This window comes from Nannospalax galili, unplaced genomic scaffold (assembly GCF_000622305.1).
Source record: "Nannospalax galili isolate Female #2095 unplaced genomic scaffold, S.galili_v1.0 scaffold332, whole genome shotgun sequence".
Classification (NCBI taxonomy): domain Eukaryota; kingdom Metazoa; phylum Chordata; class Mammalia; order Rodentia; family Spalacidae; genus Nannospalax; species Nannospalax galili.
In genome coordinates, this window is record NW_008333794.1 from 2094781 (window position 1) to 2148073 (window position 53293).

General features: G+C 54.2%; 1 protein-coding gene across 2 annotated transcripts; it reads right to left on the reverse strand.

The window, feature by feature from the left end:
• Positions 1-6281: 6281 nt before the first annotated feature.
• Positions 6282-48662, reverse strand: Plxna1 (plexin A1). Of its 2 annotated transcripts, XM_029561329.1 has the most exons (31): positions 47402-48662; positions 45623-45805; positions 34686-34826; positions 33628-33728; positions 33261-33384; positions 33018-33171; positions 32555-32654; positions 31160-31274; positions 27734-27934; positions 25852-25948; positions 25585-25778; positions 25322-25473; positions 25117-25237; positions 24654-24790; positions 23436-23603; positions 22964-23057; positions 22356-22595; positions 22129-22272; positions 21492-21726; positions 20053-20195; positions 19240-19496; positions 18960-19026; positions 13570-13716; positions 13309-13468; positions 12709-12812; positions 12320-12416; positions 11790-11980; positions 11522-11691; positions 10861-11073; positions 10613-10763; positions 6282-9495 (listed from the first exon to the last, which is right to left on the reverse strand). In XM_029561329.1, exons 1-31 carry the CDS (start codon positions 48641-48643, stop codon positions 9400-9402), a joined length of 5739 nt encoding a protein of 1912 aa, XP_029417189.1. In that variant the 5' UTR covers positions 48644-48662; the 3' UTR covers positions 6282-9399. The 2 variants fall into 2 exon arrangements, with proteins under 2 accessions (XP_029417189.1, XP_029417190.1); XM_029561330.1 differs by lacking the exons at positions 45623-45805; positions 47402-48662 and adding an exon at positions 35900-35996.
• Positions 48663-53293: the final 4631 nt, after the last annotated feature.

Here is a 53293-nt window from a genome sequence, read left to right on the forward strand (position 1 = left end):
GGAAGTTGACTTTTGTTTTTTGAGACAGGGTCTCTCAGAAGAAGGAGGGGGAGGAAGAAGAAGAGGAGAAGGAAGAGGAAGAGGAAGAAGAGGAGGAAGAAGGAGGAGGGAGGGGAGGAGGGGGAGGAGGAGGAGGAGGAGGAGGAGAAAAGTTGGCTAAGCAGGAGCCTGCAATCGAGCCAGCAAAGCAAGCAGTATGTCTCTGTGGTTTCTACTTCAGGCTGCTGCTTGAGCTCCTGCCTTGACTTCCCTCAATGATGGACTGTGATCTGGACGTGTAAGCTGAAATAAACTCCTTCCTCTCCAAGTTGCTTTTGGTCAAAGTGTTTCCTCACAGCAACAGAAAGGGAACTAGCATAACCTGGTTCTCCTACCCACTGTGAACACCGTGTGTACAGGACACAGTGAGAAAGGAAAGAAGCAGAAGAAAGGGAGAACAGCCTGCAGACCTCGTCTGAAAGGAACATGTGTCTAGAATACACAGTGCAGTGGACCATGGTAACTATGCACAGGCCCCCAAAAGCACACAAGATGCTCAGCCTAAACCAAACTTCAGGGTATCCCATTGCCCACCTGCCAGATAGTAACAAGTGTGGGTGCAGTGTAGAGAAGCTGAGGCCCTCACACATGGTGCTGGGGTGTAAGATGAGGCTGATGTTTTGGAAAACAGCTTAGCAGTTCCTAAATGGAGAAGTTAGACAGTTACCCTGTGACCCAGAAATGCCACACCTCAGTGGGATGACATACCCAAGGGAAATGGAAGCCACAGAAACTTCCATATGGATGTCCACAACAGCTTTGTTCACAATCACTCATCAGTGGATGACACATAGGAGGTGTGCATCCATACATTGGAACAGTATTCGGTCTTAGAAAGGGCAGCACAGTTGATCCATGATATGACACAGATGAACCCTGGAAACAAATTACGTGAAGGATACCACACATTGCAGGATTCTACTCACATAAAGGGCCAGGACGAACAAATCCACCAGGGCAACAGTTCCCCAGACTGGGAGTCTCTGGAAGAAGGAGGCGGTGTCATGGGACAGATGGTGGCATATTCCTTTATATTTGGAAATTAACTCTGTTCTTCCTTCTCTGCCCATAAATCTATAGCATGAGCCAGAGGTGCAAGTTGAAGTCTTCTGCCATATCTTCAAATATTTTATTATTTTTATTTTTTATGTGAATGAGTACATTGTACCTGTGTCATGCAATGCCCACAGAGGTCAGAAGAGGGTGTCAGATCCCCTGGAACTGGAGTGTTGGATGGTTGTTAGCCCTCATGTGGGTGCTGGGAACTGAACCCGGGTCCTCTGCAAAAGCAATTGGTGCTCTTAACTGTTGATCCATCTCTTCAGCCCATTCTGCCATATTTTAAAAAGGAAAAAGAAACAGGTGAGTTAACTTAAATACTTGGTCTTAGCCCAATATAGCCAATGTTTCTTCAACATGTAATCAGTGTAAAAGAATAGATTTTCTGGATGTTCCAGAATATATAACAAACTCAAAAAACAGAGAATCAAGACAGGAAGTAACCCAATTAAAAGATGAGCTAAGGAGCTGAACAGAGAGTTCACAAAAGAAGAAGTAAAGATGGCTATGAAACACCTTAAACAATGTTCAACATCACTAATAATCAGAGAAATGCACATTAAACCCACTTTAAGATTTCATCTTACCCCAGTCAGACTGGCTAAGATCAAGAGAACAAATGATACCAAATGTTGGAGAGGATGTGGGGAAAGGGGAACACTTATCCACTGCTTGTGGGGCTGCAAACTTGTTCAACCCCTTTGGAAAGCAGTGTGGAGAACTCTTAAAAAACTACAATTGAACCTACCATTTGACCCAGTTATACCACTCCTTGGCATATACCCAAAGAATTCTCCTATTTCAGAGACATTTGTACATCCATGTTTGTTGCTGCTCTTGTCACAATAGCTAAGAGATGGAAGCAACCTAAGTGTCCCTCAGTTGATGAGTGGATAATGAAAATGTGGTTCATTTATATGATGGAGTTTTACTCAGCAGTAAAGAAAGATGAAATCATGAAATTTGCAGGTAAATGGATGGAACTAGAAACTGTTATTCTAAATGAAGTAACATAGACTCAGAAAAAAAATTCGGCATATGTTCTCCCTCATATGTGGATCCTAGAACCAAATCCTGATAAGTGAGTATGTATCCAGACGTAACTACAGGAACCAGGATAATGGAAAGGAAACAGGGAGGAAAAGGAAAAGAAAGGACCTGAAAGAGAACAGTAGGAAACAGGTGTTACTAAGGGAGAGATGGATAAAAATTGGGTTAGTTTAAGGGAGGTGGGGAGGGAACGGTATACAAGGAACCTAGGGGATAAAGGGAAAGAAGGAGCTCAAGAGAGGTAGGACCATAGGAGAAGGGTATTACTAAGGGAGAAAGGGGGGAAATTGGGGCACCTAAATTGGGGAAACCATGATGTGGGGGTTAGACAATGCTAGAGATAAATAATACCTAGCTAGTTTTAAAAACCAGAAGGAACCATATTATTCCAACAACCTACTGACAAATTATACATACCAGATCAAGAAATATATATCTAGGTAAGGTTTATCTGAGAACAATTGGTCTTTGCCCAAGATTTATCTACATGACACACAGTAATTAAAAGTACCAGACTGGTGGAACTAACCTCCTCGGATGTTTAACAGACATACTTTGATGCCTATACTAATTTGGCCAGAGAGACATATAGGACAGTTTTTGCTCCTTGCCCTTCTAGGTCGACTAGTTCCAGGGAACTATGAGCATATATTTAAAGTTATTAATGAAAGATGGGTATTGAAGGAGGCTGAGGAGACCCCACGAGATGGACTTGAACCAGTGTCCAGTCTACAAAGGAGGGTCAACACAGAGATATCATTTCCTCCATGCTTCCAAGTGAAGCCAGCCATGGTCGAGCAGGACCTTTGACTTATCTTCACATAGGCAGAACTGGTAAAAGTTCTGCCAGGGGCTCCTCCCAAGCCCATTTGACCCCTGAGGAACAGATCCTCAAATGGCCTAAAGAGTAAAAATAAATTGGTTCATCTGTGCCAACTGGCCTTAAACACCCAAAATCATTTCCTCCATGCTTCCAAGTGAAGCCAGCCATGGTCGAGCAGGACCTTTGACTTATCTTCACATAGGCAGAACTGGTAAAAGTTCTGCCAGGGGCTCCTCCCAAGCCCATTTGACCCCTGAGGAACAGATCCTCAAATGGCCTAAAGAGTAAAAATAAATTGGTTCATCTGTGCCAACTGGCCTTAAACACCCAAAAGGAAAGTATAACCAAAGAATTAAAGGGGCCAATATAATTTTTTAAGAGACCCTAAGTATAGCTAAAGGCTACATAACAAGCAACAATGCCAGATAGGAGATACCTTCATTTGAGTTGTTGCCCAGGGTGGCCCAAGGGACTCCCAGATAGTAACCCAGCATAGAACTGGGAAAATGAACAGCAGACCCCAATCTTATCTAAAGGAATATTGACAACCGATTGCTGCTAGATGAGGAACAGCTGACCGTCCTAAAACAAAGACCTCTAGATAGGCTGAGTAGCGTCACCAGATGGACAAGTAGTGGGAAACACCTGGGGGTGCCAACAACACAGTGGACAGTAGCAGAGATAACAGAGTATAAGGGCTCTAGTTGGGGGAGGGAGGCTATGGGAGGGTGCCATCTGGGAAGTGGGTGTATAGTTGAATAAGATGGTTTGGGATGTTCTGTGTGATATACACAATGATTGGTAAAACCCAGGCTCAAGTGTCCTGACCACTCTTCTGGGCATGTGCCTGGGTCCAGTCAATCAGAACACCTTATCCTTGATGTTGCCAGATTGATTGGCTCAAATAAACACACGTGATGCCTTAAGGGTGGCCAATGTAGTTCCCACGTGGATCATTGTATAAGTCAATTTCTCTCTCTCTCTCTCTCTCTCTCTCTCTCTCTCTCTCTCTCCCTCCCTCTCCCTCTCCCTCTCCCTCTCCCATCCCTCACTGATGTCATTTAGACTGTTTCCATCCTCTATGACATACAGAGGCACCTAGAAGGGATACGTGCCTGGGTATGCTTTGGGCTGGTTTATAAGCTGTATTCAGCCACAGTGGCCAGAAAGCCTGGTTCCCAGCAGACCCTTGCTGGGGACACTGAGCAAGTATCCCAGGAACAGGAAGCAGCTACAAGTACCTGTTCTACAGAGGAACCTGCCCTTCCTCTTTCCAGGTGTTTGGGCTTCCTGGGTACTATCCTTACAGAACAAACCCCACCCCAGGCAAAGGCTACAGGAGTCAGGAAAGCCTGAGAGTAAATCCAGGCCCCATCCAGGTACCCTGGTTCCTTTTGGGCAAGTGATTTCACCTTTGTCCTAGCCCTCTTCTGAAACAAGACAACCATGGCTGATCTGTTCCAGCCTGGGCCACACTGAAGAAACAACCACCCCTTCCCCCGGGTATCCCTGAGTCATGACCAGGTCTGCCCTGTGCTGTTGGCTTGGAGCCAGCACAGGTGGGAGAGGCTCTAGTCTCTGGGAACCTCACTCCAGGAGGCCTAGGTGCCCAACCAGGGTGTGGCCCATCACCTCATGGATAATCAGAGCTTAGAAAGCCCATGAGCTATTTGCTGGGCAACACCTCCAGCAGCGTGGATAGGAGTCCAGGAAGGGACACAGCTGGGCCATGCCCTATAGCAACTGCAGGTGCTTCCTACCAGCCTCTGATGACCAGTCCACAGGCACCAAAGAGCAACCCAGTCGGCCTCCTGTTTCCCAAGGGCTGGGCAGTGCCATTCTCCTGCGGGCAGTCAGTCCTGGTTTCTGCCTCATGCAGGCTCTTTCCTGGTCTTCAATCCTGCCTCTAGAAATGCTTCCCTAACTGCTCTCTGAGCCTTGATTAGGCTTTATCCATGTGCAAGAGACACCTTCCTTACTCCTTTGGTCTGGTTTTCATCCCATTTCACTGTGCTTTGTCTAAAGTCATGGCTATTCTGGGACCCAGGAGAGAAGAAAGTGGGGGTAAAACATCCTCTCAATCCAGAGTTGGGGATTGGCCTCAGCCCTCCGCAGCCTAGACCTGGTGGTTGGTGGTTGCCCTGCTCAGAGCCACCAGTCCTGCACTGATAGGTTGACTCCTGTGAGCTGTGTGCAGCAATCAGACACTGTTTGCCCTAATCATGCTTGATCACCCCGTGCAGGGTCGCTGATTGCTGCTTGGAGAGGCTGCCTCAGTCCTAGGTGGCAAGGCCAGAGCCATGGCAGCCTAATGAGGGTTGAGAGAAGAGCTAGAATGATGGCAGTGGGTCATATCATACTCCAAATAGGACCACATTTGCTAAGTCTGTTTCCTATACAATTTCATGATTACGTTTTTTTTTTGTTTTTGTTTTTTTGTTTTTTTTGGTAACAGCCTGCTGCCTATAGGCAGCCCCAGCTGTCAGGACTGGCCAGAGAACTGATTGTGATTTATGGACCACTGTCAGAACCTAGGAATGAATGGGACTGGAAGGAGGCAGGCAGGGCATTGCAAAGTCCTCAGGATCCAGTGTGATTTGGGGGCTTCTGCTCACCAGGCTGTCTCCAGGGGGCAATCCCATCTCACAAGCTGTGCTTAGTGACTAAACAACACAAAGGTATTGAGTTGACCTGAGAGGCCAGGTATCTCCATGGCCAGCCACACTACCTCCTCCAGTGTCACCGTACCCAACTCCACACTATACTGGGGTGAAGGGGGCTAGACTGGAGGTTGGATCCAAGTCATGCAGGGATGCATGAACCCTTCACCTATGATGCTAAGCTAGTCTGCTGTTCCCACACTCCTCTATGCAAGGCAAGTCCTGGCCAACCCCTTTTGTGGGCAATGTGAAATCTCAGTCATAACCCCCGGGAGCCATGCATGAGCTGCTGGGCTGCCCCGGCCCCAGGGACAGAATGTTTTAAGTAACAAGGCCTCAGGGTTCCTACTTTGTAGATGATGGGTGTTCCCAGGGACAGTGGACATAGAACCCTGTAGCCCAGGCTTCCACTGTTTCTACTGTCCCTAGCTCCTGAGTTCAGAGGAGGGGACCATAATAGTCTTTTCAGTCTGTTGAGACAGGTAAAGCTGTGTATTCACACCAAGGCCTGTTGCAAAGGCAAGGGTCCTAGGTGCCTGCTGTCAGCCCTGAGGTGCTGTTTGAAGGATGGATGACCTATTTCTTGTGGCTGTCTGCCTATTGCCCAACACTCCCCGCCCCCCCAAGAAAGACCTGGAGCCAAGAGCTTTAGCAAAAATGTTTAATCTCTCCTTAATGTGTGTTTATTTACAAGTACTAAATCTGAAGAACCGTAAAATAGGAAATAGCCGTATATTTACACATCTGAGGGCTGAGCATCAGCTCTAACGCTTCCAGAGGAGCGATGGCTGAGGCCTGGTCAGCTCAGACCAAGTGACCACTTCTATTTGAGGGGGGGTGTTCTGCGGCATTAAAGGACAGCTAATTGTGAGCTTCATCTTAAAAATATCTCTCTCTAAATATATCTACTCTAGCATGTGTAGCACCGATGTGAGCCACCAGATCCAAACTGGGGAAATCGGAGTTGGGGTGGCAGCCGGGCCCCTCTGCCAACAGAGGCTGCTGGCCCGTGCCTGGGACACAATGCTGTACCTCTTAGGTGCACACCAGGGCCCTCATCCCTGCCCACCCATCATAAGAGGGCTGGGTGACTAGCAAGTGTAGGGGTAAGCCTGAGGCCTATGAAGGCCAGGCATCCAGGCCCAGCGTGAAATGTCCCAGGCACTCCTGAGTCTGGGTGCAAGGAAGGGAAATAAAAGGCAGGTGAAAAGGGCTTCAGGGACAGGGCCTACAGCAGGACAGCAGTACCAAGTGTTACACGAGCCAGGCTGGCTAGAATGCTGCTTGGCCAACTCCCTGGGCAAAGGACAGCAGAGGTGGCCCAGAGTATCTTACCACCCAGTTCCCAAGTGGGCTCCAACCCCAGGCCATATGAAGAGGCTGGAGTGGAGCCCCTGGCAGGAAGCCACAGAGACCACCAAGGACCAAGGACAAGCATTAGTCGGAGCCCAATCAGGACTGGCAGGGAGGTGACACTTGGCTCTGCCCACTGTACTGAGTAGAACAGCTAGATCAGCTCGCATGTAAACAGATATGCTAAAGTGCTTGCGAACAGACGCCCTGTGGAGGCTGCTACAGGTCACCTCACCATCTATCTACCTGAGGCACCCACATGGGAGAGGCAGCCTGGTAGGGTAGAGCAAGACTGGCTTACTCTGAGGAAGCCTGAGGGCCTCCAGTAGAGTGGTAGGGCTGGACTGTGGAGGCAGTCGAGCCGAGAAGCTGTGCATGGTCCAGGCGGAACTGGAAGAACTGGAGGCTTCCATCTGAAGCCAGCATCCAGGGAAGACTTTGGGGAAAACTGAGGCTCCCACCCAGGCACAGACTGGAGGCAAAAGGGAGGGAGGTTTATACTCAAGGGTAAGAATCCCAGGCAACACTAAGGACTACTGAGAAACGGCTCTGTTCAGACTGGCTGGCCTTGGCTTTGACCCATGTCAGGCCAAGGAGTGAGTCACACAGGCGAGGTTGGGGCTGGCCAGTGTTCAAGGCCCAGGGTGCCTAGGCTCCCCTGGCACCCACAGGGGAGGAGCTCCCTGAGTCTATACACCAGCCCCACAGTGACTTAAAGGTGCAGCTCTAATCTGACTTCCACCTTGTCTCATCTGACTCCTGCTGCTTGGAGGGGAGGGACCTCAAGGCTGGCAGTCTGTGGGCATGGGGGTATGCTGCCCCCAGAGCCGAGGCTGGGCCTGGCCACAGTTAGCTGTCCCTTAAAATCCGTTAGAATCTTTAGTACCATCGAAAAAGTGAACTTGAAAAGGGGATGGGCCGCTCATTTTTTTCCCAAATGAGTAATTTTTTTAAAAAAACATAAAAAAGGATCTAACCACCTCTATATTCAACACTTGCAGTTTGAAAAGATCAACTCAGACTAAACGCTAGCACAGTCATGCAGATCCACAGCCTCTGCACCCAGGAACTCGGAGTACCCAGGAGCTCAGGGTACCTTGAAGCTCCGGCAGTAGCTTCACTGGTCCATGGGAAGCAGAGGCTGCAGCTGGGTCATGGCTCCAGGACCCTTGGCTTTGTTCTCTGCCACCTGGGTTTCTCCTGAATTGCCTTCCCTTGTCTCCTCCCTTGAGTAACTGTACAGCACCCCACTGGGGTTGGGGCCACACATACATACATATATATATATATATATACATATATATATACATACACACACGTACATATATATGTACAAAGTCCATTAAAAATGTGTTCTGTTGCTCACTGAGGGCAAGGGTGGATGCAGCTGACCTCCTATCTCTTAGGTCACTGCTCGAGGTCAGTGGGGTGGCAAAGGGGCCTTGCCCCGCCTTCCAGGCAATGCAGCAGGATTTCTTGTTCCCTTAAAAGCAGTCCCCAGAGGTTCCACTGCTCTGGAGGGGCCAGGACACTGCTGAGATGCCAGATTGGAAGCCGTAGGGCGGGGGGGTTAGGGGCAGGGAAGACAGAGGACGGTGGGCACAGTAACCTGTTGCCCTCTAAAGCTCCATGGTAGGTTGCTCCAGGAGCAGGAGGTGGGGAATAAATAATGTGAACATGCGCTCTGACCAGAGCCCCAGGCCCAGAGGCTCACAGAGGCACAGCCCTGAGGACAGAGAGGGGTTCACTTAGCCGCATCATGTCACTTGGGAGTGGAGTCTACAGCCCCTCCATAGGAGGGGAATGGGACCTCTCCCCGGCAGGGGGACATGGTACTCCGGTCCAGGCCGTGCAGAGCACGCGGTGAATCTGAGGGTAGTGGCTAGCCCAGGGTGCTGGAATGCAGGCTAGTAAGATAGCCCCAGACTGTGGCTCGTTTGGCCCAGCCTGGGCATTTCACCTTTCCCTCAGGCTGGCAACTGGGCCAAGACCCTCAGACTCTTCTTGCTGGTAGCAGCTGGGAAGCTGGGAGCTTCAGACACATCTAGTCTCTTGTCCTGATGCCCCTCCATCTGAAGGGCCTGGCCTTCGATCTCAGTCCCTCAGAGGCCACCTTTCTCCCATGAAGGCCACCAGCAGCTTTTGTCAAGCAGCAAATATCCCTGGGCAGGGCGGGCAATGCTGAGCTCTCTTCATGCCAGGGTAGCAAGCCCTAGGCAGAAGTGGCTCAGCAGGAACCGTCACATCCACAGTGATAAAAACTTGCCCCACATGGCAGGGAGAGGAAGGTAAGGGCCAAGACCCCAACTGCAGCCTCTGAACCTGGCACTCTACACAGGTGGCCAAGGGCTGTCTCCTGGGTCCCCCTCTGCTGCTTTCCTGCTCTGCCTCCTGCTGGGTGGTCATCGCTAGGGCTCAGCTGCTCAGGGCCATAGTGTCCACCACTTGCTCCAGCTTGCTCCGTAGCCGTTGCCTCCGAGCCTGTTCATCCTTTTCCAGCGCCACCAGGATCTACAGAGAAGGGTGAGATGGGATTAGGGGCAGGGTTGGCCACTAACAGGTATGGGCCAAAAGCCCTCAAGGAAGCCTTCATGCACACTACAGGTGACACGGCAGTATCCAGTAGTGTGCTAGGAGTCTTAGGAATAGACAGTTGAGGCCTGACTCTACCAGTTTCCCAGCTATGGACATGGTTCTAAGCCAGAGTTCACCAGCACATTGGGGTGAGCCACCAAGGTCATCATAGCTATTCTATCCCCTTAACCAGCAGACTCTGGCCCCTGGCCATGGCCCCCCTCAATCCCTCCCATCCCAGGGTTCTGTATGTTCTCCACAACAGAGCTCCTCTCCCTGTCCTCTGCTGTGGCATGGCTGCTATGGCATGGCCACCTGCCACCTCCTGTTGCTGGGTTTCTCAGGTCGTCTTGAGGACCACACCCCTACCTCCAGCCATCTGACTCTCCATGCCTCAGCCTATGTGGGAGCCCAGGCTCAATATCCCTTCCTCTGACCCCAGTTCATTTGGAGGTCCTTCCACAGGACCTGGTGCCTAGAACCCTCCTGAGCCCACACAGCTCCATGGCCTTAGACCTGCCTCTGTGGCCCCTACTTCCAGCCAGGCTGGCAGGCTACCTACTTTACCGACTCAGTCAAGCTGGCAATTCACAGCCTCACTGCTTCTAGTTAGACCTCCAACAACTCATCTTGCTCAGGGGTGCAGCCAAACCTGTATTGAAAGCCTGTATTGAAAGATACCTTGACCTGTGCACAACTCCTGCCTATCTCCAGGTACACCTTGGCTTAGCCCCATGGCCTCAGCTTGTTCACACCTGTGTAGTGTCTGACTCTATGCACCAATCAGCTCTAGCCCAGAGTGATCCAAGAGACAAGTCAAAGGTCCACTCCCTGGACAGAGATAAGGAGGTCCCTGGTGGACTCAGTCCAAGTCGGGGGTCCCTGACAACCTGTCTCTCCCACCCCAATCCACTGAGAGCTCAGCATCACTGCTCCCTTTCTCTGTCCCAGGAACAGCTGGGTAACTAAGTGCAGAGAAGAAAGACAGCAAAAGGCCAGCTCTGAGATGCAGGAGCCAGCAGGGTAGGACCTGTTGGGATGCAGAGAGGCTGACCTCATCCTTGTACTTGGCAATGTACGAGTAGATCTCATGCAGAGCACTCATACTATTGAACTGGCTCAAGTGTAGCCGGGATTGCTCAGCCAGGTAGGCACTCATATCTTGGTCACTGATGGCGGGCATCTTGGCGATATCAGCATAGTACCTGCCAGGAAGCAGAAGAGTGGATGGGAATGGGTCATGCTGCCTCACTCCCCGCCTACTGTAACCCCAGAGCCTCCCCAGCCCCTACTGTCACCTACCTCTCTACCCAGCTCTTGTAGTTGGGGATGTCCTTAGCATAGAGCAGCTTGTTGGAGGGTGAGTCTTTGCCCAGCTTATGCTCCGAGGTGGAGCAGGAGTCCATGAAAGTCTGTGCTACCACTGACAGACAGGCATCTGTGATGCTGTTCTTGTGGATGTCGAACACAAACTGTGGGTTCTTAATCACGTTCACCCAGAAGCGCAGTGGCAGGCTGTGGGTGAGCAGGCCCAGGGTGCTCAAACGGCTCCTCTAGGCCTGGCTCCTGAGAGGAGCAGGGGCTGACAGTCACCCCACAGCCCTGACCCTGACCTCCAGAGAGGGGTTAGATACCCACATGGGTGGGGAAATGAAGGCCCAAGTGGGGTAGGTCTGTCTCTCAGTAAAGACTATCTTGCTGTCAAGTCAGGATGTACTGCCACACAACCTGTACCTGCTAGAGCATCACTCCACATGACCAGGTTTGTGAACAGGGGCCACACACATGGGCAGGGGGGCAAACCAGGGGGCTCACAGCAGCCCCTGGCTCAGGGAGTTCCCACAGGCTAGATAAAGGATGTGGCCAGATCCAGGGCTGTAAACTGGGAAAGCCCAGCTTTGTGGAGCCCAGTCTGCCTTGTTCCTAGCAGTCCTACCCTGTGGCACCCACCCACCCATCTCACCAGTTGCTTTTCCAGGTGTGGCGCACATCAGAGTCATGGATCTGGTGCTTGTCAGCTTGTTCATCCAGGAAGTCAAACATGTACTTGATAGCTAGAGGCAGGGCTGAGCCACGGTGTGCTGTGCTAAAGATGGTCTCAAAGAGATCATCCACAAACTTCTGAAGTGTGCCCTGCATGGTAAGGGGCAGAGCTTCAGGGCTGCCTGGGAGCACCAACCTCAGGACCCTTAGGCCAGAGTCTGGTGTCCCTGGGTCTGGCCCCCACCTACCTTGGTGGCCAGCAGCCGTGTCAGGTAGATCTCTGAGACCATCTTGCTGCCACGGTCGCCCTCCCGCTGGTCCAGGTGGTCATGATTTTTCACAAGGTGCCACAGCTTGGTGCCGCTCTCCAGGTCAGGTGTGATCATGGGTGTTCGTGAGCGCAGACTGTCGGGGCTGCTGGCTGTGCGCAGCATGCTCTCTGCAGGAATGATCCATTAGTTGGCAGGGCTGCATCCCTTACCCATAGCCAGACACCACCCCAGCCAGCTTTTTCTCAGAAGCAGGGGCATCAATGCTCCTCTCAAGTGTGTTGGGGATGACCACTGTGGCCACAGGGGCAGCAAGAGGTATTTGGATTCAGGCTATGGGGAGAGACAATGCCCCAGAATTGAAGGGAAGGCCAAGGACCCAGTGACAGGTCACAGCCATGACTCTTTTGTCCTAGCATTGCACTCGTGATGGGGCTTGAGGAAGAGGGATATCCTGTTCAGGTCCTCTGCCTGCCCACTGTCTGGTCATTACCCTTCTGGACACTCACCGTATCTGCTGAGGGACTTGGTGAAGGTGGAGGAATTGGAGATGTTGTAGGCAGATGTCTGCTTGGGCACTAGTGCCACTGATGACCCATCTGTCACCTGTGAGCAGAAGTCAGGGATAACATGTGTCCCCAGGGTATCACTAAGATACCTTTCCCAACTTGAGAAGACCTAAGGACAACCCTGACTCTATCCTGGAGATGACTCACATCACCACTCTGAGCCTTGTGAGCTTACTGGGACAGCTTGAGCAGATAATCCCTGAGCCTGGGGCAGTTCACTCATGTGTCACCTGTATCCTTTCACACCAGTCCCTAGTTGGGCATGGTCTATGTAAAGGAAAGTCCACACAGTGGCCAGAGTGGGGGTGGTCCCTGGAGGGTGGGGTCACCTGATAGTGGGCCAGTGTGTTCAACCTCTTCCAGTCATTGTCGATCTTGGTGGTGACGTCCTCGTCTTGAAGGATGATGCGTGCCATGCGGCCTTGGCGCCACTCTGAGGAAAGGAGGGTATTGGAGGCAGGGCCCTTTGGGTCCTAGCCCTCGGGGGGGGGGTATGTCCTTCCTTCTGTCCCAGCCCCTTTGGGCAAGGTCTCCCCTCCTGGGACTTGGCTCAGTCCCTCATTCTACTAGAGCATAGGGCAGGGCCTGTTCTGCACCTAGTGAAGAGCCTGGGATATAGTAACAGGCTAAGGCTGCCCAGGCTCCAGGCCCAGACCTTCTAGCCACATCTGCCGCAGGACCCCGGAGCTATGTCCTACCCCCTCCCTTCCCCAGGCCCCAGAGAACATTACACCTACTGTCTGCCTCTTCTCCTTGGACCTCCACCACCCCACCCTGGAGACTCTAGCTGTCACATCTTCTTCAGGCCCTCTGTGAGATCAGGACAGCCAGCACGGGGGTGGGAGGCGGAGGGGTGGGCCGGTGCTGTGGCTCCTGGGCACTCCTGGCCCTCTGGGCACCATACAGAGAGCCACTTCTCCATCACTCACCCAGGTCCATGTCTCCAGCCTTGGGTCGCTGTGAGTAGGGCACACCCTTGTACACAGCATCCAGCAGCTTCTCCTTGACTTGTGTCACAGTATCACAGTTCAGCCCCTTCACAGGTACCTCAGGTGCGTTCTCATTCTCAGGGTTCACGCAGTTCAGGGTCTAAGGGGAAAATTAAGGCAGCATCAGCCTTACCCCTCACTTCCACTAGTCCTGTTCACTCACACTGGTGTCAATGAGGTGGGGACAGGTCCTTGACTCACCAGTGTCTTGTAGTCAATCTGTTGCCTGATGAGCTTGTCCTCGCTCAGGGAGTACCGAGCCTCCCCCGTGATGGCATCAATGGGGCCTTTCTCCATCTGCTGCTTGATGGCGCAGTACAGCATGAAAAGAGGCTCCCCAGCACACTCCTGTGGTAGGGGTGTGTGTGTGGGTGAAGCTGGATCAGTACCTGGGCACCCTGCACAGTCATCCCTGGGCCCTTTCAGACCGATCTCTCAGACTAGAGTGGCACCAATGGCTCTAATTCCTAGGAGGCAAGCAAGCCCCTAGAGCCAGCATCCAGCAAGGACAAGACAAGGGAATCAGATGAGGACAGCCCCAGCATCCTCATGGAAATCCTTGAGAAACCATAAATGCAGAGGTACAAGGGTCAGAGTAGGTGGCCAACAAGATCACACCAGGAAGACTAAGGCCTGCAGGTTCTTTGGTGGAGACCCCCGCCCACACTGAGTGTGACTATGATCTGCTGGACTAGGGACCCACTCAGCTAGAACTCTGGCATCACTAAGAACACAATTTCACCAAGATGACATGCAGCTCCACAGCACTGAGGGGCCCAGGAGCCCATAGCCCAGTGCCAGGGGGAATGGGAGCTGGAAGGGTGACTCCCAGGCACTTGCTGAGGGCCTGCACTGCCCTACCTCCAACCACCTGCAATCTGGCTCTCCACACTGCAGCCCCAAGGGTCACTTTCAGGCCCCACCTCAGGGCCTTTGCATCTGCTGTCCCTATAAGGTAGGACCCCCGCTGAGGTCTTCCTGGTCTTTCTGGAGTGTAGGCAGCCACTGCTGAGTGAGCTAACTGGCTAGAGCCCAGACTAGTCCAGTGGCCCTGAAGAGCCACCCCTTGCAGTGGTCACTAGATGTGCCCACTCTGTAGGTAAGCAGCCACAGACGCTGGGCCGAAGTCACTCTAAGTTCACAGGTGGGAGGCAGGCCCAGCCCTGGCAAGCTCATAGTGACTCTGCCCCTGTACCCATATGGTCTGGTCCCTTGCTAGCATCTGCAGTAATTAAAGAGACAGCTGCTAAGGAACAGCCACAAGCATAGATCATCCTGAGACCTTCCAAAGACACTCCTGTCTTTGAAATTATGTTTCATTTGCAAACTTGGTTTCATTAAGTCAGCTCAGGAGGGAGAGGAAGCAGGTTGGGGCTTAGAGCCATCAGTCGCTGCCTCTGAGGGAGGAGGGATGAGACCCTGTCAGGTTTCCCCAGATCAGGGGAATGTAGAATGAAAGGAGCACAGGCACTGAAGATCAGAGGAGACAGGCAACTGCCCAAGGTCACACAGTGAGTAACAGGAGGGCAGGATCTGAATGCAGGTCTACCCAACCCTGACGCACCTGTTTAAAGGCCAGGATTTCTCAGAGAACAATCAAAGTCAGGCAATGCACCTTACCCAGGAGGCAGCCTCCTCCTGCCACCTGGGACTACCACTTTCAGGAGGCCTGCCCAGATTGTGCAAAAGAAGAAGGCAGGAAGAAGGCAGACCCAGAATAAAGCTGGTTTAAGCCCAAGGCCTTCCCCTCCCCGGGCTTCACTTTCCACTGAACACTGAGAGAAGGTGCAGGAGGAGCACAGCTCACTAAACATGGCAGGGTGAGAGCCCCCATCTGTGGGGAGAATCAAGTTAGATCCCTACCTCATGCCACATGTCAGTCACTTCAGCTAGTGTAGGAGCTTAACAACAGAAAGCTGGTATTTTAAGAAACTATCATATACTAAATAAAGAACCCTAGAAAATGCACACAAATGTAGCTTCAAAGAAAAGATTAAAGTAGCCAATCAAGCAGGAGGCTTGTTAATAAACACTAGGTAAAGCAACTGGCTGTCTATACCCATCACTGATGGAGCCGGCAGCACCCACGCCTGGGAAGATCCAGACAAGAGCCAGCATGTCTTACGTGGAGAATGACTGTGTCTGATCACCTGTGTTCACCCTACTGGAAGCCCACACAGCAGACAGCTGCTCCAGAAAGCTGGCTGTGTTGAGAAGAATCCCGATTCCCAACACCCACTGCCAGCATCACAGGAAGAGTGAAACTAATGGCACAAAGGTCATACTGTGGAGCATTATGCAGCTACAAACAGGACAAACACCTGTGCCTGCATATCTGCAAAGGTGGGCCTAACCCCACCTGAGATGGGGGCAGGAGGGAGGAAAGTGCCAGACAAATGCATAGCATGGCATAGAGACCTCTGATAAATAAGATGGGGCATCAGGACTAGCTATTGGAAAGCACTTGGGCTGCTTGGGAGGCTGAGGCAGGAGGTTCACGTAGGCCAGAGACCAGACCAGCATGGGTTCAAACAGAATTTGAACTAAAAACATTCCTGTACATACAGACATTTGCTAATACCCAATAATACTGGCAGCTGTGACCCCAGGGGTTGGGGGCTTGTCCCTCCAGCAACTCATAGGGTGCCATTTGCAATATACAGTTTAAGCAGGGGTGACTTTTCTAGTTAAGGATTGGACTGGCTGAACAAGTAGTGTAGTCCAATGCTCATACTTCCCTCATGCCACTCTCCTTCTTTGAAGGCAAAGTGACTATGCCCACATATGGATTCTGGCCCCCTTTATCTGTGTGGGCAAGGGATGGGCCCAGACACCAGAAGCCTTTGGAAAGACCAAATCCAGTCGACCCGCCTTTCTCCAGTGTATCACCAGCCTATTTCTGAGTGAGTATAACAGTTCCTCCCAGTACAGCGTGTGGCCTGGAGCCCTGGCTGAGGTTCTTGTGGATGCTCAAAGGTCCTGTGGCCATCAGCCAGAGCATGTTTTCTGTGTAGAGTCTGTCCTTCTTGCTGGAGACTCAGAGCCCTTCCATCCTTCCCATCAAGCACTGTGCTTGTAACTTTTGCAGTTTGAGGTGGTATGGTGAATCCAGAAACAATTCCTTGTTCCTTTTTACCATCTCCCAGACATAGGTTTCCTTCTCTTGCAGACTTTGGTTATGTGGAAGCCCTTCTCAGAGCCTCTCTGGCCTCTGAACTGCCAGCCTCACCAGCCCTGAGTTCCAGGGCTGTTATTAAATAAATCATGGTCCACTTGAACACAAACCCTGTGAAAGTATGACAGGAGATATGATAACCAAGATGATGGCTCTCAACCAGTGGGTAGGCAGTGTACTTGGAGTGGGTATCCTGGACAGAGGGGCTGGTTCTTGCTGTAGGAAGGACCAGTCACCACACTTGTCAGAATAGCTGACAATTTAACACGTCTGCAATACTTCCAGTTTTCCACCGGATATTTACAGACTGTAGCTGAGCACTGGTAACCATCCTTAAGGAGAGCATACACAGTGGCCACAAAGGAACCACACAGACCACACTGTTATCTGTCAGATACTGAGATGCAGTGACATCGTGCTGAATGAAAGACGGCCATGCTGAGACAACCAGATGGTTCCACTTAAGAGGGTGTCCCTACAGCAGTCAGATTCAGATAGAGAGTAGGAAGGTAGGTTCTAGGAGTCAGGGAGAAGAACAGGAAGGACAGGGAGTGTTTCATGGGGACAGATTTCAGTTTTGTAAAATGAAGAGCCTTGCAGCTGATGGTGGCAAGCACTGCACATTACAGACGAGTTAATACTAGCAAATGGTACACTACATACTCAGGAGGGCTACATACTGAGGCCTTGTCTTAGAAAATAAAATAAAAAGAGGGTGAATTTTAGATTATATATATTTTAAACCAGTAAAACTTTTTTTAAAAGTTCGTGGCATGTTAAAAAGAAACCAGCTAAAAAAAAGAAACCAGCTTTGTGTGGAGCCATGTAAGAGATGAGGGAACCTCAGTTCCAGAACTGAAAGAAGTCACTCTGAAAGGCAGAATTGGGGGCAATAGGGGGACCTGGTGGCCAGCTCAGGGAAGGGAGGATGGAGGTATACCTACCTCTCTTAAGAGGCTTGTACAGGCCAGAGGTCAAAAACACAGAATGACACACTATGCACCCTCTACCCCAAGTCTGCAGTGACTCACATGGGGCCTGAACACTCACTGGTCACAGGCAGGGACAACAGGCCAAGGCCAGTCTGGCCCCACTCCTGGTGTAGAGATTGCCGTCCAGGGGAAGCAAGGTTCTAGTGTGGCCTCCTGCTGCCTGGCCTCGGGCATAATGAACCTTAGTTCTCCTCTGCACAGTGAGGCCATAGGAGAACCAGAGATGAGAAGGGTGAGGCGACCAAGTTTCCTGACTAGACCTTGAGAGGACTGGGAGTAGAGTGGCTAGGGGGCTAAGGACTCTGCTTTTCTTAAGCCCTGCTTCCCCCTCTTCAGTCATCATAGGCTTTCTCCCCTCCCTTCACCATCCCCACACCCTTTGCTGCCTCTCTGTGAGGCTTCCCTGCCTCACAGGCCCTACTCCCTCCTCCCCATGATGACAGTTGCAGGGCTGGAGCTGCCAGCTTCCTGAGGCAGCCTGCTCCCTGCAGCACAGCAGGAGTCACTCCAGAGCCAGCTCAGGACCTGAGACCTGATGGGATGAACTGCACCCGCTCCTCAGGGTGTGGAAAATGAAGATCAAAAGGGGTTAGCACATGCCAAGACCCAGTGTGGGCCCAGGTGCCACACAGGGCGCCTTATCCCTTGCTCTGCCTCACCTCTTCCGGTTCACAGAGTCCGATTTAATGAGCATGTAAATAAATTATTGTTGCATGGTGGCACTTTCATAGGAGTCACACCTATTATCTGTTGCCAGAGATGCTGTCTGTTCACACAGGTTACCTGGAAGGTCCAGAGCCCTTCTCGGCTGCCCAGTTCACTACCCTCCATCAGCTGATTTCCAGTGCTCCTCACTCACTCTTCATCCCTGCTCCTGCCTCTTGCCCACTGCCATCTCCTATCTACTGGTTCACCTTGCAGCAAGAACTGGTGTCTTGCCACAGAACTGCTCTGTATAGTTCCACATGCTGCCCCTTCTGGGCCAGCTGGCAAGAGCCCAGCAGCAGCCTGGGGTGGAGGAAGGGGTGTAGGAATACCAGGGTCTGGCAGAGGTGGCAGCAGCAGCCTCATTCTTGTCTAGCCGCACTGCTGATCACTGCATCTACAGAGCAGTGGTCAGGACAGAGACACAGAGTGGCAGAGCTGGTATGCACAGGCCTTGCTCCCCTGGAGCCTACTGACACGTGAGGGATGCAACCTGTTGGCAGTGAGGTCAGGGGAAGCCAGAGTGCTACCCAGTTCTGTGATTGCCTAATCTCCACAGTGCAGGTGATCAGTTCAACCCATCATGGTGCTGCCTGCTGTAGCCCTGGCACTGTACCTTCTTGGGATGCCTGGTTCTCACCCCACTCCAGTCCTTCCCTTCCCTCCCCTCCATTCACTGGGCCTCAGATGCCTAGCTGGCACCACTTAGAGTCACCTACCTTGAGGAACTTGTATAGAAGGAATGTGAACCAGTTGGTCAGCATCTTCTCTGCTACCGATTCAGTCCTGCAGGCAGAGCAGCAGACAGGCAGAGTAGAGTCACTTCTACCATCCATCAGGTCCCTACAACCTCAGGGTAACCCCACCCACAGGCCAGGCCTCAAGGTATGCTGAACTGCAAATTTCCATGGAGACCTTTACCTCAGAACCCATGGGAGTAGCTGGTGAGCAGGGATAATCCCCCTACCAACCCTCCCTCCCCTGGCTATGCAGGCATACCTCCGCAGCAGCAGCTTGGGATGGTTTTTGCTCTCCAGGTTCTTCTCAATGAGGTCAGACAGCAGCTGTTTGAGCACGCCTGTGGCATACTCCATCTCGCCCTGCAGGGCCGTCATGATGAGCGAGGCCACATTCCCACGGTCACGCATGGAGAAGCTGCGCTGGGCCTCCAGTGTGCGGATAAAGGTCAGCAAGAAGTGCTTCTTGGTCAGCAGTTGTCCAAACAGTGTCAGAGACTTCTCAACATTGGCCTGTACCTGGGGGTACAAAGGCCTTAGACCCCAGGACACAGCCCAATAGCTTAGGTTCTCAGGCCTCAGACCACAGGACATAGCCCAACAGCTAAGGCAAAGGAAGCCCACCTAGCTAAGGCTGCCTGGGATTGGTGCACACATGTAGACCAGGATGCTCTGACTGCACTGTGAAGCTCAGCACCTAGACACTCTAAGAGACTTGGGTAGGAGCAGTAGGCAGCCACATACAGCTCAGGATGGGCAGAGGCATCAGGATACCAGGCTAAAGGGTGTTTTGTTTGGACAAGGCCTGGGCCATTGCTCCACACCCAGGGCCTCTCTCCTGCCTCCTGAGATACTTGGGGAGTGAAGCTACCCAGGGCTAGCCACCCTATCCTCAGAGCTCAGAACCCCTGCCCCAGAGCTAAGGTGCCCCCATCCTATGCTGGCTCCAACATGGGTGTGCGACCCACATTCCTCACTCTGCTGAGCCCTGCACCTGTCTCTGGAGAGCCATGCTAACCCCGACATCCTCTGACTGCCCAAGAGCCCACAGAGACCCCTGAGCTGACAGTCTTACCTCCATCTCTTTGAGTACAGGGTGGTCTTCAATCCCAGGGAACAGTACTCGCATGGCGTACGTGCGGTAGTCGAGGAACGGGATGCCTGCGCCATCCAGGTCACTGGTCAGTTCATGGATATCTGTCTGTAGCTCTGCAAAAGCTGTGGCAGATGCAGAGTCAGGGGTGGCACAGGGTCAGGAGCAGCATGCCCATGGCCCAACCTGCCCCTCCTTATCTCCAACCCACCCACTGTCTAGCCAAGATCACTGATCCTGAGCTTAAGGAACCACTGTGCCTCGCCTTTCTATGCCTCAGTTTCCCCAGTCTTAACGCTGACAAAGTACTTGTCTTTTGTGCTATTGTGGGATTAACCAGAATAAGGACAACAATGATGCAGCAGTGGGTAGGTGGACCCCTCGGCCAAAACCATGCCCTGCATGGAGTGGGAGCCATGGCATCCCAGCACCATCTCTGGGCTCTCAGCCCCATGCTGGCCACAGCCTTTTTTTTTTCCCTCCCAATATTGTATTTATTATTTTTTTTTCTATGCATGTATTGCCTGCATGTAGGTAAGTGTACCCGTGCCATGCAATGCCTGCAGAGGACAGAAGAGGCTGTTGGATCCCCTGGAACTGGAGTTACAGACAGTTGTTAGCTGCCATGTGGGTGCTGGGATTTGAACCCAGGTCTTCTGCAAGAACAGCCAGAGCCATCTCTCCAGCCCCTGGCCACTGCCTTTATGCACCCCCTGGGCTCAGGCCCCTCAACTCTGCTGCCCCAGTCCACACTGCCTCTCAGTAACAAAGGAAGCAGGGAAGAGTGGCAGGTCTCGTGAAACATTCCAGAGCTGTGAGGTATCAGCTCTGTAGCCACCCACCATATGATCAGAAGCCAGAGGGGCAGGACAGGCTCTGGGGTGACTGGTAGGTCTAGCGAAGTGTCATGCTTTCATCTCCTGGTCACCATCAGGCACCTGGCTTCCTCTCTCTGGCAGGCCCACAGCCACACAAACTGACAGAGGTGTGGGCCACGCTGGGCTGGGTGGACACTCTTTCTCCATAAGCAAGAACCCCAAGGCAAACCTCGTTTCTTCTCATCAGCCCCAGCCCGTGGCTGCTTCCTGTTCACAAGGGCTGCCAGGGAGCAGATGCCCATTCAGTTAAGGGCCCACTTGGGCCTCTCGGGGCAGAGCATGGGCACTTGCATCTTTGCTCCCCTATGTGATACCCAGGTATGTAGGCACACTGTCCCTATGCCCATTCTGCAGACAAGACTGGGGCACAAAAGGCTAGGTGGTCCCAGGCTTATAAGCCACCTCCCTGGGACCAAGTCCTGTATCATAAGACACAGAGTAGGCCAAGCCAGAGCTAGCCATCAAGCTCAGTGGTGAGGACTGCCTCAGCTCCCAAGGCCCCACCCCTCCCAGCATCTGGTCCCACTCCCATCCCCCGCTGACCTTCCTTGCACTCAAGGGCCACTCGGGACTCCAGGTTGTCCATCTGCAGCTGCAGTCGCTTCAGGGTGCGGTCGGCATCCCGGGACTTGCGCTTGTAGGCGATGAGTACAGCCACAATGACCAGCAGCAGGAGGCCACCACCCCCACCGATGCCCACAATGGCTGGCAATGTCAGCAGGCTGTCTGAGTATACCTGCAGCATCCCTGGTGAGAACTCAAAGCCACCTGCCCGTACCTGCCAGATGAGATGGAGGTGCTCAGAGGCCACGACCCCTCAGAGTTCAAGGTCCCCTGTTCAACAGCACCTACATACTGGCAACAGGCACCCAAAGTGGCTAATAGGGGCAAGATGCCAGAACCCAGGGCAGGCACCCAGGCCAGCCAGGGCAGCAAAGAATCAGGACAGGTAGGTGGGGTGGGGTGGGGGAGTGGAAAACACAGAGATGAAGATGGTGAAGGCTGAGCAGGGTCTGCATTGGAGCTCAGGTCCTAGGGTATTTGCTCACAGGTGGAGTTGCCCATGTGGGGTAGGGCCAGTAGTCAGAAGGAAGGGTGAGTCTAGGGGACCACAGCTAGGCTGTGACAAGGATCTCATGGGCTCTCTGCCTCAGGCAGATGGCTGGGCTGTGGGACGCACCGTGATTTTGTGCTGTCCTGTGAGGTTGGGCGCTTCACATAGTAGCTGCGTCTCAGATACTGTAAGGATGCAGGGTGTGGAGCCAATGAGCACTGTGTAGTTGAGCCGTGAGTTGCCAGGTGCAGGTGGCAGAAGATTGCGGCCCTGTGCAAGAATAGGGTAAGCTGAGGACAGGCCGGTGCCTCACCTCCAGTCCCAAATGCCTACTAGCTCAGCCTGAGACCCACCTTGAGGATGAGTGGAGAGCTGGGCTTCAGCTCTAGGAGCCCGGTGGGACTCAGTGGCTCCAGCACAGGGTCGGGATAGTACAGGAAGGAGGAGCCGTTGAGCACCAGCAGTGTGCGCACATTATCCATAATGAAACCCAGCTCGTCCGGCCGTTCCCCTAGCTCTGGTGGGCTGCGCGTTGGGTTGTCTATGGACGGTGCCCGGCACACCATGGTGGTATCGTTGTATACCATGCAGCTCTGGGACACAGGCACCAGGACCTTGGGCCAGCCCTCTCAAAACAGGCCAGCACCCCCATGATAGCCCCACCCTAGGCATAATGGCCCCTTGAGGATGGTGCAGGCACCAGGCAAGCATGGGTCCAAGATGTGCAGCATCTGCAGGCTGAGGGCCAGACAGGCCAGAGCCCAGGGCTCACCCAGCTGGCCATCTCTACCCCCTCAGGGCCTCAGCACAGAAGGCATACATAGGGAGTAGGTGGCAGGGGTGTTAGCAGCAGGAGCTCCAGCTCACGTAAGGCCCAGATGGTGGGAGAGAAGGGCAGGGCAGAATGAGGCAAGGGAGTTAAGAGGGGGTTGGAGTGGGCTGGCCCAGGGCATGCACTCACATTCTTCCTCTCAATGCCGCCATACTTGGCCCGGATTCGAGGTTCACGGACGGTGGCCAGATTGGTGCCTGTGACTGTTAGGAGGGTCCCACCACTAAAGGAAGGAGTAGGGAATCAAAGAATGCACTGGGCCTAGAAGTACAAGAGGGCCAAACACAGCTCCTTTCCCCATGGGCAGGTAGTTCAAAGCTCAGACAAGAGTGCTTCCTGCCAGGACTATCACAGCCAGTCTAGAATGTTGTCATCACACAAGCCACCAGAGTGTCATAGGGAGGAGCTCCCAGTTCCACAGTGGGGAATGGGGGGTGCTCCACAGTGGGGAATGGGGGGTGCTCCACAGTGGGGAATGGGGGGTGCTCCATAGTGGGGAATGGGGGGTGCTCCACAGTGGGGAATGGGAAGGTGCTCCACAGTGGGGACTAGGGAGATATTCCTGGCTCCATAGTAGGACGGGGTTTGGCAGGTCTCCCACCTGTTGATGCTCCACTCGGGATCGATTCTCAGGATGGTAGGGTCTTCAGTGTAGTTGTACTTCACCTCAGGGTTGGAGAGTTGGGCACGGTTGATGTTGATGACAATGGGGGTGCTGCCAGGGGTCTGCCCTGGGGGTGTCAGACAGCGGATCTCTCGAGAGGTCCTCCTGTGGGGGAGAGGGGCATGGTAAGGTGGGCATGCCAATACATCTGTAGCTGTCCATGGTGAGCTGAGCACTGCCTCTAGATGGCTACTTGAAAGACCACTCTGACCCTTGAGCAGCCACCTGGATCCCAGCTGGCTTCTCTAGCCTCCAGTCCCTTGGGTCCCATCCATACTTGGCCCTTTGCCCTCCTTGGGCCCGACTTCCACCCTGCTTTCCTCGTGACAGTACTGTGGAGGGATGAGGTGGGCCCTATCAACTGCTGACTTTTCAGGAGTCCCTAGTTGAGCCTTTATCTTTTCAGAAGTGCCAGACAGCCACCCTATTCCACTTAGCCAGGCTGGGGGTAGGCTTACCTTGCACAAGACCTACTGTTGCTCCGGAGGCCAGCAAGACTGACTGCAGGCCTGATCCTTCCCACCTGTCAGCACTGTCTTCCTGAGCCTCAGATCAGAGTACCCTAAAGAAGCCAGCTCTCTGTTTCCCTATGGTCCCCTCCCAACTTGGAAAACACCTAGCCCCTGGGCTGTGTGGAAAGAGTGAGCTGGACTGGGCATGGGGTGATAGGTTACTTCCAAGAGCAATAGGCCAGGTGACTTGATCCATTACCTCAGCCTGGAGGCCCCACAGCCCCCAGGCTGAAAACACCAATGATTAGCCTGATAACAGGTAATTACCACAGGAAAATATTTAAAGGGCCTTCCATTATCATCCCTAATCTAAAATTATCCACTTCAAGCCTCAAGGCTTTTGTTAAGATGTCTGTTTTCTCTATTAAACTTAAAAAAAAAATACTTTTATTTTGCTCACAAAGGAGTCCTCCTCTCTGGGATGGATCAGGGCAGAGGCAGCAGGTGGTACCTACCCTGAGGCCTGGCCACGCCCACTTTCTACTCTAGAGGCAGCCCCCATCTCCATGGTAACCTTTTCTGCCTCTGGGTTTCCACAGTGATCACCCCAACTATATTCTCCATACCCGTTGCCTAGGCAACAGGAGGGGGCCCGCAGAGCCAGGAGGGAGAGCCTTGTGGCCCCCGACTCCTCACCCCATACCAGGAGAAGGAGCAGGAACGGCCTCCGATGGACACAGCCACATCACTGCCTGCATTCAGATGGCTTCCCTCAATGCCAATCCAGGTGCCCCCGGACAAAGGCCCCCGGGAGGGGCTCACACGGTAGAAGGTTGGTGTCTGCCAGAAGATAGGCTTGTTGGGGGAAGGCCCTCTTGGGCAACATGAGCACAGTCCTGGTCCATCCTAAATTCCCTAGCAGTTGGGCCCTCGGACCTGGAGTCCACAGGCTGGGACTAGGCCTCCTACTCTACTCCCAGATGGCCAGACAACCTGGGGGTAGAGAAAATTACCCTCCCCTGTGGCTAGGCTCAGCCCAAGATTGGGCAACAGAACCATAGTGTGCAGTACTAGAGGATGAACAGACAGCTGGAGGCCCAGCCTGCTCCTTTAGTTCCCCTTCTAAAAGCAGCAAGGAGCAGAGAGAGCGGCCAGGAGGGACTTACCACAAAAGTGAAGCGCTTGGGAGACAGGGCTCGATAGTGGGGGGTGCAGTCACGCACACACACTTCCACCAGGGCATCATGGGTCCGCTGTGTGCTGGCATCCCCGATCTCACAGACAATCCTGTGGGCATGGTAGACATAAGCAACTGCAGGACCTCTCCCCAAGTCATACAGGACCTCACCATCCCACCCCAGTTTGCCTTACTGTTCAGCGCTGATGTACTCGCTCTCCACAGGGCTGCACAGCACCTTGCCCACTCGCACACCCAGACGCACATCCTCAAACCGGAGGCCCAAGTTCTCGCCGGTGATGGTGAGCCGAGTCCCTCCCTGCCTGGGGCCTGTCTCTGGGAACAGCTGCAGGAAAGCAGAGGCTGGGGCTGGTATGGCAAGGTCCACCATGCCAGGTAACAGGAGATGGTAGGCAGGCTAGGCAGGTAGGTGCTGGACCATGTCTACAGTCCCTACCTTGAGGATCTTGGGGTCTGTGCAGCGGCTGCTGCCATGTCGTGCATGCATCCAGGAGGCAGGTGTGTCAGCTGGGCAGTGATGGCGCAGAGAACAGCGGCGCTCAGCCACACACCAGCCACACTCGAAGTGTGGGTCAGCTTTGAGGCAGAGGCCGCAGCTCTGGCGCATGGCTGGGCATTTGTAGAGGTGGGCTAGAAGAGAAAGGGCAGGTCAATACAGCCCACACACCACCCACCCACTCAGGCTACCAGTCCCACCACTCACCCTGTATATTCTGAGGGTTGTCAATGACGAAGTTGCCATTCCACACGACTGACAGATTTACAGGCAGGTCACTGACATCATTCCCCTCGTAGGAGTACTGTTGGAAGCAGGCACAGTGGTCATGCCTGGGGTGGTGGCCTACCGTCTCACACTGTGTGAAGGGTCAAAGCTGCCAGTTGGGGTTCCTCAGCACTTTTAAAACTGACCACTGGGTCAGCTTGCCCATCTGCGAAGCTAAGCTACATACAATACACCCAGCTCCTCTACTCCTATAAACAGGGTTTCCTTCATGACTCATAGCTCCACTCCCTCTTGCCACTCTATCTCTTGCAGCCACAGAGATAACTGCCATACAACTGCCAGCTTCGCAAGGCCATCCTCCAAGGCCATCTCAGACACAGTCCTGGGAAAGCAGGGCCCAACAGCATTAAGTGCTGGTGTCTTTTCCTGTTAAGTGGGCAAGAACTCTGGAGGCATGAAGTGTTATGTCCCCACAGCTTGGGAACAAACCAAAAGATCATTGTTCTGGGGGACGGGCTCTACCTCCATCCCTTTCTCAAGAGCTGGGTCTAGACTCTGCCTCTCACTTTGTGCAGCTGATGACCTCAACTCCTTCTTGTGTTTGGGGCCAAGGCAGGCAGCATGGAGTCTCTAAACGGTAGCCTAGCAATATTTTTCTTTCTTTCTTTTTAAAAAATAAATTTATTGAGAATTTCATACATGCATATAAGGTGTTTTGATCAAATCCATGCCTACTCCCTCCCCTCCAACTCCTCCCATATCTCCCCATCACTTTTTTTCTGATAACTTCATGTACTCTTTCTTCTCCTTTTATTATTTTTTTATGAGGCTTCTGGCTACTCTAACATTCCCCCCTCTGAAGAGGTAACCCTATTTACCTGAAGGAATTTAATCAGATTCTATCAAATTCTTTGATACTTTCTCTTTCCTTTTAAATACTGCTGAAGAAAAGATAAATGGGGATCTGCAGAGAAGGGGACAACAGAATGAAGGATGGAGAGAAGGAAGCAAAAGCATATGGAAAAGGGTGATAGAGCCAGAGGAGAGGGGGTGAATGAGAAGGATGGGTGGTGACCAACAAAGCAGGAAGGGGAGAGTAGCCTTCCCTGCTGGATGGGAGCATCCTTCCACTGACCTACAGCCCATGCCACCCTGGAAGTCCATTCTGATCCCCAGGCTCCCATCCTTCTGGACAGACCTCTGTCATTCAAGGGCTGGAGCCTGGGGTGAGGCCATTCAAGTCCTTGTCAATAGCCCTGTGTCCACCTGCTCTGCCAATATGGGCCAAAGCCTGCTTTGAGAAATTCACTGTCCTCCTGACTACCCTTCCTGGAAAATTGAGGCCTGCAGGTAGTTAGCAAGCCAAAGGAGAGCTCGAGACCTTGGCTCAGGCCTTCTATGCATACCCAGAAAGGGTTTGCTATATAAAGAACCCTGCTCCAGAAAGAGCCCCAACACCAGGCTTGCTGAACACAGTGACAACTTTCAGAAAGTGACTGTGAGATGTGACAATCCCAATCTGGGTTTCCCTGACCCACTCGCCAGGCCATCTACTGTCATTCAGATGGCCACAGTGTGGGCCGTTTCTTCCATGGTCACAGGACACAGGCTGTGGTCACTGTACCTGGTTATTCCACTTAGAGACTGGAAGGTACAGCCCCACCGTCATCCCATTCACCTGTGCCACCCAAACTCACCCAAAGGGCTCAATGGTTCAGGGAACTAGCAAAGCCCTTTGACCCTCCCAAGTCACGCTTGGCTTGTGAGCCACAGTGGCCTTTTATGGCTAGCAAATAAAGGTCTCACACTGGGCAGGTAGCACCCTGGTATGGCGCACCCTCCCCACCCACTGACCCCTTACCGATGAGTTCTGGCACTGTAGGCTGGAGCTATTGAAGCGCAGGGCGGTGACTCGAGCCGGGCTGCCCGGAATGTGGAAAAGGCATTCATAGCCTCGCTGGCCTGACTGTGGCTGTGGGAGGTTCCTCGCAGCCAGGGTGATGGGTTTCACCACACCCACTGGCACATAGATATGGGTGGAGGGCAGGATCTGTGGGCAATCCTGGAAACAGCAAGGCTCTGGGTGAGCTGGTGGCCAGTGAGAATGTGCTCTGCTGTGCCCCAGCTTACAAAGCCTAGACTCCCCATGTCATGTTGCATCTGGGGACAGTGCCCCTCTGGGTCCAGCTCATCCACCAGGCTGTGGCTTCACTGAAGCCAGCCTGCTCACTCTGACCATGTCCTAGAACCCCATAGGTATCTCATCTAGCCCACAGCTACACAGGGTCCTGGGACAAAAGGAGCCAAGAGTGAGGTGCTGGGACAGCAGGCTCTCAGCTGGGGGCCAAGGACAAGTAAAAATAGCCTAGGCTGGGCAGAAAAACAGCCAGGGCCCCTCCTGGGGGCCAGGGTTTCAGCAACAATAACTGATGCAACGCCAGGATTGCTTGCAGCACGGCTGGCAGCAGTCTCAAGAACTGCCCCATGGGAGCATGTGGAACAGCTTTAAATAGGGATGCTGAAAACAGGCTGGATCCCCTAGGCCTGCCACAGCTCCCAGGGTGGGTGTGAGCCAAGGATCGTCTCTGCAGGGTCCCAGGAGGGCCTGCACTCTGACTTAGCCTTTCATGGTTCAATCCTAGCAAGAGTTGGGAAGGCCCAGTGATCAAGCCCAAGGGACGCCTATGTCCACTGGCCACCAGCCTCAACTCAAATGATGGCCCCTAATGAAGATACTGGTGGAATACAGGGCCATATTCATACTGGCGCTTTCCCTACTACCTGAAGGACACCTGGTGACTATACTCTAAGACTCAAGCTGGGGTCTTACTGTGAAGGACCACAATTGTGAGAATAGTGTCAACTTGGGCTCAGCCCAGAACTACGTTGGGCTAGGTCTACAACACACCAGGACCAGTCCCCAGCACTGCCTGCTGCCTCAGTAATGCCTCTGTGAATCTGAGTGTGAGTGCAGCAGGCAGAGGGCAGACATGACTGGAGCCTGGCCAGATCTTCTTGCTTGCCCCACTACCCCAACAATGCCCTTCTAGCCACCAAGGACACACACTCTGGGTGGCAGACCTGTCTGGGCCTCCCCAGTGCAGCTCCCATTTCACACAGCCTCCTACCTCCTTTCCAGGCCCAGCAGGGTACATCTTCTAATTACAAATTCCAGAACTCAAAGGTTGGGGTGGATGGGGCCCTGTCGGGGCAACCAGGTTGGGCTGAGTTAACTTCACCAGCCACCTGTACCTCAGGCCCTATTCATAGGAGGTCACAGAACCTTTTGGGTCTGTTGGATCAGAGCAAAGAATCAGCAAGCTGAGGGTCTATTTTCCTTGTCTTCCAATAGCCTGTGGGATGTCTAAAAGACTGGCAGGCATGTAGTGTGAGCTGGGGTCCCTGCCTGAGGGCTCCTGGCCTATACCCTCATTCCAGGCTCAATTGAGAAGTAGCTGAGGGAAGGGGATGCTTTGACTCAGGGCAGGCTCTTAAGTCACCTGATCTATAGCCCTCTCTCTCACTCAGACAAGTCTACTGCCCTGCTGGGAACTCAAGGATCATTCCAGGGCCACACAGGTGGGAGAGGCCATATACGTATCTTCCATGGAAACTGGGGATCCTGCAAGAATGTCAGAATGTGACACTAGAGGATATCCAAGGTCCCCAGGAACTATTAGCATGGGCTCTGCTGTCCCAAGTCTCCATGTAGGGTCCCTTCTAGGACCCACCGTCCCAAGCTGGCTGCCTGCCTCATCACTTGCTCAGCAAACCCTGTAGAGAGTGCAGCAAGGAAAGCACCCACACATCTCTATGTCCTGGCCAGCATCAAGCTGCATAAAAGCATCTTGGGCTAGAAAGCCATAGGACCCTGGCCCAGTGTGAGGACCCAGAACTGGAGGCAGAGAAGGGGGTCTGCTGGTTGTTATAACCTATCTCATATTTCCAGATGATTCCATTTGCTAAGTCTATGAATATATACTACTCTTTACATTCCATAAAACTCTATACCTAAAGAAAAGAGTAAGAATCATGGAATCAATTCAAAGCCCTCCCTGACCCCAGCCCTGTGTAGACAAAGAGAGGCTCTACACTTCCCACTCCACCTCTCCAGATCAATGAGTCCCTGATGCACTGAGGACCCTGAGTGGGTTGCCACTTCAGCAGTTTTCTCTGCTTCATGAAACTTCCTGGTGGGCTGGCCAGGGTAGTATCAGAAAACCAGGGAAGACTAGGCCAACCTTGCCTCAGAAGCCACCAAGCAGTCCCTCCCCTGCCTTCCACCAGCACTATGATTCTACCCCCTCAATCCCCCAGTTCTGCAGAGGCCTCTAACAGTGGCCTCAGGCCAGCCCTGGTCATCTCCCAAGGCCCCTGTCCTGGCTCCTGCTGCCTACCATGGATACTATGACTCAGACTGCCAGGCCACTCTTCTCTCAGAAGCCCTCACCCTGCTACTGTACTGTGTCCTTGGCTCCCATGTCACCCACTGTGACAGCCCCCATCACCACTAGGCCTAGGTCTCATCCCAGCAGACATCAGGCCAGGAAGTAGGAGAGTGATAGGGAGGTATGGAAAGGAGGAGGACAGAGGAGAGCAGACTGGTGATATCTGGAGCTCATGGAGCTCCACCCACACATTCCATTCTTCTTCTGCCAGATCTAGAGAAGTTCAGGCTGGCTACAGCTCCCACAGGCCCAAGCAGGAGGATCCATGGCTGCCATGGCATCAGGAACAGTATGGCATTTACAGCAAAAGAAGTGAGTGATGCTCTAAGTTCTGGCCCCACAGCATGCTGGACCCTAGGAGCCTGCCCCAGTTTCCTAACCACATAGGCCTGTATGCCCAAGATGTCCTGGTCCAGCTCAGAGCCTTGGTTCCAGGAATGGCCTGCTATCAAATACAGTTAGGCCCTCACCCAGGCTCCAGAAAATTACCACCTAATCAGCAATTACCACAGACCGGTAAGCTTCAGAAACCAAGCAAGGCTCTGCTGTTAACTCTCCTCCCTGCCTGGAAGACAAGGTCCATGGTGGGACCTACATGGCCAGGCTACTGCCTCCAAAACCCTAAAAACATCCAGGTCTCTAACTTCCATCTCCCAAGGATCACAAGATGTCCAGAGCCACCAACAAATGCCTCTGGTCTGGCCTTGGGCCGTAACATCGAGGAGACAGTTCATACCTCGTAGGGTACAACTGGCACCCTAGTCACCCATGGGCGGTGTTGGGTGGCACCCAGAGGGTTGCTGGCACCTCTGAAAGCCTGATCTCTTGTCCAGCCTTACCTCAGACACGTTGACACGACCTTCCAGAAAAGCACAGTCAGCAGCGTTGTTTGTGCACACGTGGCGGTATTTGCACCAGTGGCAGGGGAAGGAACCATTGACGCAAGCCAGGCAGCTGCAGGTGGAGGGTGGGAGAGTCAAGCCTACTTGTGCTTCCACTTGTGGCAACCCAGACCCCTGCTTCTCTTTGGCATGTCACCTCAGGCCTTTGTACTGGCTGCTCCTGGCTAGGTAGGTCTCTCCCAAGCCCTCTACCTACTATGCAGGTCTTATTGCCCTCCTCAGCCCTCTCCCTCTTCAACCCAGTGCTGGCTACTGTAGTAACTGCTGGTCATTATGATTGAGCACCAGAAATGTGCTTATTAGTATATCCAAGGTAGGTACTACATGTCATACTTTAACAAAATCAGATTAGGTACAGGTGCTGAACTGGTCAGAACCTTAGTCCATCTCAGCCTGTCCTACTAACCAGTTCCACCTGGACAGGAGCTGCTCTGTCCACATGTCATGAGTTTCGGGGGTTTACAAAGGGACCACTGTCCACACAGCCTTACAGAACACCACTTCCACCTTACCCTCCAGGGTCTCCCACCAGTCCTGGTCACCCTGCTTCGGCAGATACCCCTGCTACCCATGAAGGGCTCAGATCAGAACAGTCTCCTGCTTCAGAGACACCCTACCTTGTCTGGGAAAGAAACGGCCCTGGGAGTTCATGGACAAATGAAGCATAACTGAAAAGCCAGTCAAGTCTGTCTTCAAGGTCCAGACTCCACTGCCTGCTAGGGACCGCCCTGAACCCCCACGCCTGCCCTGGCCTTCTAGGTTGGGGGCAAAGCTAAGAGCTCTCTCTTGACCAGCGTCCTGGCTCACAATGGACTCACAGTAAGCCCCCAGTGTCTGTATCCCTCCTGAGGATGGGTGCTCACAGGCTAAGCTGGGCAGCAGCAGGCAGAGCTAACCCCACCTCCACTCTCTGTGCCCAGCCAGGAGCTCCAGGAGCTAGGCAAGATCCACTGGTTTGAATGTCCAGTTGTCCAGCAGCTACTGCCAGGCCCAGAGGCAACACACACTGAGTGTTCACATCTGGGCTCCATAAGGCCTGCATCACCATATCCCCAGAGCTCCTGGCCCCATTGGTACCCAACAGGGCTTTTCCTAGGTCACTGCAAGCCACTCCCCTGTCTAGTGCCACACCTGCTGGGCCCTATGGTGGCTCTCCATATGTGTGATGCCACCACAGCATCCCTGTGCCACCCTTGTGGTCCTGCCCTGCCAGCTCCTCCGCTGGCAAGTTGTTTTCCTGGAGGCCTCTTGTGCTCCGCCTGCTCAGCTGGATGCCAGCTGCAGGAGGTGAGACGACTGGGACTGCACTGAAGACAGGTCTAAGATACTCACGACTGGTGGACACTGCAGTTGTAGAAGACAAAGTCCACAGATGCAAACTTCTTCCCAGTCTCCTTGGATGTGAGGTAGAGCTTCACCACCCGCTGGTCTCCTGTAGAACATGGCAGCTGAGTTACCAGGCCATAGGCCTCAGAGCCCAGCACCCACATGGGACAGGGACAGGTGAGCCCATCAGACGAGCCTGGACCCTGCCTTGGCCTTTGGGTGGCCAATGCTACCTCTTAGCCCCTGGGTCAATGCTCCTTCCTCGGCTGACCAGCAGCCAGAGAACAGCTTCCTAATAAGGGCTAGGGCAGGTAAACTTGCCGCTACTCACAGTATTGAACATGGCAGGCAGAGAGGTGCTGCACTACAAATCCTTACCCAGCTCTCATCATACCCAGGGGAGCTGTTCCTAACCCTGCCCTGACTTCACACAGCCTGTCATTGCTAGGCAGGAGGGGTAACCATTTACCTTGGCCCTGTGTAATGGGTGCCACTTCCTGGGCAGAGGGAGAGCGGCAGTGGATGCGGCCATCTTCCAGGATGCTCTCAGACTCCGTGAAGTCCTCAAAGGAACAGTTGACACCGGCTGAGAGGTCAGGCACGTTCCAGGCCTGCAGCACAAGCTAGCCCAAGGCAGGAAGCCTGGTTGAGTGAATGCTCCACCTGCTCTGACCACTGTTCTCTTCCAGCCCCCTCCCACAGTCATACTCACCGGCACCTGGGACATGGTGACTGACACATTTCGTGGCTGCACAGTCAACTGCACACATTGCAGCAGGTCGGAGGCAAAACGCTGGGGCTCGTCCGCCCGCTCACAGGCATCCTGCCTTGAGCAACTGCAGGCAGAGTGTGCTGATGCTAGGCACACAGGGGCCCAGAGTCCCCATGGCCATTACAAAGGGATCCCTGGGCTTGAGGACATGGCTTCCTCTGCCCCCACCCCACAACACTCCTACCATCAGTCAGTAGTGCTGAATGAGATCCAGGGCAGCTGTGACTATCTGACACACACAGCAGGCTGCTGATGACCACTAGGGTGAATGTCACCCACCCATCCAAGCCAGACCTCCCAGACTCACATGCTGTGTAGGACACACCAGCCACAATGTGGGTCCCGAGACCCTAGGCACAGCTCACAGGAAGTGTACTGCACACAGCTTTCCACGGGCACTCGCGTTACCTGGGGAGGGACAGCATTATGAAGTTTATTTAGTTGCATCCCAGGCTCCCAGCCCCACTCTGTAGTCCCCACCCAAGGGAGTGCAGCAGTGTATTCCAAAAGCCAGCCGGGTCTCCCTGCCTCCCCCAAGTGGATCCAACAGGGAGAAGAGATACAAGGCAGGCAACCAGCTGAGACCTACAGCTGTGGCCACACTTAAGTCTCTCACCTGTCTGAACTCCTTCCCAGGATGGAGGGGCTTGACAACTCCCAAATAGAGAACAGAAGAAGGCCCCAATGGTGCTTAGAGAGGGGCAGGTAGACTCTGGGTTCCAACCCTGAGGTGGCCAGAGGCAGAACCCACTACACACAGAAGGGTACAGTGGAAAAGCAAGAGCCAGCCAGAGAGGCTGGGCCCCGCCTGCCTTCCTCCTGCTCCTGTCTTCCCACCTTCCACCTGCCATAGGGTCACCAATTTGTGCATAAGGGTAAGAGCAGGCTCCAAGCTTGGAAGGCCCCAGTACGAAAAAGCCCACAGCCTTGAAGGGCTAGGCATGCCAGGCTGGCCACAGCCCCACAAATGATGCAGATGAGGGACAGGGCCAGATGGGCCCACCCCAGCATCCCAGACCCATCTTGTGATAGCACCTGTGCAGGGAGAATGCCGTCACTCAAGCACTCACTTTTGTGGTTAGAGGTCACGGGAGAAGAGGGACTTCCTGACCCAGCCCTGAGAGTCTGAGACAGCAAGTATGGCTCGGGAACCTCATATCCGTGCCTCCCAGAACAGATATACTCCCCAGCTACTAAATGACAACTTAGGTTCTGCAGCTAATGGGGTACCCCCAGGAAGAAAAGCAGTCTCACAACTTCAGGCAGGCCCATGCCCAGTTTCCTTGTGACTGGATTCACTAACAAGAGTATCCCACCCCAGCCTCCTGTACAATATCCCATAGCTGAGAGGCCAATGGCACCTACCTGCTTCTCTGTCATGGCGTAGAGGTACTGGTGGTTAGGGCTAAGAACAAGGTCACGCAGGATGGGGCTGCCCTCCTGAGCCACCACGCTCTCATAGGCCAGGGCTGGCCAGCCACCAGGGTTTGCGAGGTCCACCAGGATCTGTGGCAGCAAGGGGGGGGGGGGCTCAGTGATACAGGCTGACACCATTCTACCCCAGGCCACAACACTGAGGTCAAGGGTCTGAGCCTTCCGCCAGCCACCTCCCTAAGTCCTACAGGAATCAGGTTTGGTTCAGACTGAGCCAAGGCCGACCTTGCTTACTGTCCCTGGCCTACCTCACCCCAAGGACAGAGATAGGACAAGACACGGAGTCCAGGTGGGTGTGTCTTGGCTCCTCTAATCCAAATGCCAAAACTTGAGGGTGGGGTACATGACGGCTACAGAGCCTGCCACCAAGCTGCAGGGGATCAGGCAGACAGGGCTCAGTGATACAGGCTGACACCATTCTACCCCAGGCCACAACACTGAGGTCAAGGGTCTGAGCCTTCTGCCAGCCACCTCCCTAAGTCCTACAGGAATCAGGTTTGGTTCAGACTGAGCCAAGGCCGACCTTGCTTACTGTCCCTGGCCTACCTCACCCCAAGGACAGAGATAGGACAAGACACGGAGTCCAGGTGGGTGTGTCTTGGCTCCTCTAATCCAAATGCCAAAACTTGAGGGTGGGGTACATGACGGCTACAGAGCCTGCCACCAAGCTGCAGGGGATCAGGCAGACAGGCACCCCTTTCACAGGGCTAACAGACTTGTGGAGGGAGATGGGTTTGGGGCAAGGGGCAAGCGGAGACCTGGGGATAAGTGTAGCTGAGGAACAAAACCAAGGCTGGTCTTGGGTGTCCTGGGGTGAGGGACACCCCAGCAAGAAGGTGGCAAGGAGGAGGGCATCTCATCGGCATGGAAATATATTCCAGATCCCAAACAAGCTGGGTGCTAATTAGCCGGCTCCTCTCCTGCAGCCTTGGTGCTGCAAGTATTTTTAGTTGCTTTCACCAAACAAATGTATTTAATTAACAGAGAGACCCAGGAGGCTTTGTCGAGATGGGACTCATGGGGCGCGCCTGCCCAGCTCGGCCAGGCCCAGGCGCAGTCTCCTGGGCACAAGGCCTGTACCTTGCTTCTGCTCACTGTGAAGCCAGGCTGCCCAGTGCCCACCTCCAACCCATCTGCTGGCCTACCTCTCCACTTCCACCTTAGGACAGGGGCCTGGGGTGGGCTTGGTACAGGATTCTTTCTTTGTGCCCTACTGTAAAGGGACAGGGCATGCTTAGGGGCCATAGGGCCAGGCAAAGGCAGCATCGCGTAGGCCAGCTCTGTCAGGGGCTGGGCCAAGGGCCAGCCAGGGTGGGGCCTTGATTTTCTGGGCCAAGAGGCTGCTGGCTAGGGAGAGGAGGAGGGTCACATTCCTGAGAGCTTGGGCCACCCCCAACATCCGCTCAGCTGCCTCCCCACTGTGCAGGCTTAAGTCAAACCAGACCAGGAAGAACAGAGCAAGAAAGGAGGCGCTGAGAAGCCTACAAGGCTGGGCCCAAACTGTTCTCCAGCCTCTGTTAGGATGAATACAGGGAGAGAGGCCAGCTTAAGTTGTGAGGGGCCACAGCAGCCCAGAACCCATCGAACAAGGCAGGGACACTAATTCAAACCCAGTATAGTTCACTCCATTATGCCAGAGTCTATGGTGTCAGGTTATCTGTATGCTGCTGTGCAGGCCCAAACCTGGCTTGGACACATCTCAGCTGTAGAACTCCTATGGAGTGCTGAAGCTACCCGTGAAATGGGAATGAGACACCCATCTCCCCAAGAGACAGAGGCCAAGGAAGGCCAGTCTGGGACAGGTGCCAGAAGCAGTGTATCATGAGGGCAGGGGACCTAAAGCACAGACTTACAGCCTCTGGCACCGAAGACCATAGCCAGTACTCTTGTGGGCCAGGACTCTGCTCCCCACACCCTGGGCTTCATTCACCTCTACCTTCCAGGAAGACTCCACCCTCCCCACTCCAAGTCTATAGTTCTGCACCCAAGCCAGGACTCCTGGTGGCTTGACTGTGTCCTTCCCAGTACCCTGGGTGCTCTGAAAAAGGACCCAGGTAGTCTAGTACCAGTCTCCTGTCATCCTGATCACCAGTGGGGAGGTGTGGACTTGACCCTAGTCTTATCCAGCCTACCATCATGCTCCCCTCCCCAGGTGGACACACTGGCTCCAAGTACACAGAAAGAGGACAGGCCTGTGCAGAGGTCAGGCCACCCAGCATTAGGAGGCCCTGCCTCCAGCCTGTTGGCTTAGATAAGACTGGGACAGGTGGTCTCAACAGCTGCAGCTGGGGGCACAAGAATCCAGCTGTCCTTCCACTACCCAGCAATGGGTCACATGCATAGACAGGTCTCAGGGACATGGCCTCAGCAAGTCCAACTCTGGGGAAAGGCCACTGGAAGAGCACAAAACAATTCCTGAAGCAGAGGAAATAGGTACACCAGGGAGGTTGTGGATGTGACTGTAGCAACACCACCATGCTCAGTGCGGAGCTATGCTCAGGCCTGACAGGACCCCTATGTTCACACCAGTGATGGGGCTCCTGTATGCAAACATGTGTCATGATAGGTCCCCATGTGATGATGGACCCAGGTGTACATGTGTGATAATGGACCTGTGTGTGCACATGTGATCAGCCCCCTGTACACATTTGATGACAGATCCCCCCATGTGCACATACTTGATGATGGGACTCATGCATCTGAATACTTGGTCCCCAACTGCTGGCACTCTTGGAAGAAGGTGGAACCTTGCTTGAAGAAGTATGTCACTGGGGCAGGCCTTGAGGTTATTTGATAGCCTGGCCCCACTAAGCTGTTCACTCTGACTCCTGAGTGTGAATGCAATGTGACCAGCCAGCTTCCTGCTGCCACACTTTTCTACCATGATGGACTCATCTTCTGGAACTGTTAGCCAAAATAAACCCTTTCTCCCTTAAGTTGTTTGTCAGGGTATTTTATCACAACAAAAGAAAAGAAACTAATACTAGCCCCCTGTGTGCATGGAGTCCCTAAGAATATGCCTGACAGGGTCCCTGTATGCACATGTGGGTGGTAAGGTCCCTTTGTATACACATGGGCTTGGGGTTTCTTTATGTACATGTGAGTGCTCCTGTGTGCATGCCAGTATGGTGCAGCCCCTGTGTACACACATGGGATAGAGGTCTCTTTTATCCATAGGTGTTCACGTGCATAACTATGTGATATGGTATCTGTGTGCATATGTGTGTGCTGGAGTCCCTGTGTGAATATATGGGATGTGGTCCATATGCACATGTGTGATAGGGTTCCCATGCACACATATGTGGAGTCCCCATGTACACAAATGGGATAGGACTCTGTACATATGTGATAGTCCCCATATATACATATGTATGATGAGGTACCCATGTGAACCTATGGGTAATGAAGTCCCTGAGTATACCTGTATATGATGGGGGCCCTGTGTATACATGTATATGATGGGAGGGGACTCTGTATGTATGTGTGTGTGATGAGGTCCTTTTGTTCACCTGTATGTGAAATACCTGACCATACATGTATATAATGGGGCTCCATGTATACATGTATGTGATGCGGTCCCTATGCACACATTAGTGGAACACCTGACTGGAATGGTGGCCACCAGGATATGCTTGCCACAGCTTTCAATCACCACAGTATAGCCAGTTTCATCAGACCACAAAAACTGAGGCTCACAGAGAACCTGCCGGAGGAATCAAACCCTAGGCCCCAAACTGCAAGTGGGGCACAGTCTTCCCTGAAGTGTTGGAGAGCCAGTACCCTGCTAGGATGGCATTCCAGGAGGGTAAGAGCAGAGGCCCAGAGGCATGGCAGGCACAGGGCCAGGGCACAGGCAGGACAGCATTAACAGGGCAGCAGAGCCCACGTGCCAAGGCTTCATCCCACAGCTGTCCACTGCAGGGCCACCCACCTGGAGACAGCTGGGCCTATGGCAGTCGCTTACACAGCAGTTAGGCAGCTGGTAGAGCACACAGAAAGGCATGGGCCAGGGCATTCCGGGTATTCCTTACTACCTCCAGCTGTTGCTCCCATATTCTGAAAACTTCTTCCCAAAGATGCCAGAACCTTCTACAACTGACCTCAGCAGCCCAAGCTGCCTAGAGATGGCAATGGAGCCACCTAGCCTCTCTGGACATAGCCTCCAACCTCATATGACCCTGGTACTTATTCACCCCAGCTCAGGGACACAAGCCACCCCACCCTGTGCCTACACCTCCTAAGCTTTAAGGTCCCTGTCCTATCTATGCATGGGGGAGGAGGGTTGGAATTCAAGTTGATCAAGGGGAGAGGCTAGGCCAGTTCGGACCTCCCTAAGGGACAGTCAGTACACAAGGTCAGCCAGAGAGAACTTTCCCCATGTAGCCCAGGTCAACGCAGAAGAGTCCTGCAGAGGGAGCCCTGGACAGGCACGGGGAGGCTGCCTTCACTGGGAAAACCAGAGTCCGAGGGCTGGACTGCTGGGCTCCCATCACCTCTGCGGCCCTGGCCAACTGCTGCAGGCGGGTGGGTGGGCAGGCAGCTGACGGCCTGGCCAGGTCAGCTGTCCATCCAGCCCAGAACCAACAAAGGGGCCATTCTCTAGGCTGAGGGCAGGCGGGGTTGTTGGGAGGACGTCTGGGCCATCCAGGCTATGTGCCAAAGCCGGCACGCGCCCTAGCTGCCTGGAGGCAGGGGGTTGCCCAGCTTGGCCCAACATAAGAGGGGAGAGGTTCTTTGCTGTGTCCACCTCACGAGAGCAGCCCAGGCTGGCCCAATGCACCACCCAGTCCTGGCCTCCCTGCTTATGGGGTGCACTGGGTGAGCTGATCCATCTCAGGGGCTGGGGACATGAAAAGGACAGGGTTGTGGGGACAGGTAGGGGCCAGGGGCAGCAGCCACTGGGCATGTCAGTTTTCAAACAAACAGCTAGTAAGCCTGTCTCCCTTAAGAGGTGGTCCCAGGAGGGGGATGCATGAGTGGCCTAAAGGGCTCCCTCTGGCCCTGCTTCCTGGATCTCCACCACTCTCAAAGGCCAGGAGAAGTCTGACAGTGGCAAAGTAGCTGAAACGTCCTCTGGCCATAGCTGGATGATTAAAACACCATCTGCAGGCAGCCCAATGCCTATAATTTAGCCAGACATACGTGGTGGGCAGAGGTTCCGGGAATGATATCTTCCACCCCTACATCCACCACACAGGAAAGCAAAGGCCAGAGAAGTCAGAGCCCCAAGTGCAGGACAGTCAAGGCTGCAAGGATCAGCTGCAACCAGGCCCTGGCACTGAGCCCTCTGAAAAGTGGACTTCTCTGACTTTGGCTTTCTCCTCTACTAACACTCACTGCTCAGGGCTGTTTAAAAATTTAGGGGCTCAGTTCCACAAGGGAGGGCATCTGCTGGGAGGCTGCTCAGAGACTCTAAGCTCTGGCTCCACTATTCCCTGCTCATGGAACACTTTTCCCAGCAGAGCCCTGACTGCCCTGGGGGAAGGGCTGCCTAAGGTGGGTACACAAAGCTGGGCATAAGGGCCTCTGCTGACTGTAAAAGAGTGCCTTCCTTGTGTGGCCAGGTGACCCATGGGCCACTGGGAAACATAAGCAGGAAGGGCACGCTCATGGACCAGCAGCTCAGTCAGCACTAATCAGATCTATGTCCTTTAGATTCAGGCCTCAGTGGCAAACCAGCAAGAGGGTGCTGTCTGCTGGGTACCATGAGTCCATGGGCCCCACAAGGAGCATAGTCACCCCACACTGGAGGTAGACAGCTGAGCTCTCTCCATTCCCTGTTCCCTACTCACGATCAGCAGACACACAGCAGAAATGGTCCCACCAGGTGCAGCCACAGGTCAGGTCTCCTACCTAGTCCTTAATAAGGTATCATCCCAGAAGTCAGAAGATCAAGACCAGAAACCCAGCAGTTTCTTCCCACCTGTCAGAACGCTATGTCCCAAAGACCTAGTGCATAGAGCAGAGTGGCACAAAACAGCATGACACATCAAGCAGAAGACCACTTGCTCCACCTGCATGTGGCACACATAGTATGCAGCACATGGAGCCAGAACAGGCCACAGCCTGGCACAGTGTCAGGAAGAGCCTTACTGAGGAAGCTGAGTGATGGAAACAAAGGAATGACACTAAGAACTCAGCCCTGAGAAGTTCCCAACAACAGCCCAGAAGAGGTCAGCCAGGTCCGGGGGATGGGGATGGGTAGAACCTGGGAGGGGCTATAGAGAATGTGAGTACCAGTGGTGTGACCTCCAGTGAGCCACCCACTATGAGCACCACTATGGGTGCTCAGGACACCCAGGGCACAGACCTATCTGTAAGCAAGGATGGGTGCAGAGGCACCTAAGGCAAGCTGGAGGCATCCAAGGTCAAGGGCCTGAGGCAGCAGGTGGGGCTGCTTGTCCCCAGGCAGTTAGGCACAGGCTCTGCCTCAGCAGCAAGCTCTGGAAGCAGCAAGCAGAGCCACCTACAAAGGGCTGATCTGGAGTACTTGAAATGCTGAGGAAGCTGGCTGGAGGCTTCCAGGTCCAGGCCTCAGATGTACTGCGCAGAGCTATGCCCACCCCTCTGCAACTAACTCAATCTCTCAGGCTTAGGAGGCGGGTCAGCAGGGTCTACAGGGCACAGCCCTGCAGGCCGCCTGTATGCACACTGGTGGGGCACTGAGCACTATAACTACACCTCTGTTCCAGAAGACTGCAGCAGGAGACAGCAAGAGGGCATGGTGGTCCTTTGTTATAATCATGACACTACAGTCTAGTCCCCAGCCTGTTCCAAGGCTCTCTAAACAGCTCACTGGGAAGCAGGGCGGCTTCCTTAGCCCTCCTCTTGTCTCTAGGAGAGGAGGGGTTGGCCAACATAGGACTCCTCAATGACAGGGCTCCCAACTGGCCCCAGTGCAGGTGGGTGATACCTGGCACCCTCCTTCAGCCCTCACATACCCACAGGCCTGTGATACCTTTCCTAGGCTGTACAATGCCACAGTGCAGGTCCCTGTCCCCAACCTAGTGGTCCATAGGCACACTAGATGGGCTTTCTGAAAACATAGATTAGCTACAACCCTTGAACTGAGTCTTCTCACACACACAGAAAAAACACAGGTACCCAGATTTTCTTGAAAAACTGGATACTTGGGCAGGCAGGCTGTACTCCACCTGGCAAGCTTACCAGAGGGCCTAGCTGGGCCTACTTTCTAGTCCCTGCAGCAACAGTCACAGGGTGACACTGGACTGGGGCACCTTTTTTCCCTAGCTTAGCAGTAGCCTGGGGCATCCACTTGGCAGGAGTCCACCCTTGCATAGGTACCCAGTCTGCCCTGTAGGACCCACACAAGGGTTGTAACTGGGAACTCTGACCAGAACAGGTTCCTTGGAGGCTGTGGGGGTGCCTCATATAGGGCTGGGGTTCTGAGGCCCAAGGTGGGGAATCTGGAGGGGCATTCCAGAGATGGCCTCGATAGGGGGAGGGGCAAGTAGGCAGGCAGGGCTCTGGGGAAGGAGGGGCACCTCCAGCCAGTCCTGAGCAGCTGAAGTTGGCAGGGCTTAAATTAATCGCTACAATTTTACACAACAACACGTTTGGCAGGGCCTGGCCTGGGGCCAACCAAGTCTCTGGAGCTCCCCAGATGCTTTTTAAAGCCCTGGAAGGCCCAGGCATGGGAAAGAGGGGAGGGGCCAGCCCAGCAGGCTGTCCTGGGCCAGGTGATGGTCTGGGGTCCCCAGGGTTCAGGCTCCAAGACCCAGTGCAGACAGCAGGCAGGAGGTGGGGCCATGGACATCCCTGTGCAGTCAGTGGAACCAGGCCTAGCAGCCTTAGGGGTGGGAGGAGCCTAGATGGAGACAAGAGGAGGGCTAATGAAGCCACCCAAGGGCCCAGATGCAGGAGGCGGCCTGCAGTCCACAGACAGTGGGCCAGTACTGGCCTGAATGGGACCATGGCCAGTTACTCACCCAGCTGGGCCATGACCCAGGAGGTGTGGGCTGTGGGAATCCTGCTGCCTGGGGTTGGGCCAGACCCCCGGCCCAGCATGGGAGCTCCAGGCAGTCCTACAGCCAGGTCAGGTGGAGGGGACTCCATCCTATTCCTAAGAAGGACTTTGAGAGTACCACATAGAGGCGACCCCAATCTCAAAGGCCACCACAGCAACCCCAGCTGAGGTTTGTGAGGGTCAGGAGCTGAGGGATGGGCAGCAGAAGAGGACGAAGTCATACAGCCCAGTTCTCAGAACCCTACCAGGTTCCAGTCACACCCTCAAAGGACCCACCAAGGAGGGGAGGTAGCAGGGGCCCTGAGGTCAGAAACCCTAGGTATGTGTCATGGCTACTCTGTGTCTCAGTTTCCCAATTTGTGAAACAGATGCTGGGGTTCTTGAAAGGCCTCCGGAGATGTCAGCCATGTGAGTACTCCATGCATGCCCACAACAAGACAGAGCATGTTAGGCTCTGGAGATGTACTGGGAAAAGCAGGCTCAGAGAGGCTATGCAGCTGGTGGTCACACATTCAGATATGAGAGCTAACAAAACTGCAGGAACATCATCATTTTCACAAAAGATGGTCCATGAGACACAAATACTTGTTGAATTGTTTCATGAGATCTCACAACTCAGACAGGTAGATGGGGTTTGAAAAGGGTCAGATGGCAGGGTCAGTTGTGACACAACTACATCCATGTCCTGAAGGGCAAAGCATGCACACGGTTCAACGGCAGCACTCCAAACAAAATGTGGGTTCAGCTTCCCAATACAGCCCCCAGGGAGTTGACCCCAGATAGGCCCTATCCACTCAAGAGTTTCACAGGACACCCAGCCCAGACGTACCCAGGAACCTGAGTCCAGGGAAAGACCGGGGTGGGGGGTGGGAGGCAATGTGTGTGGCAGTTATACAGGTTCTGGGCTGGGGACAAGGAGCTCTGTTTGAGGCACTTGGACTAGCTCCTCAGTTGGACTGTCCAGTGGCTGTCCTGGTCCAGGGAATAGAGGAACTCCACTCTCACCTGCCCATCTACCCACCCTTTCTGGCCTGGGGGAGAGCAGAGGTAAGAGAGGGGAGCAAAAAGGAAAGGAGGGAAGGGCTGATCCACAGCTGCCCCAGGCTGAAGGCATCCCCAGCTCATGGATTGCCAAAGCTCATCTCTAAGGCTACACACTCCAGGCCTTGGTCTCCCCTTTGTGGGAGCACTGTCAACCAAGACTCGGGAATAGTTGTGCGCTGAGCTCTCCAGCCAAGGCTTGTAACCAAAGGGGACCCTGAGGTCCAGGGGGCATCAAAGCAAGCCAGGACTGGAGGGACCTGTTCTCCCAGCCTCAGTTAGGCCTGTCTGCCACCCTTTCAGTCCAATCAAAAGGGACACTCCCAGCTGCAGGATCCTAGCTCCAGCTGGGAAGCAGGCACTAGGGAACCTCATGGGACTGTCTCCAGGCTGACTGCACCCCATCTTCCACGACCCATTCCAACACACACCCCATCGTCTCCTCTCAGTGGCAACCCAGTCCTGTGAGCCTCCTCAATGAAGAAATAAGTGTGCATGCAAGAGAAGAAGGGCCACACCAGAGCCACAGGTCACACCTATATCACCTGGGAGTCACAGAAATGTGACTGAGTTCTGAGGACACACGGGTTTTCCAAAAAGTAGCAGGGGCCTGATGTGAGTTGCTCAGTCCCCAGTCCCCATTGGCCAGGGGCCTGATCTACAGTACCCACAGGATCCTAGGGTACCCACCCCAGAGGCCCCTCAACCACCAGCTGAGGTCCCATGGCCCCAAGACCACCAGCAGCACCATAGCTCAAGATGAGGACACTGAAGCTGGACTTCTCAAAGATCCCAGACCAGGCAGAGTTGGGATGTGGTTCCTGAATTCTGGGCTGGGGGCTGAGTGCAGGTAGGCAGGCCCCACTGGTCCTTGACCCAGTCTCACCCACGGGTACATGGGCAGGCAGGCAGGAAGGAAGAGGCCTATGTCAGCAAAAGTGCTCGGCTAGCTGTTATTTCATCCCCTGGCCCCCTCTCAATGACCTGCTGGGTAACAGGGCAATCAAAACTTTCAGTGTCACTGGGGGCTTCCTCCAACCAGGTGGGACCCTGTCCACTGATCACAACCTGGGGAAGCCGTCCCTGCCCCACCTAGCCCATCAGTCCTGGAGAGGAAAAGAGCCTAGAAATCAGACGGGCCACTACACAGAGCCAGCCTCACCGTGAGGCCTGAGCTGGGCCCTCGGTCACTCAAGTTACCTGCTTGCTGGCTGTGGTGGGTGGGGGTGGAGCACTCCTCTTACCCTGTCCTTGACCTTGGCCTTGCTCTGCTGCAAGGTGGGTGGGAGCAGGGCTGGCTAAGGCAAAGTGCTGCTTCAGCAGACACTAGATCTCCGAGGGCTGGGAGCTAGGCCCAGTGGGGAGGGGACCACACAGGCCTACTCAGCCCACAACCTACAAAAGCCTCCTTCCCAGTCACTGTGTACCCTAACCAGACTATCTGGGCCTCAGGCTTCTGTACTTTGGCCTGAAGGGTCTTGTGTTGTGTCCCAGAACAAAGCTAGTCACAGGGAAGAGTGGAGGCGATGGCCCCTCAAGTTCCCACACACCCATGGATTCCAAGATAGACAACAAAAAGATGTAGAAAACCTTCCTAAGGGAGACCCAGAAGGAAGGGGTGGTCTTTCAGAGGCTCTTGGAGAGCTGAGCCCTCCAAGGTCACTGGGCCTGGCACAGAGGGATGCACCCTGCTGTTCTTTGGAAAGCCCCTGTAACCTCAGAGCACCAGACCCAGCCTCGTGTCACAGGACCACTGGCCCCTTTCTCAGATAAGACTTTCATGCACAACCCCCACCAGGGAGGGGTGACCCTCCCCCCACCAAGCCCACACAGGCCTGACCTTGCGAATGTGACCACTGCGTGTACCAGCAAACACCACAGTGCGGCCCCGGTAGTCATAGGCAGCCACAGCAGTCAGGCCATCATCCTTGTCCACAAAAAGAGGTGTGCCCTCGATAGTGACCGTGCCCCCCAGTGGCTGGTTGAAGTCCTGCCCACAGAAGTCGTCGTCGATCTGCAAGGGCTGTGGGAAACAGCAGGGTTAGCACTTAAGATATCAGCACCTTTGCCCTGAGCAGATACCTTGGACAGCAGGGAATAGGGCCAGGGAAGGCAGGCCCAGAGAGAGTGATGGAACTGGGCAGCCACATAGATCAAAACACAAGCCTGCACAACTCTGGGGGAGAAACAGGATCTGTGAGGCACCCCAGGTCCAGAGACGGAAAAAAGGTGACAGACAGTCCTGCGTCCACAGAACGTGTGACCTGAGGAAGGGAGGGCAGGTAGTTTGTAGAGCAGGCAGCCATGGGGCTGGGCCAGTCATCCCAGGAGCTGTCATGATAGACAAAGGAGGGGACAGAGAGTAGCAGTCCTTCTGCAAACCTGATATCTGCACCTCACATGAAGAGACAGAATGAGTCTAAGGCAGGAGGGGGCTAGGCACATCTAGTAGGCACAGAGAAGAACTAGCTCTGTAAGCAGGAAGTAATCAGTATCTTAAGGTTCTGGAGATGGTTGTGTGTGAAGAGGCAAGGAGGAAAGTGGGAGGTAGATGGGGCAGGGGTGTTAGAAGAAGAAGACAGCTCGTCCTCCTCTGGGGTCTAAGCTTTGCTGGGGGAGAGGGCATTTAAAGTAGATGGAGTGGGAGGTCAGGCCAGGCTGGGAGTCCCTAGGAAACCATAAAGGAGGGATGGACACAGGTCTGAGACCAAGAGCGGAACACCCACAGGACATGGTAGGGTCTCGGTGAGGTGCTGCTCTTTCACCCTCATTTTCCTAAAGGGTAAGGTAGAGATGCAATTCCTTTGAGAAGCCAAAGGAAGGATGGGCAGTGCCTCTTGTGCACTCAGAGCCACTTCTGCAGCCAGAGGGGATGGGCTCCCCTGGGCCACCCAGCAGGCCAGAGCAGCAGCAGAGCAGAGGCCTGAGGGCACATCTGGGTGATGCACTGTATTCTTACTCAGCCAACCATGTCCCATAGTCTGAGCCTGAGGATGTCCCTGGTGAAACCCTGGTTCCTACTCATGGGAGCAGACAAGCTGCTTCTGGAGGAACAGTTGACCCTAGGATCAGGGTTCACTGTGGCAGCTGAGCATCCAGCACATGGAAGCTGGGCTGTCCTAAGTCAGGACCAATCTCTAGGCAGGCACCTGAGGGTGCTTTCAGTTCTCAGCACTGGACATGGCAGGGTTCCAGTAGGGAGGTAGGCTGCCAGGGGAATGTGGAAGAGACAAGGCTCCACAGACAAGGCTCCTGACTATCTCACTCCACTTTTTAATGGCTTTGTGACCCTGGTGAAGTCAATTTACCTCTTAGCCTCCACAACCTGGTCTGCAAAAGGGGACTGAAACAAAGACGGTCAGCACCCAGCACTACCAGGCACGTGGCAGTATGCTATCCAATGTCCCCAAGGGTTGTTTGTGGGCTGTGTGGGCAGGTGCCATCCACCACCTCCTAAGGCATAGGAAGATGCCATAGACAGGCACAAACTTTGGGGCTGGTATGCTGGGTTCAGACCCTGCCTCTCAGGGCTAAGCAGGAATCAGGCCAGGCACACAGCAGAGCCGCCCAGGTGTGGCCAAAATGTCACACCAGGAGGGTTGGTGGGAGCCCTGCTCACCGAGTTGATGCAGCCTAGCTCCTTGTTGAGCAGCCAGGGCAGCGAGAGCTTGCCCTCACCACGGTAGCATGACTGGATGCGCTCCTTGATCTTTTCCTTGATAGCACGCAGCGTGAACAGGCACAGTGCTGACTCCTTGGGTGGCTTCACACGGTTCTTCTGGCCCTGTGCAAAAACGGTGAACAACACATCCTCGTCCTTGGCCAGGCCCAGTTGGTTGGCCAGGGCACGGCCTGGCCGGCTCAGGTAGGCATCCTGCACCAAGCGGTACTCCACTCCACCTTGCTGGCAGCCGATGGGGAACTCAACGTATGAGTAGAACTTGGGGTCATCCACACACAGCCGCACGATCTTGGAGGTAAAGAAGTGCTCACCAGCAGCATCAGGTGAGGTGAGCTGTGTATCCAGCTGCAGGGTGAGGTAGTAGACAAACTGCTCGCTGCGAAAGCTGTACACATAGTAGATGTCAAAGGCTGGGAACTTGGACAACGTATCCGACGGGATCTTGAGCTGTGATGACACAAACTCATCCTGGTACACAAAGCCAAACATGTCGGCGTCCTCCTCATTAGCCATGAGTCGGCGACTGGACAGTGTGGGAAAGTACTCAGATTTGCCATCGATGGGTGTGCCCACAAAGAGCTTGGCCTGGCCCTGGCCAGGCGGCCCAGCAATGAGCACACCTGCCATGCTGCCAGCTTCACGAACACTGGACAGGTAGTGCTCCTTGCGGTGGTGTGGCTCTCCCAGCTTGAAGAGGTCATCCAGCCTCAGGAACTGGCAGATGCCCTGTGAGGCGCTGCCACAGGCCAGCAGGCGGTTGGCGGCATAGTCCAACAGCAGAAGTTTGTTGACATTATCAGTGCTGCCCAGACCATGCGGGCATGACTGTACGCTGGGGGGTGGGTAGCATTTCTCATTGTCTTCCACAGGGCCCGTCACATGGGCCCGAAGCAGTGTCAGGTTGCCCGACAGCTTGTAGATGCGGTTCACTGCGCCCACGTACACCTCACCTGTTTGCTCATGGACCACCAAGTGTGTGAGGCTCCAGTCACCAGTCACAAAGGTGCGGAAGGCAGGTTGTGGACCCCTGCCAGTCGAGGGTGAGCCTATAGCCACCCATACACCCCCCAGCAGCAGCAACAACAGCATTGGCAGTGTCCACAGGCTGAGGGGTGGCAGAGGCATGGTGGACCTTGGCCTCAGGCCAATGTACTCGGGTCCTGCAGGTGCGCGCATCATGGGTCTGGGTTCCTCAACCCTAGAGAGAACAGCAGAAGAGAGTATGAATGTGGTGCTGTTCACACAAGCACACAGCACTCATGTGCATCCAATTCATCTCATGAGCTCTCAACGTGTACTTGTGCTATGCAGGTACTTTGAGAAGCAAGACCCCTCCATGCACCAGGATGATCGGAGGCAAAGAGAACACTTCCCCATCTATGGGCCTGCGGCAGGAGAGAGTCAAGTGTCACAAAGAACACATGGTGGCCAGTAGCAGCAGCAGCATAGAATACCCGCCTGGCAGCAGGGTGCCTGCTGGAGCCTGTGCCCTGACACTCCTGGCAGAAGAATGGACTCAGGAACATAACATAAGTTTCAAGGGCCTGAAGTCTGCATCCGAGTCAGAGCCTGTCCTGAGGGGTAACATATTTCCAAACGGGAGGCATATTTGCTGTATCTCTGTGTCACCTCACCAAGACTGGACAGAGACAGACCATAGCATACACACCTCCTCCATACCCTAACAGAGAACTGGCTGCCTTGGTGACTCCCAACCACTATCCTCTATACCCTAACAGAGAACTAGCTCCCTTGGTGACCCCTGGCACCAAGCTGGCTCAGGGTAACCATGTCCTATTCTATCACTTGAGCACTTTCCAACATGCTGAGTGCTCCTGACACTCAAGAGCCACCAAAGAGTCCCCCACAGTCGCAAGGCCACATGACAGTCCTTTTCAGCTTGGGCCAGAGGCAGTCTCTATGGAATCCTGACTAGTGTTGCTCATTGGCTAACCTTGGCCCAGTATCTTACTAACCTCACGGTCTATATTCCACAGAAGGATCCAGTAGCCAGGACATGTGTGGCTCCCACTCACATCGCCACATTCCCAGCAAGAGGGCAATTCCCATAAGGACCCCTGCTATGCTCTCCAGCCTCCCAGCTTTCCCTCCAAACCCTGTCCCTCTATACCCTGGCCTCACACTCAACTCTAACCAAAGAGGACTCCTCCCACAGAAGACAGAGCTCCCCAAATCCCAGTCCTTGGCAGTGTCCTCTCCCTAGTCTTGGCACCTCCGTCCTGTCCCCATGCCTCACCTATTATGTATCTAGCCCAGGTCTCTCTACCCACCTGCTGCAACATACTACTCACACCACACCAGGCCACAGCATCTCCCAGGACATTCCCCACTTTACTTTCATTCCTAAATCTTTAAACTGCCGGATCCTCCATCTGGATGGCCATGACATTCTACCACATCCACCCACGGCTAGAACTCCACGTAGCAGTTTGGGACACTTTCTGATCTGCACTACCCTCTAAATCTTGGCACAACACCTCAAGTTCAGCTCAGTGCTTCTGGAAAGTGCCATATCCTTCACCCCAGCAGTGCAGGCTCAAGTGTGGACTACATCGTCCTATTGCTACAGCCCTAACGGGGACATTTCCTTTTCCTCAGCTTCCCCAGCTGCTGAAGGAATGGTAACACTTCTTTTCCAATGGGCAAAACAGTGAAGGTTATGTCCTGATTGACAGGTACTGGCAAGCACTACACTCTTGAGGACAGCAGGGCCACAGAGCCTGCCCCTGGGCTGGGGGCCTCTTATCCCATTCCCTGGCTGATGCCTGACTAGGGCAGTGCTGAGTATGGAGAGTGGGCAGGCAGTCAGTTATACCACTTCCCCTTGCTCCCACATATTGTCCTCCCCTACAGCCTGGAAGCCCCATTTGCAGTTGGGGACACTGAGACCCAGAGATAAATGTCTTCTCCAAGTCCAAGCGGGGAGCTGGCCACAGGTGGTCAGCCCTTAAGCCTCCACATCTTCTTCTAGCACACAAAGCTCCCTGCCCTGCCCTGCCCTCACACCTGTTCAGCTGAGCCTGTGGCACAGGCCCAGCCAATGGCTCTAGCTACTCATTGCCCAAATGCTCTCCCAGAACAGTGGCTGGGTGCAAACAGGACTTGGCTCTGTGGTTACAAGTGTCTCCCCAGAGTCACGCTGGGGCCTAGGCAGGCTCAGTAAACACTTGTGACTGAGTGAACAAGCAAGTGGGCACAAGGGAGTGGCTATCTAGGCCTGGGCAGAGCAATCTCCAGTGTGCATCTGGGTGGGGAAACTGAGGCTCAGGGAAGCAAGGAGTGTTGGCCTGAATCCCAGAGCAGAAGCAGGGTATTATCACCTTGCAGGAATATCTCAGCAGGCTCTCAGTGACCTCTTGCCCCGAAACCAGCAGACACGAGAGTCCTCTGCAGGCAGCTGGGAGGGGAGCCCCCCCCCCCCCCCAAAAAAAAACCCCAAAACTTAAAACGATAAGAGAAAAAGAAGTTAAAAGCTAGGCAGCAGGTTGCTTGCAGGCACAGCCAGCCTGGGGTGAAAGCTGAGTCCATGTGAACTCCAAAGAAAACATGAATCACTCACCGTTTATCAGTTCAAAGCAGGCCTGCAATTACGAGGGGCTGGGCTCTCCCCTCCTCCGGGATAATTATACACATCTTAATGCACGGGTCCTACTTTTTATATTAAACAGGAGGGACCGGGCTGAAGAAGCCATCATCCAAACTCCAGCCTGGCCCTGGGCCCACTCCCAGCCTCCCAGAAACTGCCAGGAAGGAATTGGCCTGGGGGGCAAGGGACTGCTGGCCAGGAAAGAGAGGGATCCCAAACCCACAGCTGGGTCCCTCACACCTACTATCTTACAAAGACTAGCAAGGATGCCTAGGTCACTTTCTCCAGACTCAGAGAGAGCCAAGGTCACAGATCCAGCCTCTGTGGAGACCCTAGGCAGGAGGGGAATCTGCTGAGGACGCAGCCCAAGGTTTGCTCAGGGAGGGAATAATGTGTTCCTGCAAATCAGGGCCTGAATGCTGGGCCATGCTGGAGGTGAGGAACAGACAGCACTGGGCTTTGTGAGCTGCTTGGCTACTATGGCCTGTAGAGGTTCCTGGGGGTGGGATAGAGGGGTGGGGGTGGAGCTTTTTCACTTGCTTTGGAAAAAACCAGGCCCACTGGGCTGGAGGGTGGAATACACACCTGCTGGACACGCAGATGGGGCAGTACAAATGACTGCAGCTCCCTAGCATGGACAAGTGAGGATCAGAAGAGGAAATCCATGCTGGTGTTGGGTGTGTGCAGCAGGAACCTGGGAAGAGAGGCCAGGCACTGGCAGGTGGGGCCTCAGCCCAGGAGGCTCCACTCTAGGACCAGTCTCCAGTGGAGTGCATTCCACAGAGCCTGGGTCCCTTCCCTCTCTCAGCCCTAGATAACACCATGGCTTCTAGTCAGAAACAAAGGCCTCAGAGCCCTCACACAGGGACAGCTAGCTCCACATGCCCTGCTGCTCTGGGTCCTTCTGGGTGTCAAAAGGCTGGGCTTCTTGACATCAGTAGTCCAAGAGGGTTCTCCTGGTCACCCTGCCCCACCCTGTGGGAGGTCACAGGAGGTGGTCCCCAGCAGCTGTTCTCCACCAGACCTCTGGGTCTATGAAACCTAGCCACACTGGAGTCCTGCTCCTCAGAAAGGGTACCTGTTCAAGGCCTTCCCTGGGGTCCCCTGCTCCTGGCCAACTGCTACAAGGGATATGGCTTTGTTTGGCCTCCATCCCAAGAACAAATACCTCAGTCACACAAGGATTTGACAACCTAGTACAGACACCCAAGCCTCTGACCATGTTGTCCCCTCTGTTGGAAACACTTCTGGTGGGCCCCAAGGTGCCACCTCCCCACTCTCTGACAGCCTGGCCCTGAATCCGAATACTTGCTCTGCACCTCTGCCTAGGGCACCACCAGCTGGGTGATCCCTCCAGGTCAGCAGACTCTTGGCCAGCCTGGTACAGTACCACCCCCTCCTGCATACCCCCAACAACCAAGGAGACAGGGGGAATGGGGGTACTCCCAGAGGGCTAGAGAAGCAAATACCATACCACCCCTCAGGACTGGAGATCCGCAGCACCTCTGGGGAGGCAGTAAGCAGCACCAGGGGACAGAGCCAGGGGCAGGAGCCTAGGTGTGGGGCAGAGACTGGTCCTGTCCCATTTCCCCCATCCCCCTTTCTTTCAAGGGGCGTGGCCCCTGCACCCCACAGATGAGCCAAAGACAGCTCCCGGCTCTAAGCAGCCCCTCAGAACCCCTCTAGTCCCCTTCCAGGGTTGCACCTGGGGGCTCTAGGGGCAGAGCGCCTTCCATGGAGTCTACACTCGCCCTTCCCGCAAACAACCTGCCCACCACCGGGCGGCCTCGGCACGCCAGGCCCAGAACTGTCCAGGAAGCAAGGGGAAGCATCGAGGGGAGAAGAAATGACCCTGGTGAGGCCCTGAGCAGAGGGAGGCCGAGGAGGCCCGTGTCGCGGCCTCGGTGGCCCCGCACCGTCCCCTCCCAGCCCAGTGGCGGGCCTGCGGGCCTGCCCTGGCCGCGGCGCCCACTCGCGCTCCGGGGCCGCAGGGGGCGGTGGTCCCCAGAAAGCGCTCCAACTTCCACCTCGGTGCTCGAGGCCGGCCCGGGACGCAGCCACAGGACCTGCCCGGGCTCCCGCGGCCCTGCCCTGGCCTGCCCAGCGCCGCGCTCGCGGACGGCTGAGGTCCCCACCCGCGGCCCGGTCCAGCCTGCCCCGACTCGGCCCGGGCCGGGCCCGCCGGTGTGCCGCAGGCCCGGCCCACGGAGCCGCCGTAAACT

Excerpts from the sequence above, each read along its gene's own strand:
- Plxna1 (XM_029561329.1), bottom strand. The coding sequence starts at position 48,643 with ATGATGCGCGCACCTGCAGGACCCGAGTACATTGGCCTGAGGCCAAGG. Across the intron at positions 23,604-24,653 it reads CGTTCCTGCTCCTTCTCCTG|GAGGACCTCTCGAGAGATCC; the intron begins GTATGGGGTGAG and ends TCTCCCCCACAG. Across the intron at positions 22,596-22,963 it reads GCGGCATTGAGAGGAAGAAT|AGCTGCATGGTATACAACGA; the intron begins GTGAGTGCATGC and ends CCTGTGTCCCAG.